We start from the raw sequence: 72,089 nt of genomic DNA on the forward strand, positions 1-72,089 counted from the left end.
TATTCCACATCAAGTAACTGACGCAAGCAGTAAAATTAGATTTAAAAAACAGATTAAAAAACACCATATGGAACAGCGGGGACTGTGAAGCAACAATGACATTGGCACAGACACATGTATACACACACACACACACACGATAACATACGCACTATACATATACATGGATTTAGTAATGTAGATATGTGGTGGTGGTGGAGTAGGGGCCTGAGGGCACACAATGTGTTGTGAAATCTGTGAATGTATTGTAATGTTATTAAAATTGTATAAACTGCCTTAATTTTGCTGGACCCCAGGAAGAGTAGATGCTGCTTTGGCAGCAGCTAATGGGGATCCATAATAAATACAAATACAAAATACTGTGTCTTTCTCCTGTCTTGCCTGCAGACTCTTTCTCATGCAGCGTGGTCCTTCGTAGCTCAGTTGGTAGAGCATAGCGCTTATAATGTCAGTTTAGTGGGTTTGATTCCCAATACGTAAAATGTAAGTTGTTTTGGCTAAACGCATCTGCTAAAATGGCATATATTAAAAACAGATCCATGCACAGCTTCTGGTCTGTTAGGAGTTTCACAAACCTAGTTGACTGTCAGGCTCAAGAGATTTTCTATAACAACGAAACAAACTCATTATCTTTTAGATCCCTATTTTGCGGCACACGACACAGCGAGAGACGTAAAATCATTACTCAGTGACTCAGAAATACAGAGAATTCCGTCTTAAAAAATGTGATTATTTTGGAAGCAAAGGATTTAAGATTACAGTCCCGCTTTATTTGAAGTGCATCTTATGAAGGCTTCATAAAGCATACATATAGGCTTCATAAGCACTGCATAAATGGGTCACAAATCATATCATATATATAAAAGATTAATAAATGTGAACAAATAAATTGATGGTTATGTCACACAGTTATGCCACATTATGAATCTTTATAGAGCACATTATACAGTTATGGATGACTTGTGAGGCATCCATGTAGTGGTTATGAAGCCTATATGAAGACTTTTTGAAGCCTTCATAAGATGCACTTCAAATAGATGTTTTGGTTGCATTTGGTGTCTGATCTGTAAAAAACAATAATTCACAAATGTGTATCACAGCTTTTCATTCCTGCTCCAATTAAAGCAAAGCTCTAAATCAAAATTGGCTGAAATGGCCTCAAGCTACTTTTTTATTAAATGTTTTATTTCACCTTTATTTAACCAGGTAGGCCAGTTGAGAACAAGTTCTCATTTACAACTGCGACCTGGCCAAGATAAAACAAAGCAGTGCGACAAAAACAACAACACAGAGTTACACATGGGATATGTCAGTCAATAACACAATAGAAAAATCTATGTACAGTGTGTGCAAATGTAGTAAGATTAGGGAGGTAAGGCAATAAATAGGCCATAGTGGCGAAATAATTACAATTTAGCATTAACACTGGAGTGATAGATGTGCAGATGATGATGTTTAACAAGTAGAGATACTGGGGTGCAAAAGAGCAAAAAAATAAATAACAATATGGGGATGAGGTAGTTGGGTGTGCTATTTACAGATGGGATGTGTGCAGGTACAGGGATCGGTAAGCTGCTCTGACAGCTGATGCTTAAAGTTAGAGAGGGAGATATAAGTCTCCAGCTTCAGTGATTTTTGCAATTCGTTCCAGTCATTGGTAGCAGAGAACTCGAAGGAAAGGCGGCCAAAGGAGGTGTTGGCTTTGGGGGTGACCAGTAAAATATACCTGCTGGGGCACATGCTACAGGTGGGTGTTGCTATGGTGACCAGTGAGCTGAGATAAGGCGGGGCTTTACCTAGCAAAGACTTATAGATGACCTGGAGCCAGTGGGTTTGGCAACGAATATTTAGCGAGGGCCAGCCAACGAGAGCATACAGGTCGCAGTGGTGGGTAGTATATGGGGCTTTGGTGACAAAACGGATGGCACTGGGATAGACTACATCCAATTTGCTGAGTAGAGTGTTGGAGGCTATTTTGTAAATGACATCGCCGAAGTCAAGGATTGGTAGGATAGTCAGTTTTTCGAATTTATGTTTGGCAGCATGAGTGAAGGAGGCTTTGAGCCAGTTTGAGCTGTTCTGTGAAGGGAGTAGTACACAGCGTTGTACGAGATCTTCAGTTTCTTGGCAATTTCTCGCATGGAATAGCCTTCATTTCTCAGAACAAGAATAGACTGACGAGTTTCAGAAGAAATGTCTTTGTTTTTGGCCATTTTGAGCCTGTTATCGAACCCACAAATGCTGATGCTCCAGATACTGAACTAGTCTAAGGAAGGCCAGTGTTATTGCTTCTTTCATCAGAACACAGTTTTCAGCTGTGCTAACATAATTGCAAAAGGGTTTTCTAATGATCAATTAGCCTTTTAAAATGAGAAACTTGGATTAGCTAACACAACGTGCCATTGGAACCCAGGGGTGATGGTTGCTGATAATGGGCCTCTGTACGCCTATGTAGATATTCCATAAGAAATATGCTGTTTCCAGCTACAATAGTCATTTACAACATTACCAATGTCTACACTGTATTTCTGATCAATTTGATGGTATTTTAATGGACAAAAAAATGTGCTTTTCTTTCAAAAACAGGACATTTCTAAGTGTCCCCAAACTTTTGAACGGTAGTGTATATATTTTTTATTAACCTTTATTTATCTAGGCAAGTCAGTTAGGAACAAATTCTTATTTACAATGACGGCCGACCCCGGCCAAACTCGGACGACCCTGGGCCAATTGTGCGCCGCCCTATGGGACTCCCAATCACGGGGATGCAGCCTGGTTTCAAACCAGGGGCTGTAGTGACGCCTCTTGCATTGAGATGCAGTGTCTTAACCGCTGCGTCACTCGGGAGCCCTGAGTGGCGAATAATGCCTTGTAATGCTTGTTAATGCATTTTAACTTCAGTTATACACCTTGTATGTGAATCCATTCATTTTACAATGTTAATTAAATATGACTTGCCAAGATAAATAAATGTTAAATCCTCATTATTTTTGAAAATTGTGTATTGAGGTGTATCTAATCACATTGCATGCATTGTTTATATGTGCTATGTGCCAAGATAACCAGCCATGGTAAGAGAAAGTTGTTTAGTAATCAAGTGTACACTCAACTGTTTCCGACGCACTCCCTCCCCATCTCCCTTCACACACGGTGGGTCCAGATCACAGCTTCCCAGGTTTATATACATTGGGTTTGAATGTTTGTTGCAAGACTATGTACAACTTCACCTGTGAGGTCCCAAGAAAGACATTGAAACAGCTCTCGTTTTCCTCTCCCCTGTTAAGGATCCAGTTGGTGGACACTCTACCAGTCATGGGTAAGAGATGATTCTATAGTGTTAATCTCTCAGGACCATTTGACTGTTTGGCCAAGAGTGGATTGTCATTTTCATTGATGTCAGGCATCTCTGCCTATCAGGATCATTATTCCTATTCATACACCATAGAGATAAATCTTTTTCCAATCCAAGTCCCTGTTTTTAATTTTGTCTTGATCACACCCTGTATTATCATAGGACTTTCATTTGGTGTAGCTGTGTTCTCTCTGGACAGAACCCAGATTGGGTTTAAATCTTTCTGTTTCAGGGCAATCCAGGGCTTCAGTCCAGAAATCTTAATCAGCTAACTGGTCAATTCATTGGGAAGGTTTATACATTGGGTTTGAATGTTTATTACAGAATCATCCAAGACTAGCCAGTCCCACTGGAGCAGAGAGCACAGACATTCTCCTTCTCCATCTGCCAGTAAGTATATAATTGAGTTAACGTGCATTGTAGGTGTTGAAGTCAATCATTGAAACCACTAGAATATAGGACATGATTGAAGTGGTGAACTATGTGTATGTATTAAGTCCTGTGATTTCACTCCATATATTTGCCTTCACAATCTTGTCTGTCAGGCTCTGTTGTATGTGTCATACTTTAGTTATCTCTTTAAAAACCCTAAATGTCCATACAGTGTCAACAAAATAATATTCTTTACAACATTTCAGAGTTTCAGAAGTATGTCCTTATTAAATTGGTGGAGATATTGGAGGAGGTGAGATGTGTTGGGAGAGCAGAGTCTCCAGGTCAAGGGGATGGAGAAGGAGGAAGACTTGCAGTCCCAGGACTCAGAGTTCCATGTCAAGAGGATGGAGAACGAGGAAGACTTGCAGAGTCCCAGGACTCAGAGTTCCATGTAAAGAGGATGGAGAATGAGGAAGACATGCAGAGTCCCAGGACTCAGAGTTCCATGTCAAGAGGATGGAGAACGAGGAAGACTTTGATCACCTACAGGAGCAGCTCCAAAGTGTAGCTGTAGTATATACTGCATATATAAATACAAAATGGGTACAAAATGGGTGACTCATTCTAAAACCACCCTAAGTCCACACAGCACATTAAATGATATAGAACATCCAAAATGGGTGACTCGTTCTAAAACCACCCTAAGTCCACACAGCACATTAAATGATATGGAACATCCAAAATGGGTGACTCATTCTAAAACCACCCTAAGTCCACACAGCACATTAAATGATATGGAACATCCAAAATGGGTGACTCATTCTAAAACCACCCTAAGTCCACACAGCACATTAAATGATATGGAACATCCAAAATGGGTGACTCATTCTAAAACCACCCTAAGTCCACACAGCACATTAAATAATATAGATCATCCAAAATGGGTGACTCGTTCTAAAACCACCCTAAGTCCACACAGCACATTAAATGATATGGAACATCCAAAATGGGTGACTCGTTCTAAAACCACCCTAAGTCCACACAGCACATTAAATGATATGGAACATCCAAAATGGGTGACTCATTCTAAAACCACCCTAAGTCCACACAGCACATTAAATGATATGGAACATCCAAAATGGGTGACTCATTCTAAAACCACCCTAAGTCCACACAGCACATTAAATGATATGGAACATCCAAAATGGGTGACTCGTTCTAAAACCACCCTAAGTCCACACAGCACATTAAATGATATGGAACATCCAAAATGGGTGACTCGTTCTAAAACCACCCTAAGTCCACACAGCACATTAAATGATATGGAACATCCAAAATGGGTGACTCGTTCTAAAACCACCCTAAGTCCACACAGCACATTAAATGATATGGAACATCCAAAATGGGTGACTCGTTCTAAAACCACCCTAAGTCCACACAGCACATTAAATGATATGGAACATCCAAAATGGGTGACTCGTTCTAAAACCACCCTAAGTCCACACAGCACATTAAATGATATGGAACATCCAAAATGGGTGACTCGTTCTAAAACCACCCTAAGTCCACACAGCACATTAAATGATATGGAACATCCAAAATGGGTGACTCGTTCTAAAACCACCCTAAGTCCACACAGCACATTAAATGATATGGAACATCCAAAATGGGTGACTCGTTCTAAAACCACCCTAAGTCCACACAGCACATTAAATGATATAGGAACATCCAAAATGGGTGACTCATTCTAAAACCACCCTAAGTCCACACAGCACATTAAATGATATAGAACATCCAAAATGGGTGACTCATTCTAAAACCACCCTAAGTCCACACAGCACATTAAATGATATAGAACATCCAAAATGGGTGACTCATTCTAAAACCACCCTAAGTCCACACAGCACATTAAATGATATGGAACATCCAAAATGGGTGACTCGTTCTAAAACCACCCTAAGTCCACACAGCACATTAAATGATATGGAACATCCAAAATGGGTGACTCGTTCTAAAACCACCCTAAGTCCACACAGCACATTAAATGATATGGAACATCCAAAATGGGTGACTCGTTCTAAAACCACCCTAAGTCCACACAGCACATTAAATGATATGGAACATCCAAAATGGGTGACTCGTTCTAAAACCACCCTAAGTCCACACAGCACATTACATGATATGGAACATCCAAAATGGGTGACTCGTTCTAAAACCACCCTAAGTCCACACAGCACATTAAATGATATGGAACATCCAAAATGGGTGACTCGTTCTAAAACCACCCTAAGTCCACACAGCACATTAAATGATATAGATCATCCAAAATGGGTGACTCATTCTAAAACCACCCTAAGTCCACACAGCACATTAAATGATATGGAACATCCAAAATGGGTGACTCGTTCTAAAACCACCCTAAGTCCACACAGCACATTAAATGATATAGAAAATCCAAAATGGGTGACTCGTTCTAAAACCACCCTAAGTCCACACAGCACATTAAATGATATGGAACATCCAAAATGGGTGACTCATTCTAAAACAACCCTAAGTCCACACAGCACATTAAATGATATGGAACATCCAAAATGGGTGACTCGTTCTAAAACCACCCTAAGTCCACACAGCACATTAAATGATATAGAACATCCAAAATGGGTGACTCATTCTAAAACCACCCTAAGTCCACACAGCACATTAAATGATATGGAACATCCAAAATGGGTGACTCGTTCTAAAACCACCCTAAGTCCACACAGCACATTACATGATATGGAACATCCAAAATGGGTGACTCGTTCTAAAACCACCCTAAGTCCACACAGCACATTAAATGATATGGAACATCCAAAATGGGTGACTCGTTCTAAAACCACCCTAAGTCCACACAGCACATTAAATGATATAGAAAATCCAAAATGGGTGACTCGTTCTAAAACCACCCTAAGTCCACACAGCACATTAAATGATATGGAACATCCAAAATGGGTGACTCATTCTAAAACAACCCTAAGTCCACACAGCACATTAAATGATATGGAACATCCAAAATGGGTGACTCGTTCTAAAACCACCCTAAGTCCACACAGCACATTAAATGATATAGAACATCCAAAATGGGTGACTCATTCTAAAACCACCCTAAGTCCACACAGCACATTAAATGATATGGAACATCCAAAATGGGTGACTCGTTCTAAAACCACCCTAAGTCCACACAGCACATTACATGATATGGAACATCCAAAATGGGTGACTCGTTCTAAAACCACCCTAAGTCCACACAGCACATTAAATGATATGGAACATCCAAAATGGGTGACTCGTTCTAAAACCACCCTAAGTCCACACAGCACATTAAATGATATGGAACATCCAAAATGGGTGACTCGTTCTAAAACCACCCTAAGTCCACACAGCACATTAAATGATATGGAACATCCAAAATGGGTGACTCATTCTAAAACCACCCTAAGTCCACACAGCACATTAAATGATATGGAACATCCAAAATGGGTGACTCATTCTAAAACCACCCTAAGTCCACACAGCACATTAAATGATATGGAACATCCAAAATGGGTGACTCATTCTAAAACCACCCTAAGTCCACACAGCACATTAAATGATATGGAACATCCAAAATGGGTGACTCATTCTAAAACCACCCTAAGTCCACACAGCACATTACATGATATGGAACATCCAAAATGGGTGACTCATTCTAAAACCACCCTAAGTCCACACAGCACATTACATGATATGGAACATCCAAAATGGGTGACTCGTTCTAAAACCACCCTAAGTCCACACAGCACATTACATGATATGGAACATCCAAAATGGGTGACTCGTTCTAAAACCACCCTAAGTCCACACAGCACATTAAATGATATGGAACATCCAAAATGGGTGACTCGTTCTAAAACCACCCTAAGTCCACACAGCACATTACATGATATGGAACATCCAAAATGGGTGACTCATTCTAAAACCACCCTAAGTCCACACAGCACATTAAATGATATGGAACATCCAAAATGGGTGACTCATTCTAAAACCACCCTAAGTCCACACAGCACATTACATGATATGGAACATCCAAAATGGGTGACTCATTCTAAAACCACCCTAAATCCACACAGCACATTAAATGATATGGAACATCCAAAATGGGTGACTCGTTCTAAAACCACCCTAAGTCCACACAGCACATTAAATGATATGGAACATCCAAAATGACTTCTACAATCCTGTTACTTATGTTTTTGCACAGTTCAGTCTATAAAATGGCTTAGTTTAAAAAGTTGACACAGAATAGACTTTCTCTGTTGTTAGAAAGACAATTCCTCCCGTCTTTTCTCCGTCCTCCACTAGCGTTCTACTTAAAACGTCACAGGTGAGAGGAAACAAGCACGTAAGAAATGAGACGTTCCGCACGCAATGTTGGTCATCTGTGGTTGATGTGTGTACTCTTAACCTCTCCCCAAAATGAACTCACTAATATCTACCATATTCATAATCTACTCATTTTAATGTGTCACGTTTTGTTAATGCTATGAAAGATTATACAATAGCCCATAGCAAAATGAAAACCTGATCTTTCAGAAGAATTTCACGAAAAGTATCATTATATTTACCTGTAGATAGTAAATATTTGCTATACCCTTAGTGCTTCATCGCGTAAGCAAAAGGGAATATGTTCCATCATCTATGTTCATTTACATTAGAGCAAATTGTCCACCGATAGTCCTGTCATTTCTCAGCCCTTTTGGCTATATGAGTCTATACCCTCACACATATTTGTTCTTTGTTATTATGAAAGTTGAATGTACTTTTCCAGCACATTCACCCCATCTATTTACATTCGCTGTGTCCTGATTATGTCAAAAAGATGGGAGGAATTGTGTAGCTAACAGCCAACCTTTATTATAATTTGGAAATCTCTATTAAACCCTAAGCTGGATGTCATTGAAACCAGTTTGAATGCAGGTTTTTTGTGTTTTATGCAATGGAGTGGAAGTGGTTTTATGTACAAGCCCACTAGGTCTGGAAGAGTTAAAGCCCCAGCCATCTCTTCTAACCCAAACCTCAGCTGGAAAAACAATGCCTGTTTTTAATTTTCTCTTTCAAGGTCTCTGGAAATCAGTTTGTTTGAATATGCTCAAACTGTGGGGGCTGTCAGTGCAGTGTGTGTGCGTGTGTGAATCATATTTACATGTGTGTTTTTGTTTGGATCTGACAGGACTGGATTCTTTAAACTAGTACCTAGGCTGGTGGAGCTAGATGAAAGCAGAACAACTGGACATGTGTCTCCACGGCCTTGAGACTTCACACAGGCCTCAACTGCTCCGCTCTGTAAACACAGTTTCCTCCCGTGGCTGTGTGTTTGGACAAGAAACAAGGAAGTGGATCAAACACTGGCTCAGAAGGGCAAATGGTGTGGCGGTTCCTTCAAATCGAAGGAAATGTGGAAAAATAAACATGTAGCGTTGGGTCTCACTGATGTTCAAATGTAGGTGGTTCTGTTTTTCTTTGGTTCATGTGGGACGTGTCAGCAGCTGTGCCTAAAGTATAACCATGGTGAGCTGAGATTCTTATCTTTCACCTGTCTCAGGCAATGTGGAGGAAGCGAAAGCATAGACACACACACACAGGTACAAACACACAGGTGCACACACAGGTACACACACACACAGGTACACACACAGGTACAAGCACACACACACAGGTGCAAACACAAACATGTACATATACTCACACACAGACACCCAGTACATATGCACAGATACACACTCACACACACATACACACATGCAAAGAATTACGTACAGACAGACAAAGACAGACAGACAGACTGAAAGACAGACAGACTGAAAAACAGACAGACGTACAGACGTACAGACGTACAGACGTACAGACAGACAGACAGACAGACAGACAGACAGACAGACAGACAGACAGACAGACAGACAGACAGACAGACAGACAGACAGACAGACAGACAGACACTCAGTACAGTATGTTTAAGACTTGGTCGTGATGACATCATTGGCGGCAGACAATAGGGAGTGGAATATAACAACCCATTAGCTGTATGGCTTCAAGGAGATGGGTAGGACAGGAGACAGAAAGACTGAGAGAGTGGAAGAGGATGACTGGGAGAGAGACATAGAAAGAGAGAGGGAGGGAGAGAGAAGGACTGGGATAGAGGGGGAGAAGCTGCATAATAGAAAAAGAGAGCGGGCAAGAGAGAGAGAGGCAACATACTATAAGACAGAGAAGGAAAAATTTGGCCTGGCATCTGCCTGTCTTGCTGGGACACACCTCTCTGCTCCCCTCTTGTGGTAGCTTAAAAAAGTGCAGATGGCAGAGCACACCACTACTTCCTCAGCTACAGATACAGCCTATATAGAACATAGTTTTTATGTGCAGTTAAACTACCCTGAAATTCTTTAGAACGTATCGAGATGGTTGTGAAACCTATCTGGACTTTGACTGAAGGGCTGAGAGTGTTTTCTCCAACTCTTTGACCACTCAAATGTTATATCACCACAGGACCACCTTAGTGTACTGTACTTTCACGATAATCTACTGGGAAGGATGTGCTGTACTGGGAGCATATCAGTGTCGCTGACATTTGTGTGATCAACATGTTTATTGATTTTGCACAAAAATAATGAGACAATAACATTACATACAAAGTTACTGTTCTCTTTATGAAAACATGAGAACAGTGCAGATCTCTTTCCTCTCAACCACAGTTTCCACCTGAATTTCCATTTCTATCACTGCAGCTGTTTGAAAGCGGTTTCATTTCCCCAGAACGGTATGTAGGGAAACTGAGAGGAGAAAGGGAAAACCTGGGTGAAGGTAGAAAAATAAGAAACAGGGGAGTGTGATTTTCAGACTTTAAAGCTAGGGGGAGAGTGAACCTGTCTAGTACTGGAGGACAGATGAGTCAAGTGTAGATGTAGCAGTAGCACCAGTAGCAGCAGCACCAGTAGCAGTATCAGTGGGGAGCTGCAGATCCATGGAGATCTGGAGCAGGGGAGTACTGATCTCACTGGACTGCAGGCCGCTGGCCACCCTCAGGAGGCAGCTGAGCACCATGTCTTTGGCCCGGCCCGCTTCCAGATGGCCCTCACGGCTCAGCTGCAGGGTGATCTGATCCAGGCTGGTAAGAATCAACTCTGAGGCCAGCAGAGGGCAGGGCAAGCCCTCGCCACAGCCCCCATCATGGGCCATGTTCTCCAGCATGTACTGTTGGTACAGGTCCAGTATCTTGTTCTCCAGGTAGCGGTTGAGCAGCGAGTTAGAGAGTGGCCCCTCGAGCCCCTGAAGAAGGACGCTCCGGTCGCGGCCGCTGCCCGCCCTCCAGCGGGAGGACTCCGAGCCTGAGCCCCACTGGAGAGGATGCAGAAGCGAGTCTTCTGCGGCCGGGGGTACGTCACAGGAATAGAGGAAGGGGCCGTTGGCTTGGTTGTCGCTACAGGGCAGGACCTCCCCATTGTGGGCTGAGAGAGGCAGCACCTGGTCACCCCCGATGTGGAGGTCGCTGTAGTTCTGACAGATGCTCTGGCAGAAGGAGGGCACCAGAAAGGGGACCTCGCCACCGGAACAAGCCTGCCCAGGGATCTCCATCTCTGGGGAGATGTGTCTGTCAGAATGGGGCCTCTGGGAATGCAGATCCTGCGGTGGAGAAAAAGCCTGGGGCTGGATTTGGGCACTCGCCTGGGAGGGCCTCTGGTTTTGGGGCACTCTACTGAGGATGGAGTGTTCATTTCTGCTTGGCTGGCCTGGAGAGGCCTGAAGCAGGGTGGCTGCAGCCGGCTCTGACCCAGCCTTCACGCTCCTCCTGGGGGGCTCTATTACAGGGGGGAGAGGGTCCAGTCTATCCTGGTCACTACAGTAGGTCATGCTCCATAGTCTGCTCTCACACAGCATGGCTGGAAAGGAACACACATACAGCAGATTGGTCAGTTTACAGCAGTTTGGTCAGTTTACAGCAGTTTGCCAGTTCATTTTTACACTGCTGGTTCTTGCTGTTTATTATCTATGCAGTCACTTTACCCCAACCTACATGTACAAATTACCTCGACGAACCTGTACCCCCGGACATTGACTTGGTTCCGGTACCCCCTGTATATAGTCTCATTATTGTTATGTATTGTGTTACATATTTATTTTACTGTAGTTTATTTAGTAAATATTTTCTTAATTCTAAGGGCTTGTAAGTAAGCATTTCACAGTAAGGTCACACCTGTTGTATTAGGCACATGTAACAAATAGAATTTGATTTTACAGCAGTTTGGTCAAAATATATTTTGGAATGTATTCATACATTTAAGAACTAACTATGGGCAGTTATATGCATTTTTGTTTTGTTAGTAAAGCACCTTACCTTCAAATTCAAATGATGCAATGCTTCTCTTCAAGTCATGCAGTCCTCCACCTGTTGCTCTGGGTTGGAGGTGTGGTCCTCTCCTCGCTGTATTCAGGTCAATGTCTCCAGCTTCTCCAGGTCTATTGTACCAAGCCAGTGCAGTACTGTACCAAGCCAGTGAAGTATAATAGAGCAGTGTGAGTGAGTGGTTTTGTGTAACTAGCACTACTTTATACAAGACCAAGAGGAAGTGAGAGAGCAGTCTCTGAATCCTCCATCATAGCATCTGTGAAACATGTCCAGAACATGAAACAACAGTTTAGGTGAAAAAACACAGATGAGTGGTTTAAAAGAGGAAGGAAATAGTTATTTAATGAAAGAACACTACAAGCAAATACTATAGAAAGGGGACTCTCTCTTTCTCCTTTTGTCTCAGTGTAAAAGGATGTGGCCCTTCTTAAAGTAATGGAACGGGACGAAAGTGTGTGTATGTTAGTGTGTGTGTGTGTGTGTGTGTGTGTGTGTGTGTGTGTGTGTGTTTAATAAGATTGGAGCGAAAACCCACAGACACTAGGCCCTCCATGGAATGAGTTTGACACATGGCCTAGTGTCTGCTGGCTTTTCTTTTCGATAATACCTAGAAAACCTGGTGAGGGGAGTTCCTAACTAATCAGTGACCTTAATTCATAAATCAAGTATGGGAGGAACAAAAACCCTCAGACACTCGGCCCTCCGTTGAATGAGTTTGACACATGTGCACTAGTCACTGGAGATTGCCTTGCGTCTGCTGGCCAGCACAGAACCAGTCCAACGATGGTGTTCAGAGGGCCTGAAACATGAGACTGCAGCTTAATTATTTATTTGGCAGGGAAACTTCGACAGATATTAATCTCCCAGTCTGACGATTAGGATAGCTAAGGTTTTGCCAAATAATGAGGAACGCATGCATGGCTCTGGTCCTCTGAGATCTGAATGGGTCACATGGTTAGGCTGACAGATTGGGAATTGTGCGTTGCATATCCCTTTTGAAGCTGCCTATAGTTTTTCTTAACTTAAATCCAATGTGAGAAATGCTGAAATAGTATATGGTGTCTATAGCCGACTGGGCAGAGAGACTACAGCGTGTGAGTTTTGGTGACACTTGACACTAGGCCCGTTTCCATAACTCAAGCCCCCATAACCTCATAGTGACAGATGGTGGGGTTGTGAAGAAATGAGCTGAGTCCAATGTGTTCCGCCTCCTGGCATTCAGACAGTTTCAGCACCATGGACTATCAATGTGTTCCGCCTCCTGCCATTCAGACAGTTTCAGCACCATGGACTATCAATGTGTTCCGCCTCCTGCCATTCAGACAGTTTCAGCACCATGGACTATCAATGTGTTCCGCCTCCTGGCATTCAGACAGTTTCAGCACCATGGACTATCAATGTGTTCCGCCTCCTGCCATTCAGACAGTTTCAGCACCATGGACTATCAATGTGTTCCGCCTCCTGCCATTCAGACAGTTTCAGCACCATGGACTATCAATGTGTTCCGCCTCCTGCCATTCAGACAGTTTCAGCACCATGGACTATCAATGTGTTCCGCCTCCTGCCATTCAGACAGTTTCAGCACCATGGACTATCAATGTGTTCCGCCTCCTGGCATTCAGACAGTTTCAGCACCATGGACTATCAATGTGTTCCGCCTCCTGGCATTCAGACAGTTTCAGCACCATGGACTATCAATGTGTTCCGCCTCCTGGCATTCAGACAGTTTCAGCACCATGGACTATCAATGTGTTCCGCCTCCTGGCATTCAGACAGTTTCAGCACCATGGACTATCAATGTGTTCCGCCTCCTGGCATTCAGACAGTTTCAGCACCATGGACTATCAATGTGTTCCGCCTCCTGGCATTCAGAAAGTTTCAGCACCATGGACTATCAATGTGTTCCGCCTCCTGGCATTCAGACAGTTTCAGCACCATGGACTATCAATGTGACACTGTTGTTTAAATGCGCATTCCACTTGTTTTGTGGGTCATTTCTGAGGAATATTGTTTGGAAACAGTTATGGATGGATATGTCAATGTCATTTCGACACCACAATCTAGCGACCACTATATTCTCTAACTGTGAGCCGCTCCACCCGCAATAGGATGTTTAGGAAGATCAACAACGTGCAGTAGGGATGTTTAGGAACATCAACAACGTGCAGTAGGGATGTTTAGGAAGATCAACAACGTGCAGTAGGGGTGTTTAGGAACATCAACAACGTGCAGTAGGGATGTTTAGGAACATCAACAACGTGCAGTAGGGATGTTTAGGAACATCAACAACGTGCAGTAGGGGTGTTTAGGAAGATCAACAACGTGCAGTAGGGATGTTTAGGAAGATCAACAACGTGCAGTAGGGGTGTTTAGGAACATCAACAACGTGCAGTAGGGGTGTTTAGGAAGATCAACAACGTGCAGTAGGGATGTTTAGGAACATCAACAACGTGCAGTAGGGATGTTTAGGAAGATCAACAACGTGCAGTAGGGGTGTTTAGGAACATCAACAACGTGCAGTAGGGGTGTTTAGGAAGATCAACAACGTGCAGTAGGGATGTTTAGGAACATCAACAACGTGCAGTAGGGATGTTTAGGAAGATCAACAACGTGCAGTAGGGATGTTTAGGAACATCAACAACGTGCAGTAGGGATGTTTAGGAAGATCAACAACGTGCAGTAGGGATGTTTAGGAACATCAACAACGTGCAGTAGGGATGTTTAGGAACATCAACAACGTGCTGTAGGGATGTTTAGGAACATCAACAACGTGCAGTAGGGATGTTTAGGAAGATCAACAACGTGCAGTAGGGGTGTTTAGGAAGATCAACAACGTGCAGTAGGGATGTTTAGGAACATCAACAACGTGCAGTAGGGTTGTTTAGGAACATCAACAACGTGCAGTAGGGATGTTTAGGAAGATCAACAACGTGCAGTAGGGATGTTTAGGAAGATCAACAACGTGCAGTGGGGGTGTTTAGGAACATCAACAACGTGCAGTAGGGAGGTTTAGGAAGATCAACAACGTGCAGTAGGGATGTTTAGGAACATCAACAACATGCAGTAGGGATGTTTAGGAAGATCAACAACGTGCAGTGGGGGTGTTTAGGAACATCAACAACGTGCAGTAGGGATGTTTAGGAAGATCAACAACGTGCAGTAGGGGTGTTTAGGAAGATCAACAACGTGCAGTAGGGATGTTTAGGAAGATCAACAACGTGCAGTAGGGGTGTTTAGGAAGATCAACAAGGCACAGTAGGGATGTTTAGGAACATCAACAACGTGCAGTAGGGGTGTTTAGGGAAATCAACAACGTGCAGTAGGGGATGTTTAGGAACATCAACAACGTGCAGTAGGGATGTTTAGGAAGATCAACAACGTGCAGTAGGGATGTTTAGGATGATCAACAACGTGCAGTAGGGATGTTTAGGAACATCAACAACGTGCAGTAGGGATGTTTAGGAAGATCAACAACGTGCAGTAGGGATGTTTAGGAACATCAACAACGTGCAGTAGGGATGTTTAGGAAGATCAACAACGTGCAGTAGGGATGTTTAGGAAGATCAACAACGTGCAGTGGGGATGTTTAGGAAGATCAACAACGTGCAGTGGGGATGTTTAGGAACATCAACAACGTGCAGTGGGGATGTTTAGGAAAATCAACAACGTGCAGTAGGGATGTTTAGGAAGATCAACAACGTGCAGTAGGGATGTTTAGGAAGATCAACAACGTGCAGTAGGGGTGTTTAGGAACATCAACAACGTGCAGTAGGGGTGTTTAGGAACATCAACACCGTGCAGTAGGGATGTTTAGGAAGATCAACAACGTGCAGTAGGGATGTTTAGGAAGATCAACAACGTGCAGTAGGGATGTTTAGGAAGATCAACAACGTGCAGTAGGGTTGTTTAGGAAGATCAACAACGTGCAGTAGGGATGTTTAGGAACATCAACAACGTGCAGTAGGGATGTTTAGGAAGATCAACAACGTGCAGTAGGGGTGTTTAGGAAGATCAACAACGTGCAGTGGGGATGTTTAGGAACATCAACAACGTGCAGTAGGGGTGTTTAGGAAGATCAACAACGTGCAGTAGGGGTGTTTAGGAAGATCAACAACGTGCAGTAGGGATGTTTAGGAAGATCAACAACGTGCAGTAGGGATGTTTAGGAACATCAACAACGTGCAGTAGGGATGTTTAGGAACATCAACAACGTGCAGTAGGGGTGTTTAGGAACATCAACAACGTGCAGTAGGGTTGTTTAGGAAGATCAACAACGTGCAGTAGGGGTGTTTAGGAAGATCAACAACGTGCAGTAGGGATGTTTAGGAAGATCAACAACGTGCAGTAGGGATGTTTAGGAAAATCAACAACGTGCAGTAAGGGTGTTTAGGAAGATCAACAACGTGCAGTAGAGGTGTTTAGGAACATCAAAAACGTGCAGTAGGGATGTTTAGGAAGATCAACAACGTGCAGTAGGGATGTTTAGGAACATCAAAAACGTGCAGTAGGGGTGTTTAGGAAGATCAACAACGTGCAGTAGGGGTGTTTAGGAAGATCAACAACGTGCAGTAGGGGTGTTTAGGAACATCAACAACGTGCAGTAGGGATGTTTAGGAAGATCAACAACGTGCAGTAGGGATGTTTAGGAACATCAACAACGTGCAGTAGGGTTGTTTAGGAACATCAACAACGTGCAGTAGGGGTGTTTAGGAAGATCAACAACGTGCAGTAGGGGGGTTTAGGAACATCAACAACGTGCAGTAGGGATGTTTAGGAACATCAACAACGTGCAGTAGGGGTGTTTAGGAAGATCAACAACGTGCAGTAGGGGTGTTTAGGAAGATCAACAACGTGCAGTAGGGGTGTTTAGGAACATCAACAACGTGCAGTAGGGGTGTTTAGGAAGATCAACAACGTGCAGTAGGGGTGTTTAGGAAGATCAACAACGTGCAGTAGGGATGTTTAGGAAGATCAACAACGTGCAGTAGGGGTGTTTAGGAACATCAACAACGTGCAGTAGGGATGTTTAGGAACATCAACAACGTGCAGTAGGGATGTTTAGGAACATCAACAACGTGCAGTAGGGGTGTTTAGGAAGATCAACAACGTGCAGTAGGGATGTTTAGGAAGATCAACAACGTGCAGTAGGGGTGTTTAGGAACATCAACAACGTGCAGTAGGGGTGTTTAGGAAGATCAACAACGTGCAGTAGGGATGTTTAGGAACATCAACAACGTGCAGTAGGGATGTTTAGGAAGATCAACAACGTGCAGTAGGGGTGTTTAGGAACATCAACAACGTGCAGTAGGGGTGTTTAGGAAGATCAACAACGTGCAGTAGGGATGTTTAGGAACATCAACAACGTGCAGTAGGGATGTTTAGGAAGATCAACAACGTGCAGTAGGGATGTTTAGGAACATCAACAACGTGCAGTAGGGATGTTTAGGAAGATCAACAACGTGCAGTAGGGATGTTTAGGAACATCAACAACGTGCAGTAGGGATGTTTAGGAACATCAACAACGTGCTGTAGGGATGTTTAGGAACATCAACAACGTGCAGTAGGGATGTTTAGGAAGATCAACAACGTGCAGTAGGGATGTTTAGGAAGATCAACAACGTGCAGTAGGGGTGTTTAGGAAGATCAACAACGTGCAGTAGGGATGTTTAGGAACATCAACAACGTGCAGTAGGGTTGTTTAGGAACATCAACAACGTGCAGTAGGGATGTTTAGGAAGATCAACAACGTGCAGTAGGGATGTTTAGGAAGATGAACAACGTGCAGTGGGGGTGTTTAGGAACATCAACAACGTGCAGTAGGGAGGTTTAGGAAGATCAACAACGTGCAGTAGGGATGTTTAGGAACATCAACAACATGCAGTAGGGATGTTTAGGAAGATCAACAACGTGCAGTGGGGGTGTTTAGGAACATCAACAACGTGCAGTAGGGATGTTTAGGAAGATCAACAACGTGCAGTAGGGGTGTTTAGGAAGATCAACAACGTGCAGTAGGGATGTTTAGGAAGATCAACAACGTGCAGTAGGGGTGTTTAGGAAGATCAACAAGGCACAGTAGGGATGTTTAGGAACATCAACAACGTGCAGTAGGGGTGTTTAGGGAAATCAACAACGTGCAGTAGGGGTGTTTAGGAACATCAACAACGTGCAGTAGGGATGTTTAGGAAGATCAACAACGTGCAGTAGGGATGTTTAGGATGATCAACAACGTGCAGTAGGGATGTTTAGGAACATCAACAACGTGCAGTAGGGTTGTTTAGGAAGATCAACAACGTGCAGTAGGGATGTTTAGGAACATCAACAACGTGCAGTAGGGATGTTTAGGAAGATCAACAACGTGCAGTAGGGATGTTTAGGAAGATCAACAACGTGCAGTGGGGATGTTTAGGAAGATCAACAACGTGCAGTGGGGATGTTTAGGAACATCAACAACGTGCAGTGGGGATGTTTAGGAAAATCAACAACGTGCAGTAGGGATGTTTAGGAAGATCAACAACGTGCAGTAGGGATGTTTAGGAAGATCAACAACGTGCAGTAGGGGTGTTTAGGAACATCAACAACGTGCAGTAGGGGTGTTTAGGAACATCAACACCGTGCAGTAGGGATGTTTAGGAAGATCAACAACGTGCAGTAGGGATGTTTAGGAAGATCAACAACGTGCAGTAGGGATGTTTAGGAAGATCAACAACGTGCAGTAGGGATGTTTAGGAAGATCAACAACGTGCAGTAGGGGTGTTTAGGAACATCAACAACGTGCAGTAGGGATGTTTAGGAAGATCAACAACGTGCAGTAGGGGTGTTTAGGAAGATCAACAACGTGCAGTGGGGATGTTTAGGAACATCAACAACGTGCAGTAGGGGTGTTTAGGAAGATCAACAACGTGCAGTAGGGGTGTTTAGGAAGATCAACAACGTGCAGTAGGGATGTTTAGGAAGATCAACAACGTGCAGTAGGGGTGTTTAGGAACATCAACAACGTGCAGTAGGGTTGTTTAGGAAGATCAACAACGTGCAGTAGGGGTGTTTAGGAAGATCAACAACGTGCAGTAGGGAGTGTATAGGAAGATCAACAACGTGCAGTAGGGATGTTTAGGAAAATCAACAACGTGCAGTAAGGGTGTTTAGGAAGATCAACAACGTGCAGTAGAGGTGTTTAGGAACATCAAAAACGTGCAGTAGGGATGTTTAGGAAGATCAACAACGTGCAGTAGGGATGTTTAGGAACATCAAAAACGTGCAGTAGGGGTGTTTAGGAAGATCAACAACGTGCAGTAGGGGTGTTTAGGAAGATCAACAACGTGCAGTAGGGGTGTTTAGGAACATCAACAACGTGCAGTAGGGATGTTTAGGAAGATCAACAACGTGCAGTAGGGATGTTTAGGAACATCAACAACGTGCAGTAGGGGTGTTTAGGAAGATCAACAATGTGCAGTAGGGGTGTTTAGGAAGATCAACAACGTGCAGTAGGGATGTTTAGGAACATCAACAACGTGCAGTGGGGATGTTTAGGAACATCAACAACGTGCAGTAGGGATGTTTAGGAAGATCAACAACGTGCAGTAGGGATGTTTAGGAAGATCAACAACGTGCAGTAGGGGTGTTTAGGAACATCAAAAACGTGCAGTAGGGATGTTTAGGAAGATCAACAACGTGCAGTAGGGATGTTTAGGAACATCAAAAACGTGCAGTAGGGGTGTTTAGGAAGATCAACAACGTGCAGTAGGGATGTTTAGGAACATCAACAACGTGCAGTAGGGATGTTTAGGAACATCAACAACGTGCAGTAGGGGTGTTTAGGAACATCAACAACGTGCAGTAGGGATGTTTAGGAACATCAACAACGTGCAGTAGGGATATTTAGGAAGATCAACAACGTGCAGTAGGGGTGTTTAGGAAGATCAACAACGTGCAGTAGGGGTGTTTAGGAAGATCAACAACGTGCAGTAGGGATGTTTAGGAAGATCAACAACGTGCAGTGGGGGTGTTTAGGAACATCAACAACGTGCAGTAGGGGGGTTTAGGAACATCAACAACGTGCAGTAGGGATGTTTAGGAAGATCAACAATGTGCAGTAGGGATGTTTAGGAACATCAACAACGTGCAGTAGGGATGTTTAGGAAGATCAACAACGTGCAGTAGGGATGTTTAGGAAGATCAACAACGTGCAGTAGGGATGTTTAGGAACATCAACAACGTGCAGTAGGGATGTTTAGGAACATCAACAACGTGCAGTAGGGAAGTTTAGGAACATCAACAACGTGCAGTAGGGATGTTTAGGAAGATCAACAACGTGCAGTAGGGATGTTTAGGAAGATCAACAACGTGCAGTAGGGGTGTTTAGGAACATCAACAACGTGCAGTAGGGGTGTTTAGGAAGATCAACAACGTGCAGTAGGGATGTTTCGGAAGCTCCATCAACTCCACCCTAAAGTGGAGCAAAAGTTGTGTAAACGTTGAGTCCACCAGCGCCTTGTATTATTACCAGGGGCAGGACTGGATATGGCTCTACTCTCAGAACCAGAACTGTCTGGAGTATTTGAAAGAGCTGGTGGCTTTGAGACAGTAAAACACAAGGAAAGTCAACAACTTGAAAATCAACGAGATGAAGGCCACCATCTCCCCCAAGAAGAAGCCAGAACCTCCGCCACTCACCTCCAAGGACGCACAGGTACAGAGGCTTTGAAACACTAAATGGCTATGACCTCTCCTTACCATTATCTTTGCCTAATAGAATGCCTAATAAAGAAATCAATAAACAATCTTATTCTCTCTTTTGGTTGTGTTGCTTTTTTTTCGACAGATCATGAGGACCAAACCGTTTGCCCCTCCAATCCCCATTGAGGACACCAGACTTATTTTACGCTGTCATCTCGAGCTGTGACCCTGAGCCCACGAGCAAGCTCCACTTAAACGATGGGCACGCTGATGTTGACTTTATTGGTGAGTTGTTATTTAGTCAGAAGTAATATCAAGTTGCTTAAAACATGAAGACAGTGGACAACATCCTGTGGTTGATCAACTGGTCATTGTGAGCGACACTGTTGAAATCGGCCTACATAAAATTTCTTGTCTCAGAGTAACTGTAACTGTTTTTTCCTGTCTTTCTGTGTAGAATTTTGATGGGCATTTTTAGAACTGAAGTGAACCCATCTCTCTCTCTGTGGCCACAAGCACCTGTGAGCATGACCTCCACTCCAACTGGGTCATGAGTGTCCCACAGCATCCCAGCAGCAGCACGGCCAAGAAGAACAGCGACAACGAACAGCCGACGACACCTACAGAGGAACCCCATCCACCTGCTCAAAGTGGTTGATTTCTCCTTCCAGACCCCGCAACATGTACGCACGCAGCTGGTAAGGAATTGGTGGGGAAACACTGTAATATGGAAAGTAGCAGGAAGTGAGAGAGAGATGTGAGAGGAGCAGGTTGACTAGAGGAAGGAGGAACTGAGAGAGAACAAGAGTAAATAGGGTGGAGAGTGGCAGCCAACGATGACATGAGAAATTCTGTCATTATTTTGGCATTAATACATTTGCAAACAAAGTAAAAAAATATATAATTGAGTTAATAAAGCCGCATACAAACATGGTCTCTTTTTTTTGCTTTCTTAAGGCAGCTCCAAAATGCAGGTGTTTCAGCCTGGCTCAGTGCTTTCTGTGGTGGTGGGGCAGTCAGTGGAAAATACGGCGTGAAGGGGTTGGTAATGTTCTCTAGTTGCGCCGTGATTGGCTCAGTGTTCTGTCACTCATGGAACCATTGTCACCGCAAAATCTACAGGGAGAGCTCCAAAATTCAATCCCCTTGGGTGCTGCCATAGAGTTACATTAGAAGTGCCCATCCAAGAAGGCTCAAGGTCATTGACCACAGATAAAATGAAGTCAAACCCCGTTATATCTACCGTAGCTTTGATTGGACTGATCATGTCAACATCATAATTTCAAAATCTTAGCTAGCAAGTTAGACAAGCAGTCATCATCATGAATCACATCAATATACTGGCAAATCCTTTTTATCCTTGTAATATGAAGATAAATTATAGATAAAACATATTAGTGCTCATCGGCCATTGGACATAAACATGACACAAGTTGGAAATCGCAAATTAAACAATGAGTGGTTTGGAAGGAATCAGTGGCTAACTGCAAGCTTTGCAATGCGATCCTTAGCCTGCTATTTAGTGGAGTGGGTTTGTTGTCCAAGTCTGCAGTTTAAGGGTCTCTTTTCCAAGCTTAAAAGGATAAACATTCAACACTATGGGCCAGAAAAGTTTGAATACATTGGCCATGCTATCAATCTAGCATGACTTCTGCCTCGTTCAAAACAACTGGAAACTCAGAAATGGGAAATCTCAGACTACAGTGAGGGGGAACGAGCTCCGACTTGGAAAATACGTTTTGAATGGTCATCCAACTCAGAATTCCAAGTTAGGAACTCGGGCCTCTTTCTAGAGCTCCGACCTGAAGATCACTGACATCATGATTCAACCGTGTTTTTTTTCCTAGTTGTCTTGAAAGCAACAAAAATCCAGAGAATGCCATACTTTGATTACAAAAGTTGCCCACAAAAGTTGCCCACAAGGACCGCTGTGCCACCTTCCTGTTAAAGTGAGCACAGCACAACAAGGTGAGTCCAAAAACGTATTGTACGCTGCTGTATAAATGATGTAATATGCCAGGGTAATATGTATACTGTAGCTAAGAAAGTAATACTAAGTGTATGTTGTGTAGTAAGCTGTTAGTATCCCATGTGCCACACCCTAATAATTTGGTCCCTTTCCCCCTCATAACTTAGCCTACTGTTCTGACTTGGTGGTGCACAATGTAGCCTATTGCCTGTTTTAGAGAAATTGAATCATTGAATATTGTAAGAGCTTTCATTGTCTGCTTATATGCCCCCTTTATTTATCTTACAGATCTGACTGTACAGGGAGAATACTGTTTAAACAGGTCAGCCATTTGTTTAAGCAAGTCAACCATATCAGCTATGTTTTTTTTAAAAGGCAGTAAACGAGGCTGAATGAACTGTTTCGCTGCCAGACAAGGCCCTGCTGATAGCCAGGTGTAGCAGTGGTAAGGTGATGGGACAGCTTTATGTAGGCCCTAACAGTTTGTGGGCACCGTTTGTCATCGTTATAGTGCAATTCATGTTTTTTTTTGTATTGTGTAGTGGCTTTTCTGGCATGCATTAAAAAAATATATTTTTGCCCCACCAAGATTTACATGCTAAAATTGCCACTGCTACAGGGGGAACAGAGAAAATGGTGTCAGCCAGAGCAGAGGCACCTATCCTGACAACATCTCTTGTGTTTTCACATTTCTAATCCTGGCGGCCTGATAAAGTCCAGTCTGCTGCGGCCCCTGTGACTGTTACCTGATCCACAAACGGCTGTGCGTAACTTGGGACAGCGTAATGCCCAACAAATGCTCTCATTACCTAGTTACTGTGACTGTCAAGAGACCATCTACTCCACATGACTCAGCTGTCATCACACGTCTGTCAGCTGAACAATGCAACTGTCCATTTTCTTTATGTAGGCTCATTTTATCCAGTTTTTCCTGGAGCATCCGTCTCTCAAGACAACCAACATTAGGTTGTTCACTATGTACCGCAAAGACTGAATTATTAAACCAAGGTTCTGCTAATTTAATATTATGCTGTAGAGCAGGCTATCATTTTACTATTACAATATGATATATTCTATTTAGCGTATATTTCTGCACATTAAAATGGCTCACCGTGGCACGTTCACTTTTTCCATGATTTCATGTGGACCTGTGGTGTGTTTGTTAAATTGTACTTTGTCTGAAACTGAAGATTACATGTTGTACTCCTGCTGGTTATCTACAGTAATCTGAGACCACATGTTGTACTCCTGCCGGGTTATCTACAGTAATCTGAGACCACATGTTGTACTCCTGCTGGTTATCTACAGTAATCTGAGACCTCATGTTGTACTCCTGCTGGTTATCTACAGTAATCTGAGACCACATGTTGTACTCCTGCTGGTTATCTACAGTAATCTGAGACCACATGTTGTACTCCTGCTGGTTATCTACAGTAATCTGAGACCTCATGTTGTACTCCTGCTGGTTATCTACAGTAATCTGAGACCACATGTTGTACTCCTGCTGGTTATCTACAGTAATCTGAGACCACATGTTGTACTCCTGCTGGTTATCTACAGTAATCTGAGACCTCATGTTGTACTCCTGCTGGTTATCTACAGTAATCTGAGACCACATGTTGTACTCCTGCTGGTTATCTACAGTAATCTGAGACCACATGTTGTACTCCTGCTGGTTATCTAAAGTAATCTGAGACCACATGTTGTACTCCTGCTGGTTATCTACAGTAATCTGAGACCACATGTTGTACTCCTGCTGGTTATCTACAGTAATCTGAGACCACATGTTGTACTCCTGCTGGTTATCTACAGTAATCTGAGACCACATGTTGTACTCCTGCTGGTTATCTACAGTAATCTGAGACCACATGTTGTACTCCTGCTGGTTATCTACAGTAATCTGAGACCACATGTTGTACTCCTGCTGGTTATCTACAGTAATCTGAGACCACATGTTGTACTCCTGCTGGTTATCTACAGTAATCTGAGACCACATGTTGTACTCCTGCTGGTTATCTACAGTAATCTGAGACCACATGTTGTACTCCTGCTGGTTATCTACAGTAATCTGAGACCTCATGTTGTACTCCTGCTGGTTATCTACAGTAATCTGAGACCACATGTTGTACTCCTGCTGGTTATCTACAGTAATCTGAGACCACATGTTGTACTCCTGCTGGTTATCTACAGTAATCTGAGACCACATGTTGTACTCCTGCTGGTTATCTACAGTAATCTGAGACCTCATGTTGTACTCATGCTGGTTATCTACAGTAATCTGAGACCACATGTTGTACTCCTGCTGGTTATCTACAGTAATCTGAGACCACATGTTGTACTCCTGCTGGTTATCTACAGTAATCTGAGACCACATGTTGTACTCCTGCTGGTTATCTACAGTAATCTGAGACCACATGTTGTACTCCTGCTGGTTATCTACAGTAATCTGAGACCACATGTTGTACTCCTGCTGGTTATCTACAGTAATCTGAGACCACATGTTGTACTCCTGCTGGTTATCTACAGTAATCTGAGACCACATGTTGTACTCCTGCTGGTTATCTACAGTAATCTGAGACCACATGTTGTACTCCTGCTGGTTATCTACAGTAATCTGAGACCACATGTTGTACTCCTGCTGGTTATCTACAGTAATCTGAGACCTCATGTTGTACTCCTGCTGGTTATCTACAGTAATCTGAGACCACATGTTGTACTCCTGCTGGTTATCTACAGTAATCTGAGACCACATGTTGTACTCCTGCTGGTTATCTACAGTAATCTGAGACCACATGTTGTACTCCTGCTGGTTATCTACAGTAATCTGAGACCACATGTTGTACTCCTGCTGGTTATCTACAGTAATCTGAGACCACATGTTGTACTCCTGCTGGTTATCTACAGTAATCTGAGACCACATGTTGTACTCCTGCTGGTTATCTACAGTAATCTGAGACCTCATGTTGTACTCCTGCTGGTTATCTACAGTAATCTGAGACCACATGTTGTACTCCTGCTGGTTATCTACAGTAATCTGAGACCACATGTTGTACTCCTGCTGGTTATCTACAGTAATCTGAGACCACATGTTGTACTCCTGCTGGTTATCTACAGTAATCTGAGACCACATGTTGTACTCCTGCTGGTTATCTACAGTAATCTGAGCGCTCAGTAAATAGAGTAGGAGCAGCAAGAATGAACATGTACCATCATATACTCCAACCTTGAAAGAATAGTAACTATTCATTATCTTAGGCTTTGTCCTCTGCCTCTCTCAATGTGCATCAGCCCTGCCTCTCAATGCAAATTCAAATCACCTCGCTCCAGATCAGTTTCCTGCATCATCCCTATTGTCTGGAGATTCAACCCTTTTCAAGGACAAAAAAAAAGGGACAAAAATAGTTATTTTCTTTATTACCAAAAGCACAGTGCACACACACTGTAGACACACAGACCGACAGACACACACACACACTAGACACTCACACCGACAAACATTACACTACACCAACACACACACCGACCGGCACACACTGACAGACACACACTATAGACACGCACACCGACACACACTGTAGACACGCACACCGACCAACAGACAGACACACACACACTGTAGATGCGCACACCGACCGACACACTGTAGATGCGCACACCGACCGACACACTGTAGATGCGCACACCGACCGACAGACAAAGACACACACTGTAGACACGCACACCGACCGACAGACAAAGACACACACTGTAGACACGCACATCGACTGACAAAGACACACACTGTAGACACGCACATCGACTGACAGACAAAGACACACACTGTAGACACGCACATCGACTGACAGACAAAGACACACACTGTAGACACGCACATCGACTGACAGACAAAGACACACACTGTAGACACGCACACCGACCAACAGACAGACACACAAACTGCTGTATCATCCTAACATTCATTTTTTCTCTGCCTTGCCCTTGGGGCTGAAGAAGGCAGACATGCTCTTCATGCCTGTTTTGTCCACCTTGGCCAGGGTCTTCTGTGCAGCACTCATCTTCTTGGGCGGCTGGAGGACGAGAAGAGAGAGTCAATAGCATTGCTCATCCGCCTTGAGTGAAGATGGCTGAAACGTTATTACATATCAGCATGACTCATTTCCAGACAGAGGTTACTTGTAGGCCTCTGCACTGCATTGCTTTAAACTGCAATCACGTAGAATGGTTTAGCTTGACTGAAAATTATATACGGGGCTCTAAAAGACATTTATATACAGGGCTCTAAAAGACATTTATATACAGGGCTCGAAAAGACATTTATATACAGGGCTCTAAAAGACATTTTCGTTGATAGCACTGCTGCTCCCAATTTAAAGTTAGGAGCACCACATCAAATTTAGCAGCCCCAGAAAATGTTTTTATTGATAGACTGTATATCAATGTGAATTCTAGCTTCTGCTGAAGCACATGTTGTTCCCTAGAAACTAATACGTAACTCTGGAAATTAGTTTAACTAAAATGTTGATACAAATACCTGTTATTGAAATTAAATAGATTTTGAGATGCATTACATAGACAACTGTACACTGTCTGTTTAAGAATGTCAGGTTTGTGAGGAGGAAATGCAAATCTGTCATTCAATCATTGCTATGATCATTGATCACCTGAAGAAGCTATGCCTTCTCCTTTCTTTCTGTGCCCCACATGTTTGGCTATACTGTTAAAGTTACCAGGTCCAGGTTGTTAACTAGCTAGCTAATGAGGTAACTGATAGCTAATGAGGTAACGTCACTGATCAAGGTGCTAACGACCCGCGACATGGTTTATGAATGTAAAATGCGGCCTGCTAATGGAGGTGCATCTCCCAAAAAACATAGCGGCAGTAATACGGGTCACAACTTTTGAACGGTTTGGGCTAGAGACGCTTGTTTCTCCAGGGCACAGGGAAACAGCGCTACAGCGAAGCCTAATCATTACAACTATTATTTTGGGGCCAATTTTTTTTTCTTGATGCACTGGTGCTCCTAAATCAAAATGGAATGTCACGCAGCTAAATATTTAGGAGCTTATGTGACTAAAATGGTTGCACTTCAGAGCCCTGTAAACGTATATGTATTATGTAGGCATAACTATAAAACCAAAAAGACATGAGATTTAGTAAGGTACGGGAAACCTATCACTACCTAGAAAACTGTTAGAGAAAAAAATGCCTGCAAGAGTCCCCCCCTCATTTCTCTCCTTGGTCCCTTCGTGCAGACTGCCCCTAATCTCACTCACTTTGCGGGAGAAATCGGAGCTGTTGAATTTGGTGTAGTCCTCTCCTGCCTCCAATGGTTTGTCAGTCAGTTTCCGCTTCTGCCGACCGAACACGGTACTTACAGTTAGCCGTACTTTCCACTCAGAACACCGACCATCACATCCCAGACACACGACACAGACAAGCCAGGGACACGCAAGATACCATGACTACCGCAAACCCGCCAACCACAACCCCCAACACACGTGAAACAGGAATAAAAACACACTAATCTACTGCTACACTGCAACCATCAGGTGAATGTCAATAGAACACAGTTGAAGAGCCACTGGCGCTGCAATATCTAAAAGCAAGCAGTAAATTGAAAAAGATGCACAAAAAAATTACCGAATAAACACAGAACTTGGAACAAATATGCTGTATACAAATATAACTACACAGTGTGACGACACAAATTCAAAATGAAGTTGGAGAAAATACCTTTGAGGGAGGCTCCACCTCCTTAGGACTTGAGAGCTCAGGTAACCTGTCAGGAGGAAAGTGAAGGATTACTGACTCACCATCAAACTGTTACACACTAACAATACTGCTTAATGTGTTTCCTTCAGTACTATCATGGTCTTAATGTCACAATCTGGCACTTGAATCACCAGTACATTTACAGTCAAAGTGCTGCCCTGGGCCCTGCACTGTGTGGGATGTGTTTTGAAAAGAACTGCCTCAAACTGCCCGCTCATCTGCAGTTCTGGGGGCGGTTTCCATTGAATAAAAATGACTCAGTGGCAGTTACAATGAAGCTACATGAAAATGTAATTCTAGATTGTGCTTTTAACATGATTACATAAAAACTAAGTATAGTCAATGTGTGTACATACTGGAGATGCTTGAGGAGGGCTTTGCTTAGGTCTTCACTGAGGTACTCAGATATCAGGCCATGGGCATACCGCAGGTAGTCCTCTGTGTGGTTATGAATAGAGGGCATGAGAGTGTTAATACCACAGCATCACTTTATATATTTCATTACACAATTATAACCTTGCTATTGATATCACAGAAAACTGGGTTTACAATCTGATCTTGTGTGAAACTCAATGTAAAACAGGAATTGGCTAAGTCTGCTGTGCTAGGTCCTGGGGTGTAGCTAGGTCCTGGGGCGTATCTAGGTCCTGGGGCGTAGCTAGGTCCTGGGGCGTATCTAGGTCCTGGGGCGTAGCTAGGTCCTGGGGCGTAGCTAGGTCCTGGGGCGTAGCTAGGTCCTGGGGAATATGTACAAAATACGGCCCAAAATGTGCATGCGCCAGTTCATGCAAACGTTGGTTGACGTGAGAATATGCTCACTTCTCTGCAAACTTTAGACAATGAGTACACATCTCTGCTAGTGGTTGAAATATTGTATTGCAAGCTGGGAAGTAAGTATTTTGTGCAAATGGAGGAAATGATGAAAAACTTGTTCATAAATAAAACAGGAAAACATATGAACAAGAATGCAGCCATTTGCCGTTAGTGAGAAGAGAAAAAAAAATTATCTGTAGAATTTAAAATAGACGTATGAATATTTATCCTATTTAGTTTATTTTCATAACCATTGGAGAATAAATGATTCACCTCTTTTGGCGGTGATGGGTTTATATTCCCGAAGAAGCCATACAACAAATGACCATGCGCATCTCATTTAACCTAGTAGTCTAGTAAATAAATAGACTATGTGTTTCAAGTTTTCAATCCCAGAGACCGCACATTTTATAATACTGTCAAATTGAACATTGAAGTAGGCCTATGTATACTACTACAAGTACTGTAAATACATTTTATTTTGAGTAGCAGGCCCTAGACAATGTGTCAGAATTTGCGGGCCGTCCATCATGTTTAGGTTGGTGGAAGAGTGGATGGAGAACATTTCTGAATCTAAATGTTCCACTGATAGGTCCACAACAAGTTGCCCTTGTTTTCTCATTCACAAACTGACACACATCCTTTGCCAGACACAGCAGAAATTACTGCTAAAGACTCAAACAGTCTGCCAACACAGTAAATAGACCGGTAGCTTACGTTAAATATTTGACAGTATGGGTAGGCCACAGTATTGCTGTGCGATATGAGCACGACATCATAGCCTATTTAATCTCAGAGATTATACCAAGACAGGACATAGAAAAACAATAATCTACTGACAAACTAAATATTGAACAACAATTCATCTTTTGTATGCTGTGGCCTAATGCAAATAGTTCCAAATTATACAGCAAATGATAGGTGTTATATTCATCATAAATGGTGAATGGAGGGCGTTTTACGAGAAGTAAATTATAACAGGTGATTTATAACGGGAAACATGCGTATGTATGGCGTGCACCAAGTTTATAATCTAAATATTTTTGCTCAGTCTTTTCAGAAATGGAGCACGCAGATATTTAGTGTGAAATGCATGCAACAGTTATAAATGAGGCCCCTGATCTCTACAAGGGGTTTGGTGCCATCCTCTGGTTCATGTTATGTATGCAGGCCAGGGAGAGCATGCCCAGGTATATAGTACTGGACCAGACTGAACCTGGGCTTGACTCACCTTCCTGGGTCTCTGACTCCTGCTTGACTCGGACATACGTCGTGGACTTTACTCCCTCTCCCACTGAGATGTTACTCTTTCTGAGGATCTTCACTGTCCTCTCAGCCTGGAACAGCAGAGACACAGCCAGACCAACACACAGTTAACGCTGTCACATCTACTGGCCATTCCCCACTCCTCCCCTGGGAACCCACAGCATGGCCATTCCCCACTCCTCTCCTGGGAACCCACAGCATGGCCATTCCCCACTCCTCCCCTGGGAACCCACAGCATGACCATTCCTCACTCCTCCCCTGGGAACCCACAGCATGACCATTCCCCACTCCTCCCCTGGGAACCCACAGCATGGCCATTCCCCACTCCTCCCCTGGGAACCCACAGCATGACCATTCCCCACTCCTCCCCTGGGAACCCACAGCATGGCCATTCCCCACTCCTCCCCTGGGAACCCACAGCATGGCCATTCCCCACTCCTCTCCTGGGAACCCACAGCATGACCATTCCCCACTCCTCTCCTGGGAACCCACAGCATGACCATTCCCCACTCCTCCCCTGGGAACCCACAGCATGACCATTCCCCACTCCTCTCCTGGGAACCCACAGCATGACCATTCCTCACTCCTCCCCTGGGAACCCACAGCATGGCCATTCCCCACTCCTCTCCTGGGAACCCACAGCATGACCATTCCTCACTCCTCCCCTGGGAACCCACAGCATGACCATTCCTCACTCCTCCCCTGGGAACCCACAGCATGACCATTCCCCACTCCTCCCCTGGGAACCCACAGCATGACCATTCCCCACTCCTCCCCTGGGAACCCACAGCATGGCCATTCCCCACTCCTCCCCTGGGAACCCACAGCATGACCATTCCCCACTCCTCTCCTGGGAACCCACAGCATGACCATTCCCCACTCCTCTCCTGGGAACCCACAGCATGACCATTCCCCACTCCTCCCCTGGGAACCCACAGCATGACCATTCCCCACTCCTCCCCTGGGAACCCACAGCATGACCATTCCCCACTCCTCTCCTGGGAACCCACAGCATGGCATAACACCTGATTGATGATTAGTTTAATGGGCTAGAACAAAACCTTGCACACCTTAGACTAGGACACGTGGGGGTACTGGGCCTATCCACAGGGGGTACTAGGACACCTGGGGGTACTGGGCCTATCCACAGGGGGTACTAGGACACCTGGGGGTACTGGGCCTATCCACAGGGGGTACTAGGACACCTGGGGGTACTGGGCCTATCCACAGGGGGTACTAGGACACCTGGGGGTACTGGGCCTATCCACAGGGGGTACTAGGACACCTGGGGGTACTGGGCCTATCCACAGGGGGTACTAGGACACCTGGGGGTACTGGGCCTATCCACAGGGGGTACTAGGACACCTGGGGGTACTGGGCCTATCCACAGGGGGTACTAGGACACCTGGGGGTACTGGGACTATCCACAGGGGGTACTAGGACACCTGGGGGTACTGGGACTATCCACAGGGGGTACTAGGACACCTGGGGGTACTGGGCCTATCCACAGGGGGTACTAGGTCCCCTGAGGGTACTGGGACTATCCACAGGGGGTACTAGGACACCTGGGGGTACTGGGCCTATCCACAGGGGGTACTAGGACACCTGGGGGTACTGGGCCTATCCACAGGGGGTACTAGGACACCTGGGGGTACTGGGACTATCCACAGGGGGTACTAGGACACCTGGGGGTACTGGGCCTATCCACAGGGGGTACTAGGACACCTGGGGGTACTGGGCCTATCCACAGGGGGTACTAGGACACCTGGGGGTACTGGGCCTATCCACAGGGGGTACTAGGACACCTGGGGGTACTGGGCCTATCCACAGGGGGTACTAGAGAAGAATCATGAGACCAATGGCCTACTGGTAAAATGCACATGAGGGGGTACTTCAGGGGTCCTCCGGGCAGAGTAACATTCAGTTGGTGGTACAGTAACTGACAAAGGTTGGGAACCACTGCAATAGAGGATGATATGGGCATATGCAGCTCATAGTGATCAACGTGTACCTTTTTCTTTAACCATTCCATGGTCCTCTCCTGGCTGTAGCGCTGAAACTTCTGACTGCCCACCTCTGAAGGAGCAGCACAAAGAGCATGTATAACACCTGAGACCACAACATTACACTTGTATTCTGTGTGCACGTGCAGCTCATTCTTAGAAAATCAGAAACAATGTGACAAGAGTGCTGCAGTCTCTGAGGATCTGATATACACATTTAATCCAGCAACCATTCATGTGCGCTTCAGACTGTCGTACGAGTGAGAAGATAATTATTGGGTTGAAAGGGGTCGTAATCAGAGTTTGATAGTTGATTGTTTCTGAGGATCACATTAACTTTCAACATTAGTTTGTATCTGCTGAACACAGTGACCTCTGACCTTTCTCCTCAGCCACATGGTGCAGGGAGGCCTGGGAGCGTGTGCAGCTCAGCAGCCTGGTGCATGCTGGGAAGTCCTCGTCCATCACTACCTGGTCCACGGGCTGGAACTTCCCCTACAGCAGAACACAGAGAAATTAAATCACACAAAAAAGACAGATGACATCACAAAAGGGCAGAAATGACCTTGCAAAGAGAGAGAAAGACCGAATGATATGTCATCACAATGACCGAACAGAGATGACATCACACAGGACAGAGATGACATCACAAAAGAGAGGAAGACAGGTGACATCGCAAAGAGAGGACAGGACATCGCAAAGAGAGAAAGAGAGATGGATGAAATCACAAAGGGGGGGACAAGAGAGATCACAAAGAGAGAAAGACTGACGAAGATGTAATCATAAAGGGGGGGGGGGGGGACAAGAGAGATCACAAAGAGAGAAAGACTGACGAAGATGTAATCATAAACGGGGAGATGAAGATGCAATAAAACCAATTAAATGAATTTCTAAAGTGAGTATGGTCTTATGGCCTTCCCTTAGGGTGTCCACCAGGGTGGGTGAAAAAGCACTTTGGTGTTGACATTTCACTTCCTTATGTTATAAAATATATTTTACCAAGACAAATATAATTCATGTTCTGAATCGTTCAGTGGGGTCTTTCTCTGAAATAGCAGTAACATTATGTCCAAAAACTCAGATTTCTTAACCTAATACATCCGATAATAAGCACCGAGCTCTGTTAACAGAGAGGTGTAGCTTTATCTGCAAAACTTTTGAGGATTTTACATTTTGTGTTCGTCGTCTTCCAAGTTGTTTCCATGGGTCGCAAAACTTTTGCAGGACATGAGCTGAATTAAATGTAAAAGGCTTGAAAAAAAAATGGAAAAAAAGAACAGGAACTTTGCATTAGAGGTCGACTGATGGCCGGTTAATTAGGGACGATTTCAAGTTTCCATAACAATCGGTAATCGGCATTTTTGAACGCCGATTATGGCCGATTACATTGCAATCCACGAGGAGACTGCGTGGCAGGCTGACTACCTGTTACGCGAGTGCAACAAGGAGCCAAGGTAAGTTGCTAGCTAGCATTAAACTTATCTTATAAAAAATTATCAATCTTAACATAATCACTAGTTAACTACACATGGTTGATGATATTACTAGTTTAACTAGCTTGTCCTGCGTTGCATATAATCAACGCGGTGCTTGCTAATTTATCATCGAATCACAGCCTACTTCGCCAAACGGGTGGTGATTTAACAAAAGCACATTCGCGAAAAAAGCACAATCGTTGCACCAATGTAAATCGTTGCACCAATGTACCTAACCATAAACATTAATGACTTTCTTAAAATCAATACACAAGTATATATTTTTTAAACCTGCATATTTAGTTAAAATTAATTATATTTAGCAGGTAATATTAACTAGGGAAATTGTGTCACTTCTCTTGCGTTCAGTGCAAGCAGAGTCAGGGTATATGCAGCACTGTGAACTGTGTGAAGACCATTTCTTCCTAACAAAACCGTAATTAATGTGCCAAAATGTGCCAATTTTACATAATTATGACATAACATTGAAGGTTGTGTAATGTAACAGCAATATTTAGACTTAGGGTTGCCACCCGTTCGATAAAATACGGAACGGTTCCGTATTTCACTGAAAGAAAAAAAGTTTTGTTTTCGAAATGAGCTCCTAGAGTGTGCGGCTCTCCGTTATTTTCAAGTTTTCTACTCCGCTAGCCAGCACCTCGCCTTAATAGGTGTGCGTTTCTTTTTCTTCTAGAGCGTTTCCGGATTTGACCATATTAATGACCAAAGGCTCGCATTTCTGTGTTTATTATATTATAATTAAGTCTATGATTTGATATTTGATAGAGTGTCTGACTGAGCGGTGGTAGGCAGCAGCAGGCTTGTAAGCATTCATTCAAACAGCACTTTCCTGTGTTTGCCAGCAGCTCTTCGCAATGCTTGAAGCACAGCGCTGTTTATGACTTCAAGCCTATCAACTCCCGAGATTAGGCTGGCAATACTATAGTGCCTATAAGAACATCCAGTAGTAAAAGGTATATGAAATACAAATGGTATAGAAATAGTCCTATAATTCCCATAACTACAACCTAAAACTTCTTACCTGGGAATATTGAAGACTCATGTTAAAAGGAACCACCAGCTTTCATATGTTCTCATGTTCTGAGCAAGGAACTTAAACGTTAGCTTTTTAACATGGCACATATTGCACTTTTACTTTCTTCACCAACACTGTGTTTTTACATTATTTCAACCAAATTGAACATGTTTAATTAATTATTTGAGACTAAATGTATTTTATTTATGTGTTATATTAAGTTAAAATAAAAGTGTTCATTCAGTATTGTTGTAATTGTCATTATTACAAATATAACAGATTATGAAAGAGAGATGAGGTTTGAACATTGGTTTTCTTAGAGGATTATCTACACAATAAAGAGAGTATTTTGCACATTGGTCAAAAGATGTGTTTTTGATTGGACACACTACTTACCTCTTTACCCGCTTTGATCAAGTAGGGCAACAGTAGGTAGAGGGGATCCATTGGAGTGACATACAGAAGTCTCCCATCTGTTCAAAATCAAATAAAACATTTGAATCTTCAACACCACAATGTACACCATGTATTAAGACTGGTTACGCTTAACTACCTATCATCTGATTGGAAATTACCTCTCTGTACTGTCTGGCCAATGAACCAGGAGTGGAAGTCCTCATTGAAGGCTTTGACCTCATACAGCTGCACATCACCACTGCCCAACAGGTACAAAGACGCTGCATCTAGAAAAGTAAAAATAGATAGTTAGCTAATTTCACTAGATAGAGTAAAGAGAAAGCTAGCTACCACTTTGGAGAATGCTTTTTTCAATGCTTTTGACTTTCATAGTTTTGCTTCGAATGATAGGTAGTGTACGTTGTGTCTGTGTAAAATGTGCTATTGATGCTAACTAGCTACCTGTTGAAGGGTTCCTAAGCAGGATGAAAGTGGGGTCACTGTCATCTTTCTTTGATGTTTCCACTGCAGAGTCTGTGTGGGCAAAGAAATACACAAATACATGACATGCTGCTGCTGTTGTCACCGATGCAGCCCACTGCTGGACGCGAAACATTGTTGCAAGTGGAGCAGCTCCAGTTAGATAACGATCGATCTAACTCTATTTTAGATCACTGTACTATGGATTGATAGTTATCGTGAAGTTGCGCTAACTCGGCTACGATGGATCATGCAACAACAACTGCCATTGTAGTAGCTGGAAAGACGAACCAGCATTGACAGTAACTTAGCTACATGCTGTCTAAACTACTATTAGGTTAACTACCTAACGTTACGTAGATGCCAGCTAGCTATTTAGTTAACTAGCGAACGTTAGACCAAAGGTTAGTTATACACATATTTGTTATACCACAGATATAACAATTACTGTTACAATATTAGGTTATGCACAGATGAAAGTGAAATTAGTAAACTAACGTTAGCTAGCTACAGTTGCCTAATTTACCTGCTGCAACAACAACCCATCTGTCGTTTTGTGAATGTGGTGTCCGCTTCTTTTTAGTGGTCATTTTGATCTCGGTTAGCTAGCTAGTTAAAATGGCACGCAACAATTTAAAAGTGTATTTTTTGTCAAGAAGAAAGCTAGCTAGCTGGTTGTTGTCAGCGCAACAAATCAGCGTCTCGTCAGCAGCACAAAAACGTACTTCCGTATCACAGAATTTGGGAAATGTTAAAATAAAAGTCCCCCACGTAATAGTAGAAAAGTCTCAATAACCTGTAATTATTAATTATATATGACAATAATTAGAGTAGCAGCAGCATAAAAGAGGGGGTTTGATGGTGGGAGATGGCGGGACACAATGCAAATAGTCCGGGCCAATGTGCGGGGGCACCGGTTAGTCGGGCTAATATGAAGTAATATGTACATTAATGTGTAGTTAAAATGGTATTCATTTGATTACCTGTTCAGGAGTCTTATGGCTTGGGGATAAAAGCTGTTGAGAAGCCTTTTGGTGCTAGACTTGGTGCTCCAGTACCGCTTGCCATGCAGTAGCAGAGAAAACAGTCTATGACTGGGGTGGCTGGGGTCTTTGACAATTTTTAGGGCCTTCCTGTGACACTGCCTGGTGTAGAGGTCCTGGATAGCAGGCAGCTTAGCCCCAGTGATGTACTGGGCCATACGCACTACCCTTTGTAGTGCCTTGCGGTCGGAGGCTGAGCAGTTGCCATACCAGGAAGTGATGCAACCAGTCAGGATGCCCTCGATGGTGCAGCTGCAGAACCATTTGAGGATCTGAGGACCCAGTCGTGCCCTCTTCACGACTGTCTTGGTGTGTTAGCTTGTTGGTGATGTGGACACCAAGGAACTTGAAGCTCTCAACATGCTCCACTGCAGACCCGTTGATGAGAATGGGGGCGTGCTCGGTCCTCCTTTTCCTGTAGTCCACAATCATCTCCTTAGTCTTGATCACGTTGAGGGAGAGGTTGTTGTCCTGGCACCACACGGCCAGGTCTCTGACTTTCTCCCTATAGGCTGCCCGTCAGGAAGTCGGCGGCCCGTCAGGAAGTCCAGGATCCAGTTGCAGAGGGAGGTGTTTAGTCCCATGGTTCTTAGCTTATTGGTGAGCTTTAAGGGCACTATGGTGTTGAACGCTGAGTTGTAGTCAATGAACAGCATTCACACATAGGTGTTCCTTTTGTCCAGGTGGGAAAGGGCAGTGTGGAGTGCAAAAGAGATTGCATCATCTGTGGATCTGTTGGGGTGGTTCTAGCAAATTGAAGTGGTTCTAGGGTTTCTGGGATAATGGTGTTGATGTGAGCCATGACCAGCCTTTCGAAGCACTTCATGGCTACAAACATGAGTGCTACAGGTTGGTAGTCATTTAGGCAAGTTACCTTAGTGTTCTTGGGCACAGGCACTATGGTGGTCTGTTTTAAACATGTTGGTATTACAGACTCGGACAGGGACAGGTTGAGAATGTCAGTGAAGACACTTCCCAGTTGGTCAGCGCATGGTCGCAGCACACATCCTGGCAATCTGTCTGGCCCTGCGGCCTTGTGAATGTTGACCTGTTTAAAGGTCTTATTCACATCGGCTGTGGAGAGCATGATCACACAGTCTTCCAGAACAGCTGGTGCTCTCATGCATGTTTCAGTGTTATTTGCCTCGAGGCGAGCATAGAAGTAGTTTAGCTCGTCTGGTAGGCTCGTGTTGCTGTGCTTCCCTTTGTAGTCTGTAATGGTTTGCAAGCCCTGCCACATCCGACGAGCGTCAGAGCCGGTGTAGTACGATTCGATCTTAGTCCTGTATTGATGCTTTGCCTGTTTGATGGTTCGTCGGAGGGCAAATCGCTGTTCTATCCTGCCGGTGCAGCGTATAGCCAGCTGTATGTTGATAGTGCCGTCGTTCAGCCACATCTCCGTGAAGCATAAGATATTACAGTTTTGAATGTCCCGTTGGTAGTTTAATCTTCCGCGTAGGTCATTTATTTTTTGTCCAAAGACTGCATGTTTTGCTAGCAGAATGGAAGGAAGTGGGGGGTTTATTTGATCGCCTCCGAATTCTCAGAAGGCAGCCTCCTCTTCATGCAAATCACGTGGATCTGGGCCTGTTCTCGAGAATGCAGCATATTGTTCGCGTCGGCCTTTGTGACCAAGAAGGGGTTCTGGATGAGCAGAAGCAGTTCTCTTCCAACAGTGAAGTCATCAAAGCAAGCCTTGAAGTTATCCATCAGCTTCTGAATAAAATCAACATGGTTGGGAACATCTTTGTCTCCCTGCGTTTGCACCAGAAGATTGGGGAAGTGGACAAGTTCTCCCTGGAGAAAAGTATTAATATATATATATATATATATATATATATATTCAGGGTTGCTGCAGCATCCTCAGCACCCCTACTTCTCGCGGCTATGGTTCCTAATGTTTTGTACACAGAGATTCCATAATATACAATTACATTAAATACATACCAATCTCTCAATGTTCTCCACCTTATAATATACATTATCTTATATAAAGTAGTAATTCTCATTAGTTTAGATTTCCCCCTGATGTAGTTATAATTTTGTAACATTATGCACTATGACTATGCAAAGCTACAAAAAAAGATTGACTTCGTATAGTTTTCATAGCGTTTTACCGCAGACTTATATTTTGAAGGCAGAATCGGAAGACCGGAAGTATTAATGCTGCTGCCGTGACGCCAATCTGCAACAAGAACTGACGGTGCAATGCTGCAACGTCACACTGGACAAAAAAGGCGGGTAACTCCCTGTCGTTCCAAAACAATGTGGTCTAGTCTAGAGATTAGCGGAGGTGGGGAGGTTACATTTATATGCTAAAAAGCAGAAATACATAAATATGTCGCGTGTTTTATACTTTTACCAAATTGTTCAGTACAGTTCTGTTTTTGACCTCTTGTTATATATTTAATTGTTTAACCTTTATTTAACAAGGCAAGTCAGTTAAGAACAAATTCTTATTTACAATGATGGCCTAAACTATGGGACTCCCAATCACGGCCGGTTGTGATACAGCCTGGATTCAAACCAAGGTGTCTGTAGTGACACCTCGCACTGAGATGCAGTGCCTTAGACCGCTGCGCCACTCAGGAGCCCTATGGGACTCCCAATCACGGCCAGTTGTTATACAGCCTGGAACCGAACCAGGGTCTGTAGTGACGCCTCTATCCCTGAGATGAAATGCCTTAGACCGCTGTCCGGGAGTTGTAATGTTCTCAAGTGAGTCCCTTGGTTATGATTGCCTTTGTAATATTTTGTAATGAACATTTGAGTGAACAGCATTTCATGGCAGGGAAATACTACAGTAAAATTAATGATTGAGGCTTTATATGCAAATACAGTATTGTGTGTTTTTACTGTATGTCGGTTGTTATTAGCTACACATATAGTTGTGACTAGCAGTGGTGTAAAGTAATTAAGTAAAAATACTTTAAAGTACTACTTAAGTATTTTTTTTTTGGTATCTGTATTTTATTTTACTTTCCTAAAGAAAATATTCCACTTTTTACTCCATACATTAACCCTGACTCCCAAAAGTATCATTTACATTTTGAATGCTTAGCAGGACAGGAAAATGGTCACATTCCCGCCCTTATCAAGAGAACATCCCTGGTCGTCCCTACTGCCTCTGATCTGGCGGACTCACTAAACACTAATGCTTTTTTTGTTGGAGTGAGCCCCTGGCTATCAGGATATTTTTAAAAAGCAAGAAAATGGTGTCGTCTGGTTTGCTTAATATAAGGAAATTGAAATGTTTTATTTTCTTTTACTTTTGATACATAAGTATATTTTAGCAATTACATTTACTTTTGATACTTAAGTATATTTAAAACCAAATACTTTTAGACTTTTACTCAAGTAGTATATTACTGGGTTACTTTCACTTTTACTTGAGTCTATTAAGGTATCTTTACTTTTACTCCAGTATGAAAATTGGGTACTTTTTCCATCACTGGTGACCAGTGGCACCTGTCTCAATAACAGAGCACACCAAGTTGTCTTGAGAACCAACACTCATTTACATTTGAGTAATTTAGCAGATGCTCTTATCCAGAGCAACTTACAGTTGTTGCATTCATCATAAGAATGCTAGGTGGGAGAACCACATATCACAGTCATAATAAGTACATTTCTCCTTGTAACAATGTGCGCTGAGAGTCGGAAGCAAGGTCAGGGAGTGAGTGTTTTAATAAATAAATACAACATAAACAAAACAAGAAACATGAACAACCCACAAACTCAACACTGGAACAGAAACTATAACACCTGGGGAAGCAACCAAAGGGACTGACATATATAGGAAAGATAATCAGGGAAGTGATGGAGTCCAGGTGAGTCTGATGACGCGCACCTGCGAACGTGTCACAATAGTGACAGGTGTGCGCCGTAACGAGCAGCCTGGTGACCTAGAGGCCTGAGAGGTAGCACACATGACACTCCTCAATAAAGTCAGAGTTAGTAAGGGGAGGTGGGAAGTCAAGTGTGAGTGTTAGTTCACAAAAGTGTATTACATTTATTTAAATGTTTTGTTGTGGGGGCTGGTCGGGGTGAGGAAGTGGTGCGAGGGGGTTCCTGTGGGATTATTTAAGATGGTCATTGAAGAGGTAGGGTTTCAGGGTTTGTTTTTGGAAGATGGGCAGGGACTCTGCTGTCGTAGCTTTGGGGAATGCTGGTTCCACCATTGGGGTGCCAGAACATAGAAGAGCTTGGACTGGGCTGAGCAGGACTTGCCCTCCCATAGCGGTGGGATGGCCAAGAGACCAGAGGTGGCAGAACGGAGTGCTCGGGTTGGGGTGTAGGGTTTGAGTATAGCCTGAAGGTAGGAAGGGGCAGTTCCTCTTGCTGCTCCGTAGGTAAGTATCATGGTCTTGTAGTGGATGCCACCTTCGACTGGAAGCCAGTGGAGTGTGCAGAGGAGCGGGGTGACATGGGAGAAGTTGGGAAGGTTGAACACCAGACAGGCTGCAGCATTCTGGATAAGTTGCAGGGGTTTGATGGCACTAGTGGGTAGCTCAGCCAACAGCGAGTTGCAGTAGTCCTGACGGGAAATAAAAGTGTATGGATTAGGACCTGCGCCGATTCCTGTGTGAGGTAGGGTCGTACTCTACGGATGTTGTAGAGCATGAACCTGCTGGAGCTGGTCAATGATTTGATGTTTGCAGAGAACAACAGGGTGTTGTCCAGGGTCACGCCAAGGTTCTTTGCACTCTCAGAGGGGGGCACCATGGAATTGTCAACCGTGATGGAGCAGGTAGGCCTTCCCCAGGAGGAAGATCAGCTCCGTCTTGTTGAGGTTGAGCTTGAAGTGGTGGGTCGACATTCAAGCTGAGATATCTGCCAGGTAGGAGCTGGTAGGAGGATCTGCCAGGTAGGAGCTGGTAGGAGCTTCTGGGTGTCAGAAGGGGGTAATGAGAAAAGTAGTTGACTGTCATCCGCATAGGAATGACCATGTGAGGATATAATGGAGCCAAGTGACTTGGTGTATAGAGAGAAGAGGAAAGGGCCTAGAACTGAGCCCTGATGGACACCAGTAGTGAGAGTACATGTTGCAGACACAGATCCTCTCCAAGTCACCTGGTAGGAGCTGCCTGCCAGGTAGGATGCAATCCAAGAGTGTGCAAAGCCTGAGACCCCCAGCCCTGAGAGGGTGGAGAGGAGGATCTTATGGTTCACGGTGTCGAAGGCAGCTGATAGATCTAGGAGAATGAGAACAGAGGAGTGAGAGTCAGCTTTGGCAGTGCGGAGAGCCTCCGTGACACAGAGAAGAGCAGTCTCAGTTGAGTGACCCGTCTTGAAGTCTGACTGGTTAGGGTCAAGAAGATCGTTCTGAGAGAGATAGCAAAGTGTAGGTCAGAGACAGCATGCTCAGGTGTTTTGGAAAGAAAAGAAAGAAGGGATACCTGTCTGTAGTTTTTGACATTAGAGGAGTCAGGTGTTGGTTTCTTGAGGAGGGGAGCGACTCGGCCCATTTTTTAAGTTAGAGGGGACAAAGCCAGTGGTCAGGGATGAGTTGATGATGGAATTGAGGTATGGGAGAAGGTCTCCAGAGACGGTCTGGTGAAGGGATGAGGGGGTGGGGTCGAGCGGGCTGGTTGTCTGGTGGCCGGACCTCACTAGTCGCAGGATTTCATCTGGAGAGAGAGGGGAGAAAGAGGTCAAGGCGTAGGGAAATTCTGTGTGAGTGGGACCAGTAGACTCAACAGGCTGACTGAATTAGAAAAGGATGCCATGAACCTTCTATTCAAAGTGGTTGACAAAGTCGTACGCAGAGAGGGAGGAGGGAGTGGGAGGGGTAGAGGATTAAAGAGAGAGGAGAAGGTGGAAAATAGTTTTCTAGGGTTAGAGCTTGACATTTTCAGTGATAGAAAGTGGTTTTAGCAGTGCATACAGAGGAAGAGAAGGTAAAGAGGAGGGAGGGAAAGGATGATAGGTCCTCCAGGAAATGTAGTTTTCTTCCATTTTCGTTCAGCTGCCGCAGTAACCTCATAGGTTACTGTAGAAGGAAGGGAAATACCTCAAGGCATAAATTAACCAGCATTAACTAAAATGCCTTGCTATAATGATGTTTATTAAATCCCAAATCCATCCATGCTTCTTTTGTCATTCTGTCTAATTAGGGCAGGAATCCCCTATTTGCCAACCTTTGCCCACTAATTCTTTCTCCTCTTTTTGCATAAAAAGTGGCAAGGAAAATATGTGAACCCTTTGGAATTCCCTGGATTTCTGCATAGCGCTACTGGCAAAATATTCTGTGGACAGATGAAACTATAGTTGAGTTGTTTAGATGGAACACACAACACTATGTGTGGAGAAAAAAGGCACAGCACACCAACGTCAAAACCTCATCACCATGTAAACTATGGTGGAGGGAGCATCATGGTTTGGGGCTGCTTTGCTGCCTCAGGGCCTGGACAGCTTGCTATCATCAACGGAAAAATGAATTCCCAAGTTTATCAAGACATTTTGCAGGAGAATGTAAGGCTATCTGTCTGCCAATTGAAGCTCAACAGAAGTTAGGTGATGCAACAGGACAACAACCCAGTAGACAAATCAACAACAGAATGGCTTGAACAGAAGAAAATACACCGTCTGGAGTGGCCCAGTCAGTCCTGACCTCAACCTGATTGAGATGCTGTGGCATGACCTCAAGAGAGCAGTTCACACCAGATATCCAAAGAATATTGCTGAACTGAAACAGTTTTGTTCCAAAATTCCTCTTGACCATTGTGCAGGTCTGATACGCAACTACGGAAAACATTTGTTTGAGGTTATTGCTGCCAAAGGAGGGTCAACCTGTTATTAAATCAAAAGGTTCACATACTTTTTCCAACCTGCACTGTGAATGTTTACACGGTGTGATCAATAAGGGGTGGCAGGTAGCCTAGTGGTTAGGGCGTTGGACTAGTAACTGGAAGATCAAATCCCCGAGCTGACAATGTAAAAATCTGTCGTTCTACCCTTAAACAAGGCAGTTAACCTGCTGTTCCTAGACTGTCATTGAAAATAAGAATTTGTTCTTAACTGACTTGCCTAGTTAAATATAGAGATGATAATTGTTTGTGTGTTATTAGTTTAAGCATGACTGTTTTTGTCTATTGTTGTGATGAAGATCATATACAATTTTATGACCAATTTATGCAGAAATCCTGGTAAGTCTAAAAGGTTCACATACTTTTTCTTCCCACTGTAAATGACAGAGTGACAAGAAGGAAGCCTGTAAAGAATAAAATATTCCAAAACATGCATCCTGTTTGCAATATAGTAAAACTGCAAAAAATGTGGCAAAGAAATTTACTTTTTGTCCTGAATACAAAGCATTATGTCTGGGGCAAATCCAACACATCACTGAGTACAACTCTTCATATTTTCAAGCATGGTGGTGGCTGCATCATGTTATGGACTAGGGAGTATTTTAGGATAAAATGAAACAGAATAGAGTGAAGCACAGACAAAGTCCTAGAGGGAAACCTGTCTCAGTCTGCTTTCCAACAGACACTCGGAGACAAATCCACCTTTCAGCAGGACAATCACCAAAAGCGCAAGGCTAATTATATACTGTCATACAACTATACACTATGGCTTTCCATAGCCCCCTACACACACTGCGGTGCGTTCTGTCCATTGTGCTGACACAGATTGTGTCAACCTGTCACTCAATCATTTGAACTTTTTTGCTATTGTTGTGTTACTGGTTATAGCTCTTCCTAGCTAATGATGTGTGGGTAAAGAATGGCCATGACAAGAATGATTCACGTTTGATGGACATTTACTGAAGGATCTTCTCATATGATACAAGTATAATAATGATGGGAATTCACATGAAGATACTGGCACTCAGTACATGTTCTTATACAACTGGTGATAACACAGGCTATGTCTAGGCGCTCTTGCTCGTGCACAGAACGATGTCCACGTCCGTGCGATGTGCATGCGAGCAAACCTCCAACTTACTGTGGGAAAACTAGACAACTAGCTAACCTAAACATGGCACGTCTACTAACCAATGAGTGGCTATCATGCATACAGTATAAGACATGGGATAGAACAAGGGGCTATGCCATCTGCACTACACATAAATACAGTCCTTACAGTCTGTAGACTGGTTTAAACAGTAAAGATTATTAAACAAAGTCCACAGTCTCTCTGACTTGAAACTTGCCTGAAAACTACACAGTCCAGGTTTTCCTTCTTATCTCTCAGGTTTGTGAACCTTTCGTCCACAGAGTGTCGTCTTCACTGTCTTGTTTTGTTTTCCATCGGGTCTTTGTCTTCATCTGTGTCTGACATTTCCACTTTTTCTAGTTTGTACTGTCGAAAACGGCCTGCAGCAGTCTGTCACTTTTTCTCTTTGCTGTTTCTCTTTTGGCTCCTGTTCAGGAGAGTCTGAGGCTGCCATCTGGTGGTGGCTCAGGTAGTTGCTGAGGTTCCAGGTGTATGGGTGTCTCTGTGGAGTCTTTACAACGCTGTTGGACCTGGTTCCTTTGACTCTTGAACCACGCCGGGATAACCTCACTGTCGTAGGGCTTGAGTCGATCGTGGTGCATTATCGTTCCATGTTGTTGCTAAGGTTTCTTGGCGGTGGTTTCAGCTCCTTGGTCAGGAACAGGAAAAGCTTCAACCCACCAAGTAAACTGGTTGATGATGATGAGAATGTACTTGTTTCTGGAACTGGACACTGGAAATGGGTCTAGTATGTCCACATGGAGATGATTCAGGTAGGTTTTGTAAGGACCTGCAGCTTTCTGAGAATTGCGGTGCTAACATCTCTGTATGAACAGGTGGACATCTCTTCCCATTTCGTACCAGTGGTAGCTCTGGCGGAGATGCTCCAAGGTCTTCCCCTCCCCCAAATGACAAGACTGGGGTGGGTCGTGGCAAGCTTGCAACACTTCAGTCTGCATTGAGGCTGGCACCAGCAGCAGTGAAGATGGGCTGAGTCCACCAGCTTTCTAGTTCAACTTGAGGCCAGCACAGCCAGCACTTCCTTACTGCAGGGCTATCCCGGGTAGATTGATCCTTTGTGGGAAGGTTTCCTGACTCTTTCCACTAGTGAAGGATGGAGGGGATGGAACCAACTGAAACCATTTCCTTATATTACCGCTAGGTTTTATGGGTATTATGACTCATACTGTGGTACTCTATTCAGCCGACGACTCCTTAAACTGGCGAAGCTGGGGGAGCTGTTCCTTGAGAAGGTTATAGTCCTCCCGAATATGCTCAGGCAGTGAGTATACATACAGTTGAAGTCAGAAGTTTACATACACCTTAGCTAAATACATTTAAACTCAGTTTTGCACAATTCCTGACATTTAATCCTAGTAATAATTCCCTGTCTTAGGTCAATTAGAATCACCACTCTATTTTAAGAATGTGAAATGTCAGAATAATAGTAGAGATAATTATTTATTTCAGCTTTTATTTCATTCATCACATTCCCACTCAATTAGTATTTGGTAACGTTGCCTTTAAATTGTTGAACTTGGGTCAAACTGTTCTGTTAGCCTTCCACAAGCTTCCCACAAAAATCTGGGTGAATTTTGGCCCATTCCTCCTGACAGAGCTGGTGTAACTGAGTCAGGTTTGTAGGCCTCCTTGCTCGCACACGCTTGTTCAGTTCTGCCCACAAATGTTCTATAGGATTGAGGTCAGGGCTTTGTGATGGCCACTCCAATACCTTGACTTTGTTGTCCTTAAGCCATTTTGCCACAACTTTGGAAGTATGCTTGGGGTCATTGTCCATTTGGAAGACCCATTTGCGACTAAGCTTTAACTTCCTGACTGATGTCTTGAGATGTTGCTTCAATATATCCACATAATTTTCCTACCTCATGATGCCATCTATTTTGTGAAATGCACCAGTCCCTCCTGCAGCAAAGCACCCCCACAACATGATGCTGCCACCCCCGTGCTTCATGGTTGGGATGGTGTACTTCGGCTTGCAAGCCTCCCCCTTTTTCCTCCAAACATAATGATGGTCATTATGGCCAAACAGTTCTATTTTTGTTTCATCAGACCAGAGGACATTTCTCAAAAAATTACGATCTTTGTCCCCATGTGCAGTGGTAAACCGTAGTCTGTCTTTTTTATGCCGGTTTTGGAGGAGTGGCTTCTTCCTTGCTGAGTGGCCTTTCAGGTTATGTTGATATAGGACTCGTTTTACTGTGGATATAGATAACTTTGTACCTGTTTCCTCCAGCATCTTCACAAGGTCCTTTGCTGTTGTTCTGGGATTGATTTGCACTTTTCGCACCAAAGTACGATCATCTCTAGGAGACAGAACGTGTCTCCTTCCTGAGCGGTATGACAGCTGCATGGTCCCATGGTGTTTATACTTGCGTACTATTGTTTGTACAGATGAATGTGGTACCTTCAGGTATTTGGAAATTACTCCCAAGGATGAACCAGACTTGTGGAGGTCTACAATTTTTTTTCTGAGGTCTTGGCTGATTTCTTTTGATTTTCCTATGATGTCAAGCAAAGAGGCACTGAGTTTGAAGGTAGGCCTTGAAATACATCCACAGGTACACTTCCAATTGACTCAGATGTCAATTAGCCTCTCAGAAGCTTCTAAAGCCATGACATCATTTTCTGGAATTTTTCAAGCTGTTTAAAGGCACAGTCAACTTAGTGTATGTAAACTTCTGTCCCACTGGAATTGTGATACAGTGAATTATAAGTGAAGTAATCTGTCTGTAAACAATTGTTGGAAAAATGACTTGTGTCATGCACAAAGTAGATGTCCTAACCGACTTGCCAAAACTATAGTTTGTTAACAAGAAATTTGTGGAGTGGTTGAGTTTTAATGACTCTAACCTAAGTGTATGTAAACTTCCGACTTCAACTGTATCTGATGGCAGCTCCCCACAGGCATTCATGTAGCCAGCCGGTCAACCTGCTGAGCACCGTTCCAGCCATACTTCTTAGCCTGACATTCAAATTGCAACAGGAAGGACTTCCAATCTTAATTTCCACCGAAAATGGCTAGCTTAGCCTCTGGGCCATCCTGTGTGGTGTGTTTGTTTTGCTGATTGAAGTTTCCAGACCTCTGTTCACCACTCTATTACATCTAGCTCCGCTGAAAAATGGCCACCGGTCCCATGGCTGGGCCTTTCCTGGATGTCCCAGTGGAATGGCAGGGGGGAGTCAGAGTAGGGCCGATGTCTCTCTTGTGCGGCGTGTTGGGAGCTCTCATTAATATCCCCTCTGGAGGCATTGGCCATTGTTGCTGGTTGAGTCTGAGGTCCAGTGGGGTTGCTCCCTGATGTGTGCTTCATTACAGAAAATAGCATAATTTCAGTTGTTGGTTCTGGTTATCCAGCAATGCTCTCAGCCAATTTGAGGGCTGGTCCAGCTCAAGGGCAGATGCCATGGCTTAATTCTGTTCTCCTTCATACATGTTTGTTGTTGTACTTATTTTCTCATTAATGTACAGTACCAGTCAAAAGTTTAGACACACCTACTCATTCAAGGGTTTTTCTTTATTTTTACTATTTTCTACATTGTAGAATTGTGCATTTACAAATCCACATAAGTTAATTGTAATGAAGAGTTCCCACTTGACTTGCCGTGGTACCTTGTGGTGAATGCTCACCATAAATTACTATTTATAATCAAACATATGAAATAACACACATGGAATCATGTAGTAACCAAAAAAAAGTGTTAATCAAAATATGTTTTATATTTGAGATTCGTCAAAGTAGCCACCTTTTGCCTTGATGACAGCTTTGCACACTCTTGGCATTCTCTCAACCAGCTTCATGAGGTAGTCACTTGGAATGCATTTCAATTATTATCAATTATCAATCATTTCAACAGGTATGCCTTGTTCAAAGTTCATTTGTGGAATTTCTTTCCTTCTTAATGCGTTTGAGCCAATCAGTTGTGTTGTGACAAGGTAGCGGTGGTATACAGAAGATAGCCCTATTTGGTAAAAGACCAAGTCCATATTATGACAAGAACAGCTCAAATAAGCAAAGAGAAGTCTGAAATCGGAGTAGATACCAAGGGTGAATTTACGACCGCACCCCTTGATTACTCAAATTTGTCTCTTGACCTGTGCACCTATGTTGTAAACTTTCATAGGCTAGGTTGTAGCAACCTCATGATGGGTATAGGGAACATTTGAGTATCATATAGTAGCCTAAACCTATCGATGATACAGTGAACTGGTTGAATGGAATATGAATGACAGCCATCCAATATGCTGTAATAGAAATAAGGCCATGCTTATAATTTTATTTTAAATCTTCCTCCCTCATCTTAAACGTCACCGACCGCCACTGTCAGGACTCTCTCTTGCACACACATGGTGGCCTGTCCACACACATGGTGGCCTGTCCACACACGGTGGCCTGTCCACACACAAACTCAATGTCATTCACAGCTAGCCTGCAATATTTTCATATTCATATTTTGTCATTTGACAATCAAACCAACAGATTAGTAATTGAGTAAAGCAAATAAGTATCCCATTGAGTGTTTGTCCATTTTCGGTTGTCAGACTCAGAAAGTTTGGTGTGTGGCTTACTGCTAAGTGTGTTGAAGCAGTTTTACACTTATGTCACTAGATGGCGTCAGAAAATCATGAAGAGAGGGCCTGGAGGCTGGAGCTGCGATAGGAAATGTCTTCATCCTTACAGAGAGGACAGAAAGTTGGATCAGTTAGCACAGACGTTTTGTAAGGGGATTGTTCTTCATTATTTTAAAAAGGATCCGACTTCTTACCATTCTACCACTAGGTTTTCCTTTAATGCTCCTTTTTTGACTCCTTGGCCCTCAAGAGATGAGAACTGCAGACACACACACACAGAGAGAGAGAGAGAGACAGCATGGATGCCTCATACAGGATGTGACATTATATCTCCCAGTGGGTTTCCTGTGAGTCACTTGTTTTTTATTCCTTCACTGTTCAGTCTGATAAATAAGCCTGTGTGTTTGTTTATCCCAGTTGGCACGCTGCCTCTCTTTAGGGCAGCTGGGCTCTCTTCTGTTCATCCTTATCAGCCAGACTCTGTTCCTGAGGATAATGTGTTGCCTCTGTTTGTCTCTGTGACTTGAAGATGATAACATGCTTACAGAGTCATATAGGGAGAGGGGGAAAAGTCCAGACACAGTCAATTATCCTGTATTCTAGTGTGTGTGCGTGCGTGCGTGTCTGTACATTATGTAAGGGTGTACTTTTGAGGAAGTGCTGACTTAGCACCTTTGTGTTTGCCTTCCTGTCTCAGCTAAGCTAAAGTGCAGGAGCCTCTCTGGCATGTTTCTGAGGCTCCTTCGTCGTGTTGATCTCTCTATCCTAGAGGCACTCGTAGCACAGCCCATTAACGAGACTAATTAGCTTGTTTTGCTAACGAGGAGGTTAGGGCAGGGGAGGGTTGTGTGTTGTCGGGTGACCAGCGGAGCTTTGAAGCACTGCCATGGAGGAGTCCCTATGGGGTGGATTGCAGCCCACCGGAAAAATACAGACAGATACATCTACACTGAGGAGCTAGCTAGGGCTCAATCTCCCCGTCTCCATCTACATCTACACTGAGGAGCTAGCTAGAGCTCAATCTCCCCGTCTCCATCTACATCTACACTGAGGAGCTAGCTAGAGCTCAATCTCCCCGTCTCCATCTACATCTACACTGAGGAGCTAGCTAGGGCTCAATCTCCCCGTCTCCATCTACACTGAGGAGCTAGCTAGGGCTCAATCTCCCCGTCTCCATCTACATCTACACTGAGGAGCTAGCTAGGGCTCAATCTCCCCGTCTCCATCTGCATCTACGCTGAGGAGCTAGCTAGAGCTCAATCTCCCCTTCTCCATCTACATCTACGCTGAGGAGCTAGCTAGGGCTCAATCTCCCCGTCTCCATCTACATCTACGCTGAGGAGCTAGCTAGGGCTCAATCTCCCCGTCTCCATCTACATCTACACTGAGGAGCTAGCTAGGGCTCAATCTCCCCGTCTCCATCTGTCTCTCTGGCTTTTCCTTCCCTCTGTTGTTCTATTCTTCTCACTGATCCTCTCTTTCTCTATTTCTCTGTTTGGCCCATTAGGGTTTGCCTCACATTTTCCGTCTCTTGTGCTTTCCTACTCTTTTCCTCCCCCTTTTCCCTCTTCATTTCTCTTTCGTATTCATATTCTTACTCTCTCTGTTTTTGTATGTTTTTTCTCTGAAGCTCCCTTTCACCTGAGACATGTGAGGCAGTGGTGGGAGAAGCTATAGGAAGACGGGCTCATTGTAATGGCTGGAATGGAATAAATGGAACGGTATCAAATGGTATCAAATCACATGTTTGACTCTGTTCCATTAATTCCATTCCAGCCAACACAATGAACCTGTCCTCCTATAGCTCCTCCCACCAGCCTCCACTGGTGGAGAGTGACTTGAATGGCACACATAGAACTGCACTTAAATTCCTGCTAAACATGTTAGTAATAACCCTCTGTTCTACCCTGAACGTAATGTACTGTTACATTAAACTTTTGCCCAAAACCACATTAGCCCTTTGAGTGTAATTCTATTGATGTGTTGATGGTTTCTGGTCTGGAACAGACAGAAAGAGCAAGAGTGAAATATGTGGATTACATGTTTTATGACCAAGAGAGATTAATATTAAGCAGATAGTATTATATCTAGCTAAGGTATTTAAAACCAATACCATTTGAACCCAGGTCTAATATGGAGGTGGATATTAAGCAGCCCGATGAACAGAACGTTGGATGAAAGCTTTCTTTCAGTACGTCCAAAAGACAGTGGTTGGGTTGGAGGTGGGGGTGCTCTCTTAGTGAGAATAATAACAGCCTTTCTGACTGAGGATGGTACCAGAGAACGATAGACAGCAGTAGTCTCTGTCCTCCACACGCTGACAAGAACAAAGTGGCTCTAAATGTAAGTGTGGTTAGGGGTTAGAGTGGACCCAGACGATTAGTGTGGCCTAACCCTCTCCTCTCCATCTAACCTCTCTGCTCTAGTGTGGCCTAACCCTCTCCTCTCCATCTAACCTCTCTGCTCTGGTGTGGCCTAACCCTCTCCTCTCCATCTAACCTCTCTGCTCTAGTGTGGCCTATCCCTCTCCTCCCCTCTCCATCTAACCTCTCTGCTCTAGTGTGGCCTAACCCTCTCCTCTCCATCTAACCTCTCTGCTCTAGTGTGGCCTAACCCTCTCCTCTCCATCTAACCTCTCTGCTCTAGTGTGGCCTAAACCTCTCCTCCCCTCTCCATCTAACCTCTCTGCTCTAGTGTGGCCTAACCCTCTCCTCTCCATCTAACCTCTCTGCTCTAGTGTGGCCTAACCCTCTCCTCTCCATCTAACCTCTCTGCTCTAGTGTGGCCTAACCCTCTCCTCTCCATCTAACCTCTCTGCTCTAGTGTGGCCTAACCCTCTCCTCTCCATCTAACCTCTCTGCTCTAGTGTGGCCTAACCCTCTCCTCCCTTCTCCATCTAACCTCTCTGCTCTAGTGTGGCCTAACCCTCTCCTCTCCATCTAACCTCTCTGCTCTAGTGTTGCCCAACCCTCTCCTCTCCATCTAACCTCTCTGCTCTAGTGTGGCCTAACCCCCTCCTCCCCTCTCCATCTAACCTCTCTGCTCTAGTGTGGCCTAAACCTCTCCTCCCCTCCCCATCTAACCTCTCTGCTCTAGTGTGGCCTAACCCTCTCCTCTCCATCTAACCTCTCTGCTCTAGTGTGGCCTATCCCTCTCCTCCCCTCTCCATCTAACCTCTCTGCTCTAGTGTGGCCTAACCCTCTCCATCTAACCTCTCTGCTCTAGTGTGGCCTATCCCTCTCCTCCCCTCTCCATCTAACCTCTCTGCTCTAGTGTTGCCTAACCCTCTCCTCCCCTCTCCATCTAACCTCTCTTCTCTAGTGTGGCCTAACCCTCTCCTCTCCATCTAACCTCTCTGCTCTAGTGTTGCCTAACCCTCTCCTCCCTCTCCATCTAACCTCTCTCTCTCTCCATCTAACCTCTCTGCTCTCTCCCTCAATCATACAGCTACAAAGGAGCACAATGTCACAGAAACACTCTTTCTTTCTGACTCCTTACTTTTCTGTTTTATTTTATTTATTTATCACTCTATCCCTTCTTTATTTTTTGGCTTGTGGAGGGAGGGGGGATAGGGCGGGTACGGGTAGTGATGGGCAGACAGGCGTGGGTCTGTGTTGAGGGATAAGGCTGGGTGGGGGCAGATTTTTCTCCCTCTACTGGGGCCGTCCAGTCTAGATGTGGTTGGTTGGTTGATCAGTCGGTCAGTTGGTCACACTTTGGCAACCACACCCCAGTTGACCACGTGTCGCCATATGACTCAGATGAGCAGCGCAGTGGGACTCAGATTTGTTCTTGGTTACAGTTGATACCTCAGACCTCCCTGGAGTTGTCCTCCTCAGTCACACCAAGTAGAGGGGGCTGCAGCATCTGTCCACAGCCCCTTCCAACCCATTCATACTACTGTCATACAGGAAGTAACGGGGCCTCCTGTAAGGTCTAACAGTTTGTCTAAAATTGGCACCATATATAGGTCTCTGGTCAAAAGTAGTGCACTTTCAGGGAATATGTAATGTTTGTGTGTCTTTTTCAGCCTCTGCGCTGTTACAGTAGCAGAAACCCAGTAGTACTATTTCAGCAGCTCCTGATTGGGCCTTTTATGTTCATAGTGTTTGTTTTAAAATCAAATGCTCAGCTATAAAAGATCCTGAAATAGGTTGTGTAGCCCTTCATGAATTCTTTGTCTAAATCTGAGTGAGAACTCTCTCACACACACACACACACACACACACACACACACACACACACACACACACACACACACACACACACACACACACAGATGTGGCGAATTCCCCCTTGGCAGCAGAAACCTCTGAGTCACCATCCGGGTTTCCCTTCCTTTCTCTTCCAAATATGGTTGGGAGCATGAAGGAAGAGCGGGAAGCGGAATGCGGAAGGCGGAGTGGAACCCCTTTGTGATGTCAGAACATTCTAACAGCAAGCCAGGAATTAAAACAACCTCACAATCCCACTGTCTGGAAATACACATCACACCGGAGGAAAGCATTCCTGGCAGTCACAATGGCATTTCCTCTAGCATAACACTAATGTCTAAACTCTCGACTGGACACACACTCACTCACACACACACACACATACACACACACTCACACACTCACACCCCCCCCCCCCCCTTCCCTATGGACGTTACACCAGAGAAACTCCCTCTTCCCGTAAAACAGCTTGCATTTTTCCCCCTGTTGTGCCTCCTGACATTGACTAGTAATTCCCAGCATCACTCTCCATGGGAGAGCAGAGGACCAATGGTAGGAAAATAATCTGTCTGTCTGTATATCTGTACATCTGTCTGTCTTTCCCTCCCTATCTCATTTTCTCCCGTGTTCATTGTATGAGGGTGGAATGGGTCTGGGACATGCTATTCTGTATGTTATAATGAGGACATTGACGACAGTATAACCATTGACCATGACAGCCACCATGTGGGGCCCTAAAACAGTGTTGTCTACCCCATAAGTGGGCTCCGCCGCTTGGGTGAATCTTCACAGATTACTCCGAGCCCTGGGCCCTTTTCCCTCCTCTCCGCCTCTGTCTGTCCAGCCATCTAGACGTCAACCCCCCATCACCACTATCCCTAACCATAATTACTGTTAACTATGAACAAGGTCCTCACACACACACTATTTCTATCTCTCTCACACACACATACACACCCATACTCTCTCATACACAGACACACACACACACACAACTCACTAGTCTCTAAGGAACAGTGGATCAGAGCTGATGTGGTACATCTGTAGACCACTAGACTGCCACAGCCCGCAGACGGCTCCGAGAGTCTCTCAGCTGGCAGAAATGACAGGCTGTTTAGAAAACACACTGAGCTGTAATTAAAACAAACACTCATCAAGGAGAAAAGCTCTCTGTGGATGTGTGTTGATTTTTATATTTATGAGAGCCCAGGCCGCAAGGGCACCAGTGTCGTCTCTGGTCTCCAAGGCCAGCTCAGGTCAGGACAGATGTGTACACAACAGTGGTGCTAAAGCTTAGCAGGGGGTAGCAGTAGTAGTAGTAGTAGTAGTAGCAGTAGTAGTAGTAGCATTAGCAGTAGTAGTAGCAATGGTGAAAAAAGTACCCAATTGTCATACTTGAGCTAAAATAAAGATACCTTAATAGAAAATGACTCAAGTAAAAGTGAGTCACCCAGTAAAATACTACTTGAGTAAAAGTCTAAAAGTATTTGGTTTTAAATATACTTAAGTATCAAAGTAAATGTAATTGCTAAAATATACTTATGTATCAAAACTAAAAGAAAAGGAAAATAAATTATTTCAGTTTCCTTATATTAAGCAAACCAGAAGGCAGATTATTATTTATTTTTTATATATATTCCGATAGCCAGGGTAACACTCCAACAAACGAAGCATTTGTGTTTAGTGAGTCCGCCAGATCAGAGGCAGTAGAGATGACCAGGGATGTTCTCTTGATAAATACTTGATTTGGACCATTTTCCTGCCCTGCTAAGCATTCAAATCAAATGTATTTATATAGCCCTTCTTACATCAGCTGATATATCAAAGTGCTGTACAGAAACCCAGCCTAAAACCCCAAACAGCAAGCAATGCAGGTGTAGAAGCACGGTGGCTAGGAAAAACTCCCTAGAAAGGCCAAAACCTAGGAAGAAACCTAGAGAGGAACCAGGCTACGAGGGGTGGCCAGTCCTCTTCTGGCTGTGCCAGGTGGAGATTATAACAGAACATGGCCAAGATGTTCAAATGTTCATAAATGACCAGCATGGTCAAATAATAATAATCACAGTAGTTGTCGAGGGTGCAACAAGTCAGCACCTCAGGAGTAAATGTCAGTTGGCTTTTCATAGCCAATCATTGAGAGTATCTCTACCGCTCTTGCTGTCTCTAGAGAGTTGAAAACAGCAGTTATGGGACAGGTAGCACGTCCGGTGAACAGGTCAGGGTTCCATAGCTGCAGGCAGAACAGTTGAAACTGGAGCAGCAGCACGGCCAGGTGGACTGGGGACAGCAAGGAGTCATCATGCCATCATTCAAAGTGTAAAGAGTACTTTTAGGTGTCAGGGAAAATGTATGTAGTAAAAAGTACATTCTTTTCTTTAGGAATGCAATGAAGTTTAAATAAAAGTTGTCAAAACTATAAGATACCCCCAAAAATGACTTAAGTGGTACTTTAAACTATTTTTACTTCAGTATTTTACACCACTGAGTAGTAGTAGTAGTAGTATTTGGTGTGGGTATTGTGTGTTGTAGTGGTTGTAGTTGTAGTAGTAGTAGTTGTTGTAGTTGTAGTAGTAGTAGTTGGTGTGGTTATTGTGTGTTGTAGTGGTTGTAGTTGTAGTAGTAGTAGTTGTTGTTGTTGTAGTTGTAGTAGTAGTAGTTGGTGTGGTTATTGTTGTTGTTGTTGTTGTAGTCAAAGTCGTAGTAGTAGTAGTAGTAGTTCTAGTAGTAGTAGTAGTTCTAGTAGTAGTTGTAGTTGTAGTAGTAGTAGTAGTAATAGTAGTTATTGTAGTAGTACTAGTAGTAGTTCTAGTAGTAGTTGTTCTAGTAGTAGTAGTTCTAGTAGTACTACTAGTAGTAGTTGTAGTAGTAGTAGTAGTAGTAGTAGTTATAGTAGTAGTAGTATTAGTAGTAGTTATAGTAGTAGTAGTAGTAGTAGTTCTAGTAGTAGTATTAGTAGTAGTTCTAGTAGTAGTCGTAGTAGTAATAGTACTAGTAGTAGTAGTAGTTCTAGTAGTAGTAGTTTGAGTAGTAGTCGTAGTAGTAGTAGTAGTAGTAGTTCTAGTAGTAGTTCTAGTAGTAGTAGTAGTAGTGGTAGTAGCATCCTAGTGTTAGTAGTAATATAGTAGTTGCCTTGTCTTAGAAGCAGTAGTTCTGACCCCCTCCTTCTCCTCCTCTCATCTGCCAGGTACCATGTCTCTATCATCTGGGCTTTCTAAGGCTATAAACTCTTTCCCTCACTCTGCTGGATCAGAAAACATGTGATCTATCTCTCAACATGACAGCAACGGTTTCTTCTCTTCCTCAGTTGCGTAGCGGGGGAGAACCATCAGGGGGCCCTGCACTGCTGAGGTCGGTGCTGTGGAGATCCCTCCACTTCCTGGTTTACAGGCTGCTTCATGACAGCGCCGACAGCCCCAGCCATTAGAAGATTAGCCGGATCGTTCACTGGCGTGCCAGGATGGATCAGGAATAAAATGATTCCAGACACTCTATAGAAATCTAGGAGGTGGTGACAGAATGCAGCAAGGTGACCATTCTTTTCCTTTCACAAGCTATTTAGATCTGGGAGGGAGGGAGGGAGGGAGGGAGGGAGGGAGGGAGGGAGGGAGGGAGGGAGGGAGGGAGGGGGTATTTCGCAAGTGTTTGAAACGGGCCCACATGTGTAACTGTGTTTGTCAGCAGTTTTCTCCCCCTCTTTAAAGAATGACGTCTTCTCTCAGAGGCATCCTGCCCCCTGCCGTCTGAAATGGATGGCTCTACTGAATAAGTCTTAATCCACTGAGTGACAAACTCACAGGCACTGCATTGACACCTGTCAGTCCATTTATACAGGCCAGGGGTAAACATCACTTGATTAGGTCAAACAGACTGACTTCTAAGAGATGCCCAAAGAAAGCTCATAAATATGATGGAATGACTTGGGAATCAGAAGAAGTAAAAAAATGGACGGTGCAGACGGACAGACGTACTGATGGATGAAGGTAGAGACAGGCAGAAACATAGATTTGCAGACAGATAAAAGTGTGTATGTCCTGAGATCCTAACATCAGAAACCTTGTCCTCATTTGGGTCTTACCTCAGAAGATGAATGGAGCCAGTGTCAGTGTAAAATAACGAGTCAGTCTCTTAGTGAAATTGTTCATATGATGGATCTATGCAGCCATTTACATCAATGAAACCTGTCATTTTCCCTCCCAAGTCAAATGACTCTTTTCATCTTTTCATGCATTCTTCAACCCAAGAGCACTCAGGCATTTGGCAAACCCAACGCTCCACAAAATTCTCACCCATGCTACACATAATACCCTACAATTAAAAAGTGAAAAAATGTTTTTAGACATTTTGGCAAATATATTGAAACTTTTGAACACACCTACTCATTCAATGGTTTTTCTTTATTTTTACTATTTTCTATATTGTAGAATGGGACAGGTAGCAGTGACGACATCAAAAATATGACGACATCAAAAATATGAAATGGTCTGACACTACACTCTTAGAAAAAAGGGTTCCAAAAGGGTTCTGCGGCTGTCTCCATAGCAGAACTCTTTTAAGTTCCAGGTAGAACCCTTTTTAGTTTCAGGTAGAACTATTTTGGGTTCCATGTAGAACTCTCTGTGGAAAGGATTCTGCATGGAACCAAAAGGGGTTCTTCAAAGGGTTCTCCTATGGAGACAGCCGAAGAACCCTTTTTGGTTCTAGATAGCAACTTTTTTTCTAAGTGTAAGAGCAATGTCAAACGACATTTTGACCGAACAAGCATAATCGATAAGTAGATTGACATTTTAAGCACATTTGTATCTAAGTAGTGTATAAGATGGTTTATGTCAGCATATATTAACAGAAAGACAGACCAAAGACAGACTATGTGTAAGAATAGTGACATCATTCTTCGTGTTCAGAGAGACAAAAACTTGATTCAGGCTCCACACAAACAGTTGGACCAATTCAGTGCTGTAGGGAGTGGTGATGTCCATTGTTGGCAAAGTACTCTATTAGGGAAAGGGAAAGAGGGATACCTAGTCAGTTGTACAACTGAATGCATTCAACTGAAATGGGTCTCCCGCATTTAACCCAACCTCCGCATTTAACCCAACCCCTCTATTAGTCCATGGGGTGGCAAAGGTTTAATGGTATTAAATTGTTCTCCACCAACTCCTGATCAAATTGATATATGATAGCCATATACGTTTTTCACACGTGTGTGTATATCTTGATGTATGGGAATCTATGCAATAGAATGTTTGCAGGCTGATAAAAGAATGCTGAGACAAGTTAGAATTTCCACATGCACATTGAAAATGACTGTATCAAACAACAATGGAACATTCTACTCGGTTAATCTCATATTAAAAACCATGGGATATAGTACAGTGATACTATCAAGAGCAGTGTACGGGTTTCTTATTTTTTCTCATATAGTACATTATTGCCATCAGATCTAATGATTTACCAAGACTGACTCATCATTGAAACAACAATGTTACAAATAGCAGAAATATATATTTGTTTTAGTGTCACGCCCTGACCTTAGATATCTCTGTTTTTCTATATATTTTGGTTAGGTCAGGGTGTGACTAGGGTGGGTACGCTAGTTTTGTATGTCTAGGGTTTTTGTATGTCTAGGGGTGGTGTATGTCTAGGGGTTTTGTATGTCTATGTTGGCCTGATATGGTTCCCAATCAGAGACAGCTGTTTTTTGTTGTCTCTGATTGGGGATCATATTTAGGTAGCCATTTTCCTCATTTGTGTTGTGGGATCTTGTCTACATTGGGTTGCCTGAGTGAACACCTGTAGCGGTTTGTTGTTTTGTTAGGTGAGTTTCAGTTGATTAAAATTATGTGGAACTCTACTCACGCTGCGCCTTGGTCTCCTCTTTACGACGATCGTGACATTTAGTGATATTGGTAACACTGGGAAATAACACAAGTCCAAAAGTTTCTGTGAGGTAGCCTAGGCAGAGAGCTGCTGTACATTTTGTGTAAATATTTGTAATAATTCATATTTTTTATAGAATTTTTCCCTAACAAACTTTTGGTTTTATGAATGAACTATTGATTTAGCTTATTATTATAGTCTGAATAGTTTGAATCCAGCACGTTTTCAAGACTGAATTTGGCGGTTTGTTTTTGGCTTGCTAGCGACCTAACGTTAGCCGACTAGGAGGCAATGTTTGGATTAGATTATGCCAACTCACCGGAGGTTGAGAATGGAGAGAAGCCCGAAGGCAGAGGTGTACAGACAGATGACAGAGGACCATGGCCATATGAAGGACTAAGTTAAAAGGCTACTCCTGAATTACTATTGAAGTGTGGTGTGCTTTCTGGTGCCTCATGACTGCCGTAGCATCACCCAAGTGGGTGCTGAATTCTGGTAGTAGCAAGGAGTAGCTAGCAAGATAGTTCAGTGGCTAGTACGGAACTCTAACTTCATCTGTCTGAGTCCTACAACTAAGCCACAGACGGCTTGGATGGCGAGACACCGTGGTGACAACGTGCTGCCTGCCTGCTTCTGGCTCTCCCCTTTGACCTCCTCCTCCTCTGACCTCAATCACGCCGTAACCTTTCTCAACCTTCAGTCTCTTGACTGTTGATCAACTCACGATGATGAATAATGTCGTGGTTTTTAAATGACTTGTTTTTGTTGTTGCTTTACAGCGCTTTGAGATGTCTTTATGTAATGAATAGTGCTATATAAGTTGAATAAGTTCGTAGTATTACTATTATGACATTCCAATCTGTTAGCATATTGGTTTTATAGTTGACACCTGTAATAGTCTGTTATATAGCAATTCTCAGCATGCTAACATGCAAGGTGTACTCTGTCATTTGTTGATGTCACGATCGTCTATGGGTGAGAGAGAGGACCAAGGCGCAGCGTGTGCAAAATACATTCTCTTTATTTCGAGAAGGGAAAAACACGCAACGAACACTATAACAAAACGAAACAAAACAACAAACGATCGTGAAGCTATAAACGTAAGTGCACACACAAGCTACAAACGTACAACATAGACAATTACCCACAAAACCCAAATGCCTATGGCTGCCTTAAATATGGCTCTCAATCAGAGACAATAAACCACAGCTGCCTCTAATTGAGAACCAATCTAGGCAGCCATAGACATACAAACACCTAGACAAGACACTGACCCATTAAACGTACAAACCCCTAGACAAACCAAAACACATACATTCCCCATGTCACACCCTGACCTAACTAAAATAATAATGAAAACAAAGATAACTAAGGCCAGGGTGTGACAGTTGAGTTGTCCCAGCAAGTTAAGACAAAGATTTAGGTAAGCACTAACGTTCTCTAAAAAGGAACATTGGTGATTATAAACTCTTCTGTCCCTGACCGTCATCATATTTAAAATGACGCTCTCTAAACTTCAACCTAACAACTTATATAAATAAATATGTTACCTAATCATTCTGTAGCCATTAGTTCAGTGGCTGGTTGGAAAATTTAATAGAAATTATGCAAGTGTGATTAGAAAAGATCCAGCCTTTTAGCAATTTGATCTGGCCCTATACAACAATAAAAGAAAATCCATAAATGGTGTAACTAGACACCATCTACAGTGCCCTCAGAAAGTATTCATACCCCTAGATTTATTCTACATTTTGTTGTGTTACAGCCTGAATACAAAATGGATGAAATAAAACAAAATTCACAATGAAAAAGTGAAAAACATTTTTTTGATATTTTGGCAAATACATTGAAACTTTTGGACACATCTACTCATTCAAGGGTTTTTCTTTATTTTTACTATTTTCTATATTGTAGAATAGTAGTGACGACATCAAAAATATGAAATAACACATATGGAATCATGTAGTAACCAAAAAAGTGTTAAACAAATCTAAATATAGATTAGCCACCCTTTGCCTTGATGTCAGCTTTGCACACTCTTGGCATTCTCAACCAGCTTCATAAGGTAGTCACCTGGAATGCATTTCAATTAACAAGTGTACCTTGTGTTGTGACAAAGTAGGGGTGGTATACAGAAGATAGCCCTATTTGGTAAAAGACCAAGTCCATATTATGACAAGAACAGCTCAAATAAGCAAAGAGAAATGACAGTCTATCATTACTTTAAGACATGAAGGTCAGTAAATATGGAAAATGTATAGAACTTTGAAAGGTTCTTTAAGTGCAGTTGCAAAAACCATCAAGTGCTATGATGAAACTATCTCTCATAAATACAAGTAGTGATGAAGTCAATCTCTCCTCCACTTAGAGCCAGGAGAGATTGGCATGCATATTATTAATATTAGCTCTCTGTGTACATCCAAGAACCAGCCGTGCTGCCCTGTTCTGAGCCAATTGCAATTTTCCTAAGTCCTTTTTTTGTGGCACCTGACCACACGACTGAACAGTAGTCAAGGTGCGACAAAACTAGGGCCTGTAGGACCTGCCTTATTGATAGTGTTGTTAAGAATGCAGAGCAGCGCTTTATCATGGACATACTTCTCCCCATCACAGCTACTGTTGTATCAATATGTTTTGACCATGACAGTTTACAATCCAGGGTTACTCCAAAGAGTTTAGTCATCTCAACTTGCTCAATTTCCACATTGTGTATTACAAGATTTAGTGTAAGGTTTAGTGAATGTTTTGTCCCAAATACAATACTTTTAGTTTTTTAAATATTTAGGGCTAACTTATTCCTTGCCTCCCACTCTGAAACTAACTGCAACTCTTTGTTAAGTGTTGCAGTCATTTCAGTCGCTTTAGTAGCTGATGGAAATAGTGTTGAGTCATCCGCATACATAAACACTCTGGCTTTACTCAAAGTCAGTGGCATGTTGTTAGTAAACTTTTTTGAAAGCAAACAGCTACCCTGGGGAATTCCTGAATCTACCTGGATTCTGATTCTACCTGGATTATGTTTGAGAGGCTTCCATTAAAGAACACCCTCTGTGTTCTGTTAGACAATTAATTGCAGCCCAAATAAATGCTTCGCAGAGTTCAAGTAACAGACACATTTCAACATCAACTGTTCAGAGGAGACTGCGTGAATCAGACCTTCATGCTCAAGTTGCTGCAAAGAAACCACTACTAAATGACACCAATAAGAAGAAGAGACTTGCTTGGGCCAAAAAACATGAGCAATGGACATTAGACCAGCAGAAATCTGTCCTTTTGTCTGATGAGTCCAAATTTGAGATTTTTGGTTCCAACCGCCGTGTCTTTGTGAGACGCAGAGTAGGTGAACGGATGATCTTCGCATATGTGGTTCTCACTGTGAAGCATGGAGGTGTGATGGCGTGGGGGTACTTTGCTGGTGACACTGTCAGTGATTTATTTCGAATTCAAGGCACAGTTAACCAGCATGGCTACCAAAGCATTCTGCAGCGATACGCCATCCCATCTGGTTTGCGACTGTCATTTGTTTTTCAACAGGACAATGACCCAAAACACACCTCCAGGCTGTGTAAGGGCTATTTGACCAAGAATGAGGGCGATGGAGTGCTGCATCAGATGACCTGGCCTCCACAATCACTTGAGATGGTTTGGGATGAGTTGGACCGCAGTGAAGATAAAGCCGCCAACAAGTGCTCAGCATATGTGGGAAATCCTTCAAGACTGTTGTAAAAGCATTCCTCATGAAGTTGGTTGAGAGAATACCAAGAGTGTGCAAAGCTGTCGTCAAGGCGAAGGGTGGCTACTTTGAATAATTCTTTTTTCGTTTCTACATGATTCCATATGTGTTATTTCATAGTTTTGATGTTTTCACTACTTTTCAATAATTTTGAAAATAGTAAAAAATTAAGAAAAACCCTTGAATGAGTAGGTGTGTTCAAACTTTTGACTGGTACTCTAAGTATTCACACCCCTGTGTCAGTACATTGTAGAAGCACCTTTGGTGTCTTTCTGGGTGAGACTTTACCCAGTCTTTCTGGGTAAGTCTCTAAGAGCTTTCCACACTTGGAGTATGCAACATTTGCCCATTATTCTTTACAAAATAATTCAACTTCTGTCAAAATAGTTGTTGATCATTCATAGACAAACTTTTTTAAATCCTGCCATAGATTTTCAAGTAGATTTAAGTCAAAACTGAAACTCAGCCACTTAGGAACCTTCAAAATTTCTTGGTAAACAACTCCAGTGTAGATTTGGTACTGTGTTTTTGGTCATTGTCCTGCTGAAAGGTGAATTCGTCTCCTAGTGTCTGGTGGAAGCAGACTGAACCAGGTTTTCCTCAAGGATTTCACCTGTACTTAACTCCATTACGTTTTTTTCAATCTTGAAACTCCCCAGTCCTTAACTGAACTTAAAATGCATTCGGACAGTATTCAGACCCCTTGACTTTTTACACATTTTGTTACATTACAGCCTTATTCTAAAATCAATTAAATAATTTTGTTCCCTCATAAATCCACACACAATACCCCATAATGACAAAGTGAAAACAGGTTTTTAGAAATTGTTGCTTATGTATTACAAAGAAAAAACAGAAATACCTTATTTACGTAAGTATTCAGACCATTTGCTATGAGACTCGAAATTGAGCTCCGGTGAATCCTGTTTCCATTGATCATCCTTGAGATGTTTCTACAACTTGATTGGAGTTCACCTGTGGTAAATTCAATTGATTGGACATGACTTGCAAAGGCACATAGCTGTATATATAAGGTCCCACAGTTGACAGTGCATCTCAGAGCGAAAACCAAGCCATGAGGTTAAAGGAATTGTCCGTAGAGCTCCGAGACAGGATTTTGTCTGCAGATTTTCTGCAGCATTGAAGGTCCCCAAGAACACAGTGGCCTCCATCATTCTTAAATGGAAGAAGTTTGGAACCACAAAGACTCTTCCTAGAGCTGGCCGCCCGCCCAAACTGAGCAATCGGGGGAGAAGGGCCTTGGTCAGGGATGGGAGATCCTTCCAGAACCATCTCTGCAGCACTCCACCAATCAGGCCTTTATGGTAGAGTGGCCAGACGGAAGCCACACCTCAGTTATAGGCACATGACAGCCCGCTTGGAGTTTGCCAAAAGGCACCTAACAGAATCTCAGACCATGAGAAAGATTGAACTCTTTGGCCTGAATGCCAAATTTCAAGTCTGGAGGAAACCTTGCACCATCCCTATGGTCAAGCATAGAAAAAAGCTGTGCAGCGACACTCCCCATCCAACCTGACAGAGCTTGAGAGGATCTGCACAGAATAATGGGAGAAACTCCCCAAATACAGGTGTGCCAAGCTTGTAGCATCATACCCAAAAAGACTGAAGGCTGTAATCACCGCCAAAGGTGCTTCAACAAAGTAGTGAGTAAAGGGTCTTAACCTGTTTTTGCTTTGTCATTGTGGGGTATTGTGTGTAGATTGATGAGGGAAAAAAACAGTTTAATCAATTTTAGAGTAAAGCTGTAACCTAACAAAATGTGTAAAAAGTCAAGGGGTCTGAATACATTCCGAAGGCACCGTATATTACATAAACATACTGTTGAAACTTAGGCTATGGTGTAATGGAATGTTTGCGTTGTGTAGTAGATTCTGTGGGTTTTGACACTCTTATGTAGGTGTCATAACCAGCCATAAAATAACACAATATATGTCAACAGGTCTAAATATATGTGTCATGACAGTATTATGACCATATTATAATAGGTATTGAAAAGTTATGTCAGCTGTAATGACATATTATGACATGGTTATGACTGTGTCATAACGTGTTATTACGCTGGGTGTCAGGTAAAGTGTTACCCAGATGGTTGACATGTTAGAGTGTTTCGTTTGTAGATGATAATGCTAGCTTGCTATTCGACAGCATTTTCGGCCCAGGACCACCACAAAAATGTATCTGGCTATAACATTTTGTACAGTAACATCACACAAACATGTATTTCTCGGAGAGAGAGTGGTGGAGCGCTGTCTGCCTAAAAGGCCAGTATCCCGGAGTCGCCTCTTTACTGTTGATGTTGAGACTGGTGTTTTGCGGGTACTATTTAATGAAGCTGCCAGTTGAGGACTTGTGAAGCGTCTGTTTCTCAAACTAGACACACTAATGCACTTGCTCAGTTGTGCACCGGAGCCTCCCATTCCTCTTTCTATTCTGGTTATAGCCAGTTTGTGCTGTTCTGTGAAGGGAGTAGTACACAGCGTTGTAGGAGATCTTCAGTTTCTAATGGTTTTCTAATGATCAATTAGCCTTTTAAAATGATAAACTTGGATTAGCTAACACAATGTGCCATTGGAACACAGGAGTGATGGTTGCTGATAATGGGCCTCTGTACGCCTATGTAGATATTCCATAAAAAAACAGCCGTTTCCAGCTACAATAGTCATTTAAAACATTAACAATGTCTACACTTGTATTTCTGATCAATTTGATGTTATTTTAATGGACAAAAAAAATTGAATTTCTTTCAAAACAAGGACATTGCTAAGTGACCCCAAACTTTTGAACGGTAGTGTACATTTGCACATAAATCATTCCATCTAACCCATAACATGTTAGTCACTACTGCTAGTCCACTTATGTAGTTATAAACATACTAAAACATGCTCAAGTCAATTATACTGTATCATCCAGAAAGTCATATGTATTGATGCGCTTCAACATTAGAATTCTGATAACATGGTAAAACAAAACCCCTACTAGGAATGTCCCAATCATGGTTATCATGGTTATCACTCAAATTCAAGAACCTCAATTTAGCACACACCGACACGGTTAGATTGTACATTTACCAACAAGGGACCATATATATTTCTCATTACGGCCATCGTTTATCCCTGTCTTACACTGTCGAGAGTGGCATGTTAAAACTACTGCAGAGATAGCCTGCAGAGTTCTGTCATACTATCCAGGTCTATGCCCAAACAGTTCGAGCTTATACTTTTAAAAATCCACCTTTCCAGAAATAACTCTCTCACCATTGCCACTTGTTATAGACCTCCTCTGCCCCCACCTGTGCCCTGGACACCATATGTGAATTGATTGCCCCCCATCTATCTTCAGAATTCGTACTGTAAGGTGACCTAAACTGGGATATGTTTAGCACCCGGCCGTCCTACAATCTAAGCTAGATGCCCTCAATCTCACACAAATTATCAAGGAACCTACCAGGTACAACCCGAAATCAGTAAACATGGGCACCCTCATAATATCATCCTGACCATCTTGCCCTCTAAATGCACCTCTGCTGTCTTCAACGATCACTGCCTCATTGCCTCCGTCCGTAATGGGCCCACTGTCAAATGCTCCCTAAAACACTTCAGCAAGCAGGCCTTTCTATTCAACCTGGCCCGGGTATCCTGGAAGGATATTGACCTCATCCCGTCAGTAGAGGGTGCCTGATCTTTAAAAGTGCTTTCCTCACCATCTTAAATAAGCATGCCCCATTCATAAAATGTAGAACTAAGAACAGATATAGCCCTTGGTTCACTCCAGACCTGACTGCCCTTGACCAGCACTAAAACATCCTGTGGCGTATGGCATTAGCATCGAATAGCCCCCGCGATATGCAACTTTTCAGGGAAGTTAGGAACCAATAAACACAGGCAGTTAGGAAAGCAAAGGCTAGCTTTTTCAAACAGAAATTTGCATCCTGTAGAACTAATTCCAAAAAGTTTTGGGACACTGTAAAGTCCATGGAGAATAGAGCACCTCCTCCCAGCTGCCCACTGCACTGAGGCTAGGAAACAATGTCACCACCGATAAATCTACGATAATCGAGAATTTCAATAAGCATTTTTTTTATGGCTGGACATGCTTTCCACCTGGTTACCCCTACCCCGGCCAAAGCTCTGCACCCCCCGCAGCACCTTGCCAAAGCCCCCCCCCCCCCCCCCCCCCCCCCCCCCCCCCCCCCGCTTCTCCTTCACCCAAATCCAGACAGCTGATGTTCTGAAAGAGCTGCAAAATCTGGATACCTACAAATCAGCTAGGCTAGACAATCTGGACCCTCTCTTTCTAAAATTATCTGCCGAAAATGTTGCAACCCCTATTTCTCACCTGTTCAACCTCTTTCGTAACGTTTGAGATCCCTAAAGATTGGTAAGCTGCAGCTGTCATTCCCCTCTTCAAAGGGGGAGACACTCTAGACCCAAACTGTTACCGACCTATATCCATCCTGCACTGCCTTTCTAAAGTCTTCGAAAGCCAAGTTAACAAACAGATTACCGACCATTTTGAATCCCACCGTGGCCAGTCCTCTTCTGGCTGTACCGGGTGGAGATTATAACAGAACATGGCCAAGATGTTCAAATGTTCATAAATGACCAGCATGGTCAAATAATAATAATCACAGTAGTTGTCGAGGGTGCAGCAAGTCAGCACCTCAGGAGTAAATGTCAGTTGGCTTTTCATAGCCGATCATTAAGAGTATCTCTACCGCTCCTGCTGTCTCTAGAGAGTTGAAAACAGCAGGTCTGGGACAGGTAGCACGTCCGGTGAACAGGTCAGGGTTCCATAGCCGCGGGCAGAACAGTTGAAACTGGAGCAGCAGCACGGCCAGGTGGACTGGGGACAGCAAGGAGTCATCATGCCAGGTAGTCCTGAGGCATGGTCCTAGGGCTCAGGTCCTCGGAGAGAGAGAAAGAAAGAGAGAATGAGAGAATTCGAGAGAGCATACTTAAACTCACACAGGACACCGGATAAGACAGGAGAAGTACTCCAGATATAACAAACTGACCCTAGCCCCCCGACACATAAACTACTGCAGCATAAATACTGGAGGCTGAGACAGGAGGGGTCAGTAGACACTGTGGCCCCATCCGATGATACCCCCGGACAGGGCCAAACAGGAAGGATATAACCCCACCTACTTTGCCAAAGCACAGCCCCCACACCACTAGAGGGATATCTTCAACCACCAACTTACCATCCTGAGACAAGGCCGAGTATAGCCCACAAAGATCTCCGCCACGGCACAACCCAAGGGGGGGCGCCAACCCAGACAGGAAGATCCCGTCAGTGACTCAACCCACTCAAGTAACGCACCCCTCCTAGGGACGGCATGAAAGAGCACCAGTAAGCCAGTGACTCAGCCCCTGTAATAGGGTTAGAGGCAGAGAATCCCAGTGGAGAGAGGGGAACCGGCCAGGCAGAGACAGCAAGGGCGGTTCGTTGCTCCAGAGCCTTTCCGTTCACCTTCACACTCCTGGGCCAGACTACACTCAATCATAGGACCTACTGAAGACTCATCTCTTCAGTAGGTCCTATGATTGAGTGTAGAGATGAGTCTTCAGTAAAGACTTAAAGGTTGAGACCGAGTCTGCGTCTCTCACATGGGTAGGCAGACCATTCCATAAAAATGGAGCTCTGTAGCTATAGTTGCGCAGTGAGTTGCTGCGCAACAGCTTTTTCTAAAATTTTTGAGAGGAATGGAAGATTCGATATAGGCCGATTTAGTTTTTTATATTTTCTTGGTCATTGTTTGTCTTTTTCAAAAGAGGCTTTTTTTGGGGGGGATAGAGAGCCGTTTATTATGTTCAACATAGGAGAGCCAAGCACAGGAAGCAGCTTTTTCAGTAGTTTAGTTGGAATAGGGTCCAGTATGCAGCTTGAAGGTTTAGAGGCCATGATTATTTTCATCATTGTGTCAAGAGATATAGTACTAAAACACTTAAGTGTCTCTCTTGATCCTAGGTCCTGGCAGAGTTGTGCAGACTCAGGACAACTGAGCTTTGGAGGAATACGCAGATTAAAAGAGGAGTCCGTAATTTGCTTTCTAATGATCATGATCTTTTCCTCAAAGAAGTTCATGAATTTATTACTGCTTAATTTGCTTTCTAATGATCATGATCTTTTCCTCAAAGAAGTTCATGAATTTATTACTGCTGAAGTGAAAGCCATCCTCACTTGGGGAATGCTGCTTTTTAGTTAGCTTTGCGACAGTATCAAAAATAAATTTCGGATTGTTCTTATTTTCCTAAACTAAGTTGGAAAAATAGGATGATCGAGCAGCAGTGAGGGCTCTTCGATACTGCACGGTACTGTCTTTCCAAGCTAGTCGGAAGACTTCCAGTTTGGTGTGGCGCCATTTCTGTTCCAGTTTTCTGGAAGCTTGCTTCAGAGCTCGGGTATTTTCTGTATACCAGGGAGCTAGTTTCTTATGACAAATGTTTTTAGTTTTTAGGGGTGCAACTGCATCTAGGGTATTGCGCAAGGTTAAATTGAGTTCCTCAGTTAGGTGGTTAACTGATTTTTGTCCTCTGACGTCCTTGGCTAGGCAGAGGGAGTCTGGAAGGGCATCAAGGAATCTTTGTGTTGTCTGAGAATTTATAGCACGACTTTTGATGCTCCTTGGTTGGGGTCTGAGCAGATTATTTGTTGCGATTGCAAACGTAATAAAATGGTGGTCCGATAGTCAAGGATTATGAGGAAAAACATTAAGATCCACAACATTTGAGTTGAGTTCTGTTATACTCACAGACATCATTCAAACAGTTTTAGAAACTTCAGAGTGTTTTCTATCCAAATATACTAATAATGTGCTTATATTAGCAACTGGGACTGAGGAGCAGGCAGTTTACTCTGGGCACCTCTGGGCACCTTAATGTGCTTATATTAGCAACTGGGACTGAGGAGCAGGCAGTTTACTCTGGGCACCTCTGGGCACCTTATTCATCCAAGCTACTCAATACTGCCCCCAGCCATAAGAAGTAAAAAGGTAATTTTAGGTTTGGCAACCCCCAATGCTGGCACCTGACACAATTGCTTTTTCAGAACTCTACAAACAATTACTCACAATATTAACTCCACTCTAATTTCTCGTGACCCTTCCTCCCTTTCGTCAATTCTATATATCTATTTAAGAATAAGACGGAATACAGTGTCTCACAAGTGAATTTAACTTTATCTCCAGCACCGGGGCAGCAGGGTCATTCTAGTAGGCGGGATTAGCCCAAAGACACACCTAGCCCAGAAGGCCAGCCCAAGGCAGCTCAGGGCTCAACCAAAGACACACCTAGCCCAGAAGGCCAGCCCAAGGCAGCTCAGGGCTCAACCAAAGCCACACCTAGCCCAGAAGGCCAGCCAAAGGCAGCTCAGGGCTCAACCAAAGCCACACCTAGCCCAGAAGGCCAGCCCAAGGCAGCTCAGGGCTCAACCAAAGCCACACCTAGCCCAGAAGGCCAGCCCAAGTCGGTTCAAGGCTCAACCGCCTTATTTTAGTTCAAAGTGGAAACACTACACAAGTGTGATTTCAGCTTTAATGAAAATCATCACTAGACTTTACCACCACAAAGTGGACAAATATGCGAAATTTGGGCTCTGGCCCTTGGACTAGATGAGTGTATCTGTTTCTCAATAGTTAAAAGTGGCTTCCTCTATGTGCTATAGGTAATGGCAGCATCCCCAATTGGTAAAACTATCTAGGAGAAGCCTTTTGCTACCTTACCTCTTTGCTGACCTTTGGGTCAGATGGAATGGGTACATCTCAGTTGTCTGAAGTGACTTCCTCTCCTCTACGCTGCTCGTCACATCGCTAGGTGCATAAACTTTGTACAGGTGCAAATCAGCTTCCTTGTATATAACCACCCATTTCAAAGCATTACCAAAATGTTTCACAAACTCAACACTCAGCTTTCCTCTTGTCTCTCTGTGCCTCTCTGAGTAAGGGTGTTGACACAGACGGGCCAAGTCTAATGTACTTTCAAAGGAGGACGGTGAACATGGCTGTGTGAAGTCATCAGTGTGAGACAGTAGTTTGGTATCATGATGATGAGGTAATGGCAGCAGGGGGTATATGTAGGTTTATGTGTTTGGCACACGCTCAGTCTGCCCCTTTGGTCGGTGGGCTGCAGCGGAACGCTAATGACCTGGATGGGCTGCTGTGTGTGTGAGTGTGCGTGTGTGCATGTGCGTGTGCGTTCGTGTTTCTGTGTGTGGATGGGGATGGGAATGGTGGTGTGGGGTTTAAGAGCAGTCAAGTACGACCTGGAGGGATAGTTAGTTACAGGCAAGCATCCATATGGTTTAGACATGGAGGGATAGTTAGTTACAGGCAAGCATCCATATGGTTTAGACATGGAGGGATAGTTAGTTACAGGCAAGCATCCATATGGTTTAGACATGGAGGGATAGTTAGTTACAGGCAAGCATCCATATGGTTTAGACATGGAGGGATAGTTAGTTACAGGCAAGCATCCATATGGTTTAGACATGGAGGGATAGTTAGTTACAGGCAAGCATCCATATGGTTTAGACATGGAGGGATAGTTAGTTACAGGCAAGCATCCATATGGTTTAGACATGGAGGGATAGTTAGTTACAGGCAAGCATCCATATGGTTTAGACATGGAGGGATAGTTAGT

General features: G+C 43.6%; 3 protein-coding genes across 4 annotated transcripts; all 3 read right to left on the reverse strand.

Moving 5' to 3' along the window:
* Positions 1-10,479: 10,479 nt before the first annotated feature.
* Positions 10,480-12,385, reverse strand: LOC120057984 (TLR adapter interacting with SLC15A4 on the lysosome). The gene is made up of 2 exons (XM_039006469.1): positions 12,135-12,385; positions 10,480-11,679 (listed from the first exon to the last, which is right to left on the reverse strand). The coding sequence occupies exon 2, from the start codon at positions 11,675-11,677 to the stop codon at positions 10,670-10,672; it is 1,008 nt and encodes a 335-aa protein (XP_038862397.1). The 5' UTR covers positions 11,678-11,679; positions 12,135-12,385; the 3' UTR covers positions 10,480-10,669.
* Positions 12,386-24,001: 11,616 nt separating this feature from the next.
* On the reverse strand, positions 24,002-25,918 carry LOC120058114 (golgin subfamily A member 6-like protein 22). Its single transcript, XM_039006589.1, has one exon. It carries the CDS (start codon positions 25,916-25,918, stop codon positions 24,002-24,004), a length of 1,917 nt encoding a protein of 638 aa, XP_038862517.1.
* Positions 25,919-26,185: 267 nt separating this feature from the next.
* LOC120058483 (ribonuclease H2 subunit B-like) lies at positions 26,186-36,739 on the reverse strand. Of its 2 annotated transcripts, XM_039007172.1 has the most exons (11): positions 36,557-36,739; positions 36,013-36,084; positions 35,730-35,837; positions 35,551-35,627; positions 33,024-33,138; positions 32,652-32,716; positions 30,606-30,711; positions 28,918-28,999; positions 28,523-28,568; positions 28,063-28,140; positions 26,186-26,855 (listed from the first exon to the last, which is right to left on the reverse strand). In XM_039007172.1, exons 1-11 carry the CDS (start codon positions 36,618-36,620, stop codon positions 26,745-26,747), a joined length of 924 nt encoding a protein of 307 aa, XP_038863100.1. In that variant the 5' UTR covers positions 36,621-36,739; the 3' UTR covers positions 26,186-26,744. The 2 variants fall into 2 exon arrangements, with proteins under 2 accessions (XP_038863100.1, XP_038863101.1); XM_039007173.1 differs by lacking the exon at positions 28,063-28,140.
* Between the last annotated feature and the right edge of the window lie 35,350 nt (positions 36,740-72,089).

Source organism: Salvelinus namaycush, chromosome 13, assembly GCF_016432855.1.
Source record: "Salvelinus namaycush isolate Seneca chromosome 13, SaNama_1.0, whole genome shotgun sequence".
NCBI classification, from domain to species: domain Eukaryota; kingdom Metazoa; phylum Chordata; class Actinopteri; order Salmoniformes; family Salmonidae; genus Salvelinus; species Salvelinus namaycush.

What these genes read in the sequence shown, in the direction of transcription:
- LOC120058114 (XM_039006589.1), bottom strand. Translation starts at nt 25,918, where the DNA reads ATGTGGTCTCAGATTACTGTAGATAACCAGCAGGAGTACAACATGTGG.
- LOC120058483 (XM_039007172.1), bottom strand. Translation starts at nt 36,620, where the DNA reads ATGACCACTAAAAAGAAGCGGACACCACATTCACAAAACGACAGATGG. An exon ending in ATGGGTTGTTGTTGCAGCAG is followed by an intron (nt 36,085 to 36,556) that starts GTAAATTAGGCA and finishes TTGCCCACACAG; the next exon opens with ACTCTGCAGTGGAAACATCA. An exon ending in CCATGTGGCTGAGGAGAAAG is followed by an intron (nt 32,717 to 33,023) that starts GTCAGAGGTCAC and finishes CTGCTCCTTCAG; the next exon opens with AGGTGGGCAGTCAGAAGTTT.
- LOC120057984 (XM_039006469.1), bottom strand. Translation starts at nt 11,677, where the DNA reads ATGCTGTGTGAGAGCAGACTATGGAGCATGACCTACTGTAGTGACCAG.